The sequence below is a fragment of the Chenopodium album genome, chromosome 15, assembly GCF_948465745.1.
Source record: "Chenopodium album chromosome 15, dcCheAlbu1.1, whole genome shotgun sequence".
Taxonomy (NCBI): domain Eukaryota; kingdom Viridiplantae; phylum Streptophyta; class Magnoliopsida; order Caryophyllales; family Amaranthaceae; genus Chenopodium; species Chenopodium album.
Window position 1 is genome coordinate 11,390,828 of NC_137848.1, and position 72,089 is coordinate 11,462,916.

General features: G+C 35.0%; 4 protein-coding genes and 1 non-coding gene across 6 annotated transcripts in view; 1 reads left to right on the plus strand and 4 right to left on the minus strand.

Moving 5' to 3' along the window:
- LOC145581905 (polygalacturonase-like) overlaps positions 1 to 185 on the plus strand; it is a 2,028-nt gene extending 1,843 nt beyond the window's left edge. Inside the window, exon 4 of the mRNA XM_081638940.1 lies at positions 1 to 185. This exon is cut by the window's left edge and continues 123 nt beyond it. Coding sequence (XP_081495066.1) covers positions 1 to 102 — 102 coding nt within the window. The 3' untranslated portion in view covers positions 103 to 185.
- Positions 186 to 1,442: 1,257 nt separating this feature from the next.
- Positions 1,443 to 3,572, minus strand: LOC145580799 (polygalacturonase-like). Its single transcript, XM_081637899.1, has 4 exons — positions 3,129 to 3,572; positions 2,399 to 2,688; positions 2,042 to 2,270; positions 1,443 to 1,822 (listed from the first exon to the last, which is right to left on the minus strand). The coding sequence occupies exons 1-4, from the start codon at positions 3,570 to 3,572 to the stop codon at positions 1,604 to 1,606; spliced, it is 1,182 nt and encodes a 393-aa protein (XP_081494025.1). The 3' UTR covers positions 1,443 to 1,603.
- Positions 3,573 to 16,392: 12,820 nt separating this feature from the next.
- LOC145582950 (inorganic pyrophosphatase TTM1-like) lies at positions 16,393 to 25,223 on the minus strand. 2 transcript variants are annotated; one of them, XM_081640019.1, is made up of 12 exons: positions 25,123 to 25,223; positions 23,416 to 23,771; positions 22,614 to 22,728; positions 21,142 to 21,337; positions 20,920 to 21,033; positions 20,629 to 20,802; positions 19,663 to 19,857; positions 18,834 to 18,956; positions 18,614 to 18,756; positions 18,405 to 18,528; positions 17,845 to 18,117; positions 16,393 to 16,897 (listed from the first exon to the last, which is right to left on the minus strand). In XM_081640019.1, exons 2-12 carry the CDS (start codon positions 23,753 to 23,755, stop codon positions 16,679 to 16,681), a joined length of 2,016 nt encoding a protein of 671 aa, XP_081496145.1. In that variant the 5' UTR covers positions 23,756 to 23,771; positions 25,123 to 25,223; the 3' UTR covers positions 16,393 to 16,678. The 2 variants fall into 2 exon arrangements, with proteins under 2 accessions (XP_081496145.1, XP_081496146.1); XM_081640020.1 differs by lacking the exon at positions 25,123 to 25,223 and adding an exon at positions 25,023 to 25,099.
- Positions 25,224 to 31,455: 6,232 nt separating this feature from the next.
- LOC145580800 (putative LRR receptor-like serine/threonine-protein kinase At3g47570) lies at positions 31,456 to 44,026 on the minus strand. The gene is made up of 7 exons (XM_081637900.1): positions 43,961 to 44,026; positions 43,496 to 43,644; positions 34,069 to 34,315; positions 33,884 to 33,989; positions 33,192 to 33,729; positions 32,785 to 33,114; positions 31,456 to 31,582 (listed from the first exon to the last, which is right to left on the minus strand). Exons 1-7 carry the CDS (start codon positions 44,024 to 44,026, stop codon positions 31,456 to 31,458), a joined length of 1,563 nt encoding a protein of 520 aa, XP_081494026.1.
- Positions 44,027 to 49,171: 5,145 nt separating this feature from the next.
- On the minus strand, positions 49,172 to 49,278 carry LOC145583656 (small nucleolar RNA R71). The gene has a single exon (XR_014100264.1). It is a non-coding gene; the product is annotated as a small nucleolar RNA R71 (small nucleolar RNA).
- Between the last annotated feature and the right edge of the window lie 22,811 nt (positions 49,279 to 72,089).

Here is a 72,089-nt window from a genome sequence, read left to right on the forward strand (position 1 = left end):
GTGGTTCTCACCTACAGAAACAAACCAGCTGGGTCATCTTGTATTAATACTGTTGAAAGCACACTTGGTTCTATTGAGCCTAATAGCTGTATTAGGGGTTGATACTCTGTCTTCTTGTATTAATGCATACATAATTACATACTCGTACTAAGTAATTAAAAGTACTTAATCGTATTCAGCACCATTAAACTATTGTGCTTAAAATGATAATTACTAACCATGTACTTGTATTTTAATTTTGTGTTGATATTGAATTAAAAAAAGGTTTTTATTTGATTTGTATCTTTATATACTGATATTCAGAAGAGGACCTTCCACCGGGGCCATTCAGGCCTGGCCCCCCGTAAATTTATATAATTAATTAGTTAATGAACTTAAATAACCTATATTTACTTATAAAATATTAGTGCATAGTGATTAGTTTTAAGCAAAAGGTTAAATATTTAAATCCCGACCCCTCTAATATTTTTGACCAAGATCCGCCACTGCAGATATTGGATAGAGATTACTATACTATGGTTCATGCATTACGCTAGGTGCACCGTGTGGAAGTATAGACAACATTTGGATTCACAGGTGCTCTCCTTGGCATAAAGACTTCTTGTCTGCCTAGCTCCAATTCCAATCTCGTTAGGCATAAGAGTTACATCTTCCGTTCTTTTTTATTTGATTGACATGGCTTGTCATTTATTTTTGGCAACACATAAATACAACAATTAAATATCTCAAGCTACCAGAGTCCTCAATTATTTTTTTTGAAAGAAAGACTCCTCAATTTTTAATAGATGCACTCCCTTTATTTCTGTAGATAGGTTAATAAATAATTTTGAAACTTTATAGCAGTATATTTCAATGCAAATGCAATTTAATATGAAAATATTTCGTTGAGAAGTATGAAAGTCAAACAAATTGTCATGTGAGATCTTCACTTGAGACACTTTGATTTATATTTTTAAAATATTGACTCTTTATATATTACATACTTGTGTGAAGTAATATTTCCTCCATTTTTTTTAATATTCGGTTAATAATGTTTGAAATTTTACACCATTTAACACGTACTCCATTTTTGTAACTTATGAGTTATAGGAAAAATATAGTAATGTAAAATCTTGTAAGATTTGTCTTAATATATACTTCCAAAATATCAAATTTTGTAATTTTTATTATATGATATTACAATATATGTAAGATGAAATTAGACATTATGTATTAACAAGCGTAAAATTCTTAATTAACTAATATAGAAATTAAAAAGAGCATAACAAAGGAAGTATCTAAATACAAGTATGTGCCAAAAGTTAGTGTAAACAATTTAAAGAAATAAAAGGAGTAATTTTGACTTTTACGCTTACACTATGCCGTCTATTATTAACAATTTTTGGAATGGGAGGGTAACATGTAGAATTTCTTTAATCATAATAGAAGTTCATATTCTTCAATATGTAGATTAGCATCCAAACTCCAATAAACGGGTTTGGCATAATTACATTAATGTAGATTAACTTACATATAAAGTAAACAATAATTTGCTTATATTATACATACAAAGATAGAACACTTGTGAAAATCATACTATAGGTACACTTGTGCACACTTGTATCTACAAACAACCGGTTGGCACTATCATACCTTTTGTAGATCCATCAGCATAAGTACATGATGAAATTGATGGTTGGTCTTTGTAGGTGAGCTTTACATTATCTAGTTTTATATTTTCACAAGGATGCTTTGAGCTACAATCAAATTTTACCGCGACTTCTGTTGATGATGATCCGTGAATATCTTGATACACGATATCACTTATTTTCACCCCGGAAACCTGTCATATAAATGAAACAATTCAGAAACAAATTTATACAGTTATGTAACGTAGTTTTTATTTTATTTTATTTTATTTTATTATTATTATTATTATTTTTAATTTCTCCCCTTCACTAAAGTAAGGACATTAAAAAAAATTTAATCATACAATGTTAGTTTTTTATATAGTGATAATTTTTAATATGAATATTATAATTTAGTATGTGTTGTTGCTCACCTTTCCTGGACATCCTACTTTACTGGGGCAGTAATTTTGGTCAATTAATATAGGATTTTGTACATTAATCATGTTACACTGTTGGAAGACAACATTCTTCACAAATCCATTGCTAGGCCTTGCCCAAGACTTGATCCTTACACCATTTTGGGTGCCAACAAATGTAACATCTTTAACGGTCACATTTTGTACGCCCTCCTCATTCAATTCTTTTGCTAAGCTCCCAATGCTGGACGCAAAAATACGTCAAATACGTATTAGCACTTATTCGAACTTATGTAAATTGGACAACACTTCTAGCAATATGATGTAATATTCGTAAACATATAATAATGAGTTAGAATCCCTGTAAATTACCTGATTCCGTGACCAGGACCACACAAGACATTCTCAATCCAAAGAGCTGATGTGCCGGCGCCCACCGAAACACAATCATCACCGGTGCTAATCTTGGAGTTCAATATGGTTACACCATTTGAGCTTTGTACATGAATCCCGTCTGTGTTAGGGCTGTTATTAGGAGCAAGCACTTTCACACTTTGTACTTTCACATTATTACAACCAATAAACGCAATGTGGAATAATTGACTGTTTAATGATGTCAACCCTCTTATAACAATATTATTAGAGTTTGAGAACGCCAAAGTCTGCAAAACAACCACAATACGTCAATATGTAAATGTTAAGCTAGTCTTATAAACCTTTATTTTGGATTATAGATTAAAAAAATATGCAATAATGCAAATATACTTCATATGTTTCATAATGTTTCTATCAACACTTTTCGCTCTCATTCGTTTAAGATGTTTTCAATATTATTAATTCATTTTACTTTTGGCAAATCCTGACGACCCCTTTACCACCTTACTCCGGCCCCTCTAGCTTACCTCATAATATTTACAAATTTACACTCGCTTTCTTTGACCTTAAATTATTTACATTTTTGCCTCAAAAAAAAAAAAAAAAATTACATTTTTCTTACACTCACTAACTATTTCACGTACTCTCGATCACTTTATTTACCTTTTTGTTTAAACTTACTAGACATTGACCATATACCAAAGAAAGACTAATTCATGTAGCTTACCGTAGCACCTCCTGGGCAACCACCCTTTCCGGACATCTTGCAACTCCACAAATCAGCTCCTTTTCCATCAAACTTCCCACCAGTTATAGTAACTCCATTCACAAACTCAAATGATAGCCAAATCGCCGAGTCCTTAAGAACTTGATAATCAGATGACGCGACAATACTACCCTTAATATCGATATCAATAGTGGTACTTCTACACTTCCTTCCATCGAACTTAATGGCATTTTGGATCAAGTACCTTCCTTTAGGCACTAGGATTTTCGGTTTTCCTAACGAATTACAAGCTTCATTCCATGCCTTAATAAAAGCCTTGGTTGCATCCGTTTTCCCATCGGATTTCGCTCCTAGGCTCTTCACATTGTACGTTGGTAACCCAATAATGAATGTAGGGAAAAAGATTAAGAACACAAAAAATTTCAACATTATTATGGTTAGCATTATGCAATAATATTGACTTTTGTATGTAGTTTGTGTTCTAGGTATTATTGTAAAAATGTTGTACGTTATATATGGAGTTGAATGGTGGAAAAGATGATTAAGTTAGTTAAAAATTATCTAGTATTTTATGTTAATTAGTTTCTTGTTACAACAAAAGCAAGTTAAGATCACAAGAAATTGTCTATAGATTTAACTGCCACAAACTAATTAAAAATAATTAAAGTAAGATACTATAATTAAGATGGAGTAACAAGGTTAGTTCCTTTGATTAGCAGAAAGTGAAAAAGTATTATGTGCCATCTTTAAATGTTAAGACGTAAGTATGTAACCACTGCAGATATTAATGCAAAAGACTTGTCAAAATTGATAAGGTAACTCCATGTGACCAAGTAGAAATGATAAGGCCTCACAACAAGCTCAAAACCATATAAATAATAAGATTATTTTTCTAATGTGTGTCCATAATAATAATAATAATAAACAAGTAAACAACAACATATGTATAGTAACAAAATTAGTAACATAAAAATAAAATAAAAAAGTAGTTATAATTTGTGAAAATTCTAATGAAATCTTATGACTTTTGACTATCATGATTTTTTAAAATGGACGGCTGTGATTATTTGTTTTTGATTTATTTAATTAGTAATTTTAATTATAAATTATTTTTAATTATTATATATATATTTTTTATTCTTTAGAATTTCAAATATATTAAAAAAAAATACTTTCTAGAAGATAAAAATATATTCAAAATAATTATAAAAAAAATTTAATTAAAATAACTAATTAAAAAAAAAAAATCTCAGCCACCCATTTTTGTGGTAGTCATAAGTCATAAGACTATCATCGTGTAATCGGTATATATTACGAGAGAGAGAAAAAAAAAATCAATATGCGCTCCATAATTATAATTCTTTAAGCATTATCCTTTTCTTTTTAATTATACCGTATGTACCCTTATTATTATAATAGGGGTTATTTATTTTGACAATAATATCAACTGAAAAATAAAGTGTAACATACGGAGAGTATGAAGTATGTTTTAATATGTGTCCATTGATACGTATTAGATAAACAAGAATAACAATATTAATAATAATACTCCGTACTAAAAAACGGGGAAGGAGGGATGAATCAAGAAACTAGGTGATGGATGAAAAGTTGACTTTTAACGTAGATGACAAGAAGAAGAAGATTTGAGATAACTCAGGTTAATTTTTATTTGGGTGTTACGTTGTTTAAAGTCAATGCACATGTTATACATTAAAAAATATGATTTGAGCTTACGTTTTGGTTCCTGCATATGACCAATTGGATTAACAATTTGTATTCTGTTAGCCTTTAATTCATCGGTTTTTTTGTTACAGTTTTGTTGGGATTATTCGTTTTTTATGCTTCTGCAATGACATACGAATTATGTCATATTCTTTGTATATTTTTTTTTATAATATAAGGTAAGAAAAAGAGGAAATATTATAAAACCCTCCTTACAAGAGGAATTTCTAATGCGTCTGAAGAGAGGATAGGAATTAAAAAATAATTGTATATTATTGGAGATATTTTATTTTAGGGAATTAATGTTTTTGTATCTGTAGTTTTTTCAGTTCCCTAGTTGTTTGGTTTTCCTAATTTAATAGGAACTAGTTTAGTTTGTATATAAACTCGATTCTACACAGTTGAATATACATACTATTTTTATCCCAATTTCTACATGGTATCTATAGTCTTTTCAGGGGTATTGATGATACTCAGTATGGGGCTATTCGGACCCAAATCTTAGGTATGGATCCATTCCCTACTATCAACAAAGCCTTTTCTTTGGTATCTCAAGAGGAGAGACATAAAAATATTGTTCGAGGACAAGATGATAAGACTGAGGTACTGAGCTTTGCAACACAGTCTTCAAATTCCCCTGCACCCACCACCCCTCGTTTTGCGCCAAATCCCAACCAGCCCCTATCCTGTACCCATTGCAATAAACTTGGTCATGATTATGACCACTGCTATCAGCGTCTGGGCTATCCTAATAGGGGTCGGGGTCGTGGTAAAGGTCGTCCAAGGCATGGTCAAGGAGGTGGAACTCAGGGCCGCGGGCAGTCCACTACTACACCTACACACTACTAAAATTCGGCTAAATAGCGACCGTTTTTCTACGACCGTAAAAAAACGGTCGCAAAATATGAAATCTGTGACCGTTTTTTAAACGGTCGCAATATTACGACCATTTTAAAGGCGGTCGCAAATTTGCGACCGTTTTTGGCTTTTTAAACGGTCGCAAAGATGTTTGAACAATTAAAAACAAATGCCTCATGTTCCCAAACCCTAATCTTCTTTACAAGCACGCCGCTCATCTCTCTTCTCTTTCCTCTACATCCCCTTCTCTTTCCATTCTCTCTCCTCTTTCCCCTCCATCTCCCCTTTCTTCCTTTCCTTTCTCACATGCCCCTCCATATCCTTTTCTTTCCTTTTCCTTTCTTTCTCCTTCTTCTCTTTCCGTTGTTGCAGCACCATTTCCTCCATTTTTGTTCTCCTTTTCTTCTTCATTCAATTTCTTTTTCTTTGATTTTTTGTCAACAAATGGTTTTGGGTGTTCGGATTTTGTTGAAAAAAGAAGAATTATTGTGTTTATGGTCAAATTCGAACATAAAAATTTCAGATCTAAAGTTTTTATGGTCGAATTTGACCATATAAACTCAAAGAGGAAGAAATATTGGGAAAGGTATGTGGTTTATTGCATTTTTTATTTGAATTTCCTTGTTCGAAATCTTTTGGGTTAATTTATGTGGGTTTGATTTTCTTGTTTTTGTTTTTTGAATTTCCTTGTTCGAATTCTTTTTCTGGTATAATTTGTTTTGCTTGATGTTTGTGGGTTTGATTTTCTGGATTTTTTTTTTTGCTTGATTTTCTGGATTTTTTTTGCTTGATTTTCTGGTTTTTTTTTTTTTTTTTGCTTGGTTTTTTGGATTTCTGTGGGTTTGAATTTCCTTGTCCGATTTTTTTTGCTTGTTCGAATATTTTATTTAGTTAATTTTTGTGGTAATTTGTTTTTGGTTTGCTATTGTTAGATTTCTAGTTCGTTTTCGTTTGATTTAATTCGTTATTGTAATTTTTATTGATTTTGTTTGATTGTTGCTGGAATTTTTTTTTTCAGTTTTTTTTTTTATTTTTCTACTGGGTGACATTTATGGGGGTGGCTAGGTGAGATTTATGGGGTGGGCTAGTGTTTTCGAGTTGGTTGGTGGTGTTTTATGGTGGGCATTGGCGGTGGGGCTGGTTGTGAAGTACAGGAAGGTAGGTGCTTTTTTTTTTTAAAAAAAAACTTTTAGCGACGGCTTTAGACGGTCGCTAATATCAAGTTTTGCGACCGCCGCTTAAACCGGTCGCAATTATTAATATTTGTGACCGTTCCCCTTACAGTCGTTGAAAATATTAAAAACGGTCGCAAAAAATCTGCGACCGTCAAACGGTCGTAATTTTGTTTTTCTACGACCACCACGTTACGACCGTTGACGGTCGTAATTCGTTTTAGTGACCGTTTTTGCTATTTTTAATGACCGTCAGAGACGGTCGCAATTTTCCCTAATTTTAGTAGTGACAGCAGCTGCAACATAGGCTGCCCGAACCACTAATGGCTTAGCACAGCAACAACAAGCATTCTCTTCTATTCCAGGTTTAACCACTTAGCAAGTGCAGCGTCTTATGAGTCTTCTTAACTCTTCTCCGTCATTCGAAAAGTTGTATGGTAAGCATGTGTTTGAGACAAGCGTTTAGTTGCTTGATAGTGGTGCCTCACATCATGTGACAGGCACACTTGAGCATTTGTTTGATTGCACTGACCTTTCTCCCAGACCTGTGAGTCTTCCTGATGGTGTACAAACCTCTGCTACAAAGCAGGGCAGTGTTCGTTTGAGTTCTGAATTAACTCTTCACAATGTGTTATATGTTCCAATAAAATGCAATCTGATTTCCATTGGTCAGTTGATTTTGGATTCAAATACTATTGTCATGTTTACTGACAAATTATGTATTATACAGGACCGCATGTCGAGGATCCCGATTGGACTGGGTGAGTTTCGAAATGGGGTGTACTTTTTCAAGCCGGTGGCTAAGCAAGTTTTCTCTCATGCTACAACTGCAGACACGACTCTTTTGTTAATTGCATTAGCGTCTTGGGCATCCTTCAAGTCAACATTTGTCTTTTATTTCTAGTTCTAGTAAGAATAGTAAAATAAAGAAATTGTTAGATCGTTGTGATGTTTGTCCCCGAGCTAAACTGTTTTACCAATTAGTGAGAATAAAGCAGAAGATTTGTTTGATTTGATACACTGTGATTTATGGGTCCATATACAAAAACCTCTTTTACTGGTGCTCATTATTTTCTTACGATTGTTGATGATTGCTCACGTAGTGTATGGATGTATTTGTTGAAAGACAAAAGTGAAGTGTAACGTAGGGTTGTCTTAGAAATTTTTTGGCTGTAGTTAAGAAGCAATTTGGCAGGTATGCGAAGGTTGTTCGTTCTGACAATGGAACTGAGTTCACTACTACACCACTACAACAATGTTTTCATGAGATTTGAGTCTTGTTTCAGTCTTCTTGTGTTGCCACGCTACAACAAAATGGTCGTGTTGAGCGAAAACACAGGAATATTTTGGAGGTGGCTCGTGCCCTTAGATTTCAAGCTTCTCTTTTGATAAGATTTTGGGGTGAATGTGTCCAAGTAGCAGTTTATCTTCTCAATCGCATTCCTACTCAAATCCTTGGTGGTAAGAGACCTTATGAGGTATTATTTGGTTCTTCCCCCCAATATGCTCTCTTAAAGGTGTTTGGATGCTTATGCTATGCTCACAATAAATCGAGACAAAAAGACAAATTCGCCTCTCGTAGTCGGAAGTGTATATTCCTAGGCTACCCATTTGGTCAGAAAGGATGGAAAGTCTATGATCTTGAAACTCAGGAATTATTTGTTTCACGTGATGTTCGGTTCTTAGAAGATTTGTTTCCATTTTCTCAAAAGTCTGAAGAAACTAGTGCTACAATATTTACTCATGATGGTGTTGCATTCTTTGACTTAGATTTCCTTTCCCCAAATTATGGATAGGCAAAATAGTGCTAGCAATTCACAAGACAGGGGGAGTGATGCTACTGAGCACCTTGCACCTGATCATGTGCAGCCTTTTGATTCTTCACGTTTGCAATCTTCTTCAGCAGAAACTGAGTCCTCCTTGCAAGGTTCGACACCCACGGACTTGTCTCATGATAGACCTACTACTTCTACAGACGAAGCTCCTTTTCTTGAGTGTGGTGATCGACCACGCCGACCTCCTACTCATCTTATTGATTATATTTGTCACTCGGCTCGTATATCCCATTCTACTTCAACAACACCCATGTCTTCGGTTTCCTCAGGTATGCGTTTTCCTATAGCCAATTGTGTTCAGTATAATAATTTTTCTGATAATCATCGGGAATTCGTTGCTACTGTTACTATTAATGCTAAACCCAGGTCTTATAAAGCGGCTGTTTTTCAATCAAGATGGCGTAAGGCTATGCAAATTGAAATTGATGCTTTAGAAAGAAACTCCACATGGGAGATTACAGATCTTCCTCCGGGGAAGAAACCCATTGGCTGTAAATGGGTATACAAGACTAAGTATCGGTCAGATGGTACTGTTGAGAGAGATAAGACCCGTTTGGTAGTATTTGGGAATCATCATAAGGAGGGTGAAGATTTCAATGATACTTTTGCCCCCGTGGCAAAGATGGTTAGTGTTAGAACATTTCTAGTTGTTGCAGTAGCTAAAAATTGGGAGGTTCACCAACTTGATGTAAACAATACGTTCTTGCATGGAGATCTTCATGATGAGGTCTATATGAAGCTTGCCCCTGGTTTTTCTCCTTCATCTCCTACTAAGGTGTGTCGTCTACGGAAATCTCTATATGGCCTTCGTCAATCACCAAGAAATTGGTTTGCCAAGCTTTCTTCAGCTCTACGAAAATATGGGTTTCATTAGTCCCATGCTGAGCATACACTCTTTACTTTCAGGAAGGCAGGTGACATTCTTTTTGTATTGGTATATGTCGACGATATTCTAGTTGCTGGTAATAATCCTACCTCATGTGCATCATTTAAGAAATATTTGGATACATGTTTCCAACTTAAAGATGTGGGACCTCTGAAATATTTTCTTGGCATCGAATGAGCACATTCTGATGAAGGAATGTTTCTTTGCCAGCGTAAGTATACCCTTGACATTTTACAGGAGGCAGGTTTGTTGGCCTCAAAGCCAGTTGATACACCTTTGCCTCAAAATCATAAGCTCGCTTCCGCCACAGGCCCTCTATATGCTGATCCTGCACAATATTGACATATAGTGGGTCGTTTAATCTATCTCACTATTACAGGCCCAGACATATCTTATCCTGTTCATATATTGTCCTAATTTATGCAGGCTCCTCTTCATGAGCACTTTGATGCAGCATGCGTGTGCTGAGATATATTAAGTCTCATCCTGGACAAGGTATTCTTCTTCGCTCTGATAGTGATCTGCAACTTTATTCATACATCGACTCTGATTGGGCAAGCTGCCCTTGAACTCGACGCTCGTTATCTGGTTATTTTATTATGCTTGGGTCGTCTCCCATTTCGTGGAAAACGAAGAAGCAACACACTGTATCTCGCTCTTCTGCAGAAACCGAATGTCGATCAATGGCGTTTACTTGTGCGGAGATTAAGTGGTTACGGAGTTTTCTTGCAGCACTTGGGGTTTATCATCATCATCCTGTTTGTTTATTCTGTGATAATCAGGCCGCCCTTCATATTGCTGCAAATCCAGTCTATCACGAACGTACAAAGCACATCGAGATTGATTGTCATTTCGTTCGTGAGCTCCTAATGGCTGGTATTATTTCTTGTGCTCATGTCCGTACCACCTTACAGCTAGCAGATATCTTCACTAAGGCATTAGGCGCCTCACAATTCTATTTCTTATTGTCCAAGTTGGGCGTTCGTGATCCTCACGCTCCTACTTGAGGGGGAGTAATTGGAGATATTTTATTTTAGGGAATTAATGTTTTTGTATCTGTAGTATTTTCAGTTCCCTAGTTGTTCGGTTTTCCTAATTTAATAGGAACCTAGAGTTTAGTTTGTATATAAACTCAATTCTACATAGTTGAATATACATACTACGTTTATCCCAATTTTTACGTATATACTTCGTACATTATTGCATGCAATTTACTGATTATTACATTGAAAATTTGTTACTCGTACTCGTATCGTTTTTTCTGTAAGCAAGTGTGTAAGATATAGTACGACTATAGTACTATGAGTACAATCATTATAAATAAGTATACAACTTTTTGATGAAAACTTGTTGAGAAAAAAAAAAAAATTACTCGTATATACTTTGTATAAGGGAATTTATAATTATTAAGTGATGACTATAAGTGGTATTTGATCTCTAAAAGACTAGAACGGAGTACTGAATTTATAATATTTTATATTATATATATTCAAATTCAACTACCAATGCAAGTAAGTTTCAATTAATACAATAATATACAAGTATAAATACAATGAATTTTAAATAATAATCCCATAAATGAGTGCACGTGCACTACACACTTCCTTGAATCGAGTTAACCCAACAAGCCAATGAGAATTAAGATTATTTTGTTGTCCTTTGTTATTTTCATAAATATGATATTATGTGACTGTTGATATAATCAAGTGATTCTGGTATTCTTGTATTGATCCTAGCTAGGTTGGCTAGGTAGATAGTGTTTGTTAATTTTTGTCTGCTTGTAATCTCTGTCCTTTGTAGTTTGTACAGTTAACTTCGGTTTTCTATTAAGATTCACATGTATATGAGTTGAGTCATTGTTTTAAAAAAATAAAATTAAAAAAAAAAAGCTGAGTCATGACCTCCTACTCGTATAAGTCTCAAGATTACACAGAGAATTCTGTAGCTAAATTTTATACCATAAAATAAATATTCAGCCAAAAAAACCGTAAAAGTTTACCTCTGGTTAAACTCCTAATCACACCTTTCTAAAAACAACTAGAAAAAAACATTAAATAAAAGCCAAAAGCTTGCGGCTTCTAAAAGTTCTTTATTCCACGGAGTACCTTTTTTTTTTTTTTTTTTTTTTTTTTTTTTTTTGGAATAGAAGTCCTTTATTCTACTTGCAACTTCATATTGGAGTGTTAATTAAATGATAATGAGCCTTTTAGAGTGTTCATAGGCTCTGTGTAATCAAATCATAAATAAATATTTATTTTTCATAAATTCTTAAATAAACCTAGTCCACAATAAATAAACTTATTGTGGACCAGCTACCTCTCACGTGCGTGGGGTCGTGGGGAGGAGGCAACCTTCTTCCTTTATTCCCCCTCTTTTTTCCCTACCTCTTTTCGCACCAGGCACTTTCTTTCTATCCTTTTCCTCCATTTTCTCTCTCTTCATAGCTACAACTAGACCTGGCAAACAGGTCATTCGGGTCGGGTTCGGGTCGGGTCAATTCAGGTCGGGTCAAGTTCGGGTCAGCAAATGTTCGGGTCGGGTTCGGGTCGACTCGGGTTTCGGGTCAAATTCAGGTCAGCACTTCGGGTCAAGTTCGGGTCAGGTCAAGTTCAGGTCGGGTTAAGTTCGGGTCGGGTCAATTCGGGTCGAGTCTTTTCGGGTCGGGTCAATATTTAGGATCAATTTTCGGGTCAATTTCGAGTCGAGTCAATTTCGGTCGAGTTAACTCGGGTCGGGTCTATTCGGGTCAAGTTTGTGTTGGGTCACCAAAATAAATTCACTTAAAAAAATAGTTGGAAAATAAAGTAAAATCGTAAAAAAAAATAAATAAATAAATAAAATAAAATAAAATAAAAAAAAATCGTGAGTACCTATTACTTAGAAAATAAAGAAGCCTTAAAACAAGTAATTAACCATTTCATCCTATTCTCTTATTATTCGGGTCAATTCGGGTCGGGTTGATTCGGGTCAATCAATTCGGGCTAAAATTGGGTCGGGTCACTTCGGGTTTCGGGTCATTTCGGGTCGGGTCAAGTTCGGGTTTCGGGTCAATTTCGGGTCAGGTCATTCGAGTCGGGTCATTTCGGGTCATCGGGTCATGTTCGGGTCAACTCCATTTCGGGTCGGGTTCAGGTCGGGTCGGGTTAGTTCGAGTTCAGGTCATTTTCGGGTCAATGATTTCGGGTCAACTTTAGGTTACGGGTCGGGTTATTCGGGTCGGGTCAATCGGGTTGGGTCAGGATTGCCAGGTCTAGCTACAACTTCAAGATTGCTCAATTTCTTCTTCAAAGGCAAGAATAGTAGTCAGTAGGTGGTGGAATGTTTACGAGGAGAAAGGCCTTCGTTCTTTAGGCGCAAATCGCATTAATCAACCAAATTCTGGTATGATTTTTTTTTCGAGTAGATTTCTAATATTTTTATGTTGATTAATTGTTGAATTTCTTTAATTGAAGCTATTTATATGATTTTTTTTGGTTGACTTTTGTTTTGTATTGAAGATTTTGTGATGATCTAGGGTTTCAGCTTATTCGATTCATGTTTTAATCTGGTGTATTCGGTTTTTTGAAAGTTTCTTTTTGCTTTTTAGCTTCAATTACACCTAGTATCTATGAATCAGGTTTTTTTCCCATCACTCAAACCTAGTAGGTACGAATTAGGGTTATAGTTTTTAAAATTCATGATTAATTTCAATTTCACCATTTTTGTTTTACAATTAGGTATTTAATTGATTTATTTATGGTTAGTTCTGATTTCGTATTTTGCTATATTTGCTAATTTGAAGAGTGTAGTTTGGTGATAGTTGATTATGCAGAGCTAGCAACTAGTTGTAAACACTATTTAGTATATATTGTATACTTCTTGCTTTCAATACCGTTTATGGCATATTTTGATAGCTTAAATCACTGAATGAGATTATTGGTAATGATCAGAACTGAAATTTGCTTCTTAATACTGATTATTTGTTGACAGTGTTTATGGAGATCATGTCTTTGGCAAGTGAGGCGAGGGTGTGGTGGTTTGTGAGGCCTGGTTGGTGTGGCAATGTTGGTGCAGTGACATGTGTGCGCTGCTGCTGGCAGCCATGTGGAGTGTGTGTGCTTTTGTGCAGGTAATGTGGTAGTTGTCGTTGGTGGAATTGTTGGTGGTAGCAATTGGGACTGGCGAGATGGAGGTTAGGAATTTTGTTGCAGCTCTTGTGTGGTGGATTGGTTGAATGTATGGAGGTGAGTGTGGTGTTATTTAATTAAGGGAGTGATGGTGTGTATTATAAGATTGGGCAAGCTCACTTGCTACTGCTCTATTGCTTAACATTAAGGAAGTGCAAAGTAGAATATGCAAATATTGATTATAGTGTCTCTTTTTAGTCAGATCATCACTATAGATAAATAGAGTAATTATGAATTTAAAAAAGGTTATTATTTTCAAAAAGGGAGTTTAGTTTTTTTTTAAGTCTCAATATGTGAATAAAAGGATCACTATATGTTATTATGTTCCTAATTTTGTGAGATGTAGCAACTCTTTTTAATCGGTGTTTATTTACTCCTTAGTTATAATAGAGCAACTATGATTCCAAAAAGAGTTACTATGTATAGGAATAAGGTTGTTTAGTTTATTTAAGGGTCACGATGCATATAAGATGACCACTGTGCAAATAATAGGGTGAGGTCTATATACTCCTTTGTTCTAATAACTAGAACTTCTATTGGGTTTAGGTTTGAACATGTTAGCTAGAGTTATCTAGTTAATACTTTCAAGTTAAAGTATGTTCCTAATCAATGTTGTTCATGCCTAAGATACTTTGATTGTTTTAAGGGTGTCACAGACTCGTGGCCATTCCTATTTATGTTATCGTCAACAAGATGTTCTTTTAATTTATTTCAATATTTGGTTTAAGCAAACTGAGGGACAGATAGAAGGATTGTCCATATATATATTAATATATATAGGCTATTAGCTCAAAGGGTAGAGCAATGTACATGGTGTGGGTTCAAGTCCCACATAGCCTACAACAATTGTGTGTTGCTATCATTCATGAGTTGTGTTTTGGTCATTGTATGTAGTAGCTTGTTAGCATCAAAGTGCGTAAATACTTATATGCCAAAAAGGTATTTATATGACAAAAAAAGGTCACTATGTATTAAAAAGGGTAACTTTGATATGGTAATTTAATGAAGCTAAGGGTCCCCGCCCATCCTGCACATGGTAAATGGGCATTAACGTTCAGTTTAATATAATTTTGGGGTGGGCAGGACCATGATGCAGCAACAGGGATAACGTTCAGACCAGCCATATATAGCACCCCCAGCAACACATTTTGAGTACTTACAATACTCTTCAACATACTTAGTGAAGCATGCAGCAACCAGCACATCACATGGTTGTTTACCTTCAAAAATAACCATGTTGCGACATCTCCAAGCTGCCCAAAGCAGGCCTGCAGTCAGCCACTCAGCCTATGTCTATAGAGGTCACTATATGTAAAAAAAAGGAGTCACTATGTGTAAGAAAAGGTAAGTATACATATATAGAAGTCACAATATGTGAAAATAAACAGTGAACAACGCTAACTATTTGCTAAAAAGGGGTCACTCTATGTCTATATGTTAGCCTATGTAGGATTCGAACCTACATCTTTTGTGCCAATGAAAATACACACTGCACTACCAATTGAGCTAATAGGCTGAATAGTTTTGAAAAGTTTTCAACTATATGATTCTCCAAATCCTACGTGACTTTGAGAAGCCATTATTCTCTGCTTGTCACAAAATCACAAAACAATATGTTAAAGGTCGTCTTCCTGAATCAAATTGAACTAACAAAATGCAATGGAGAAGCAATTACCATCAACTACAGTAGAAATATCACTCAATTGAAGATTACTGTTACCCTTGTGTTGTTCATCTCCTTATGTTTTTCGTTCCTTCTTCTTCGAGATCTTGAATTGGAATTTGCACATATCCAGAAATATGATGAATAAAACAAAATCAACATAATCCATTTTTCAAAATTAAATCAAAATAAAGAATAATAATTGATACCTTCATTGCTATTTGTGCTTGATTCTGATTCATAAATTGATTTGTTGGATCAATTGCATGAGAATTTCGTTCTTCAATTGATGAATTTTGCATCGTGATTTCGTCGATGTTTTCGTAGAGGAGAGAGAGTGTGTATAGTTTTTTATTTTTATTTTTATTTTTTTTTAAATGAGGGAAAGCTGGGTATCAGTAGGGGTTTTGTTAGAATTGGACTGGGTAAACTTGCGTGGGCTATTTGGTTCTAACATTTGCACGTGAGACCATAAGGTCCACAATAAATTTATTGTGAACTAGGTCCACCTAAGAATTTTTATTTATCTTTTACTACTAGTAAAAAAAAAAAAAAAAAAAAAAAAGAAATGTAGGAGGGATAATAAAAAAATAATAACAATAAAGAAAAAAGGCAATATCTTCCTAGGATCAATACAAGATTACCAGAAACATGTGAAGATTGTGAAAGTAAATACTACCACCAATTTTTTTTAGTTGCAACTTTGGGGTATTATTTGAAAGAGAGAAAATATTTCAAAGTTGCAACTAAAAAAAATCGGAGGTAGTATATGAGGTTGAAGTGATGCAGTGACATCGCTCTCACTTTGTATCCTTGAACTCAAAGGATCAAATATCAATATATCATAGGATTCATTTGAGAAATTTTCCTTATCTCCCTCCTCAAATGAGCCCAAGCTACAAAAATAAGTACATGATATCAAATTATGGAAATTAGCACAGTGAGCACTGTAATCATGGGTGTAAAATATACAATTAACTTCATATCTTCGCATATTAAGTTACATAACCAATACGATCTTCATGCTTTTTATATATATATATTGTTAGCAATTGATTCTATTTACGTTTAACTTTGGGCATTGCAGACATCACAGCAGAATCCTATATACCTGTACAAAAGCTATATTTGTGTAATTACAGACCAATCTCTCAGAAACTAAACAGTAGTTTCGTCACATCTGTAACTTTATCCAGCAGTTTTTTGAACTAATAAATTTGAAATTTCACGATTAGAGAACTAAGAGACCTACTTTAGAGAGGGAAGGCTTCTGAACAAAAGAACTCCTAAACTTCCAAGAGCTACAGTCGCGACAACAGGGATGGCAATTGACACAGAATCAAATGTGCTGCCTGTTCTGTCTGTTCTGTCATGGCGGGATTTCTCTCCAAAATACTCGTGAAGAAGGCTGCTCAGAGTATCTAACTGATGCATAATTTGGCGTTGCCCTCTTGACACAAGCATCACCTGTTAAAAAGAAAGCATTAAAAAAGAAAATTACATCAAAAAAGATTCTGGGGGCTCTTATGGCAGAGGACTGGAAACAAATTAAGCTACCAAGTCATAATATGATGCAGATACTTCAAGGTGAATCACAATGGAAGCCATTACTAAACTCCATTACAATGTGAAAATCTGGTATTCTATTGTCAGTCAGTCTAAAACTGATTGTCTAAAATGTCCACTATACCTCAATGCCATTAATGATAATGGTTTATTTCAACCCAAAAACTTTGCAACGGCTCTGAATTTAAGAAAAGTCTAATGTGTTCAATGAGTTCTCATGACATGCTCTAAAGATATATAGCTGAGGCATGAGAACCAGAAAACCTTGCACTTTCCCACCACTAACTTACTATAATTACAATCTTAAAACCCCATCGCCCAACATATAATAGTTACTAACACTACACGTCATTGCTGAAATGATAATTAATTATGCTATTTCTTTCCAAATTATATCCTCCCTCGTGTCTTGAGCTCTTTGCAAAATCCCCTGCCTTAGAATGGGTTGCTTTTGACAAAGATAGCAAGACACCAAACGTGTTGTGCAAGGACTGTTGGCACCTATCCAGAAGCAATTGAAAAATGTAGGTGGCTTAGTAATATATAGGAGTTATTAACTCACAATATTTTTCCAGAAATAACATTTCATAGTGCAGAGGCTGCCAGGATACTTCATTGAAGAATTTCACCAATAATAAACATCTGTGCCTTCAGATTTGAGCAAGCTCTAAAAAAGACAATTTCTTAAATTCTGGTGGCTTGAACAATGTAAAGTATACATCAAACCTTAATTACAAGTGGATTAACCATGACTCTTTAGCAGACGGAGGGACTTATAACACAAGAGAGCAAGTAACTTCAATGAAAATACTGAGATTATAAGAGGGTAAAAAAATCAAATGCAATACCTCTTCAATAACTTGAGAATCCTTGGCCAATTGGGAAGAAGATGAGGAATGAGGTAATGGTCCACCAGTCATTGGACCATTGCTTAATCCACCAGCCATAAGAAGTTGAGGTGTAGAGCCGTTACAGGCTTCAGACTGTAGAGCCAAGTTTTGTTGACTAGCAGATACCTTCCCAAGGGAAAAATTTGTGTTCAGTGCTTCAATACTAGATTTTAGCTCATCCATTCTCTCATTCAGCGTGGATATCTGCTCTGAGAGATGAGTCACAGCTCCCTGATTGGAAACAATCCATAAGCTCATGGAATTAATGTAATGACTTAAGTCTTTAGCAATTGTAAAAGCATAGAAAACACACAATCAGACAGTTCTTATGATATTAATGATTAATCTCAATGATGATAAGTTCATTAAAGCACAAGCCTAAAGGTAAAGTGGAAAAATAAGCAAACAAATCTGTAAGCTTTCTTTTCGTTCCTCCATCATATATCTGTAATTTAAACAACTAGTCAAAGACATTACTTTATGATATATAGTGCATTAAAGTTATTAGTTATACTAACTTGGTTTGCAACGCCAGCAGGTGACTGGGGGACATTTCCATTAAAACTTCTTTCAGCCACATTGAGCCTTGTCATTTTGGACAAATGCTTCTCTCGGTGTGTTGAAAATGAACGTGAAACATTCCTGTCAAATTATAACAAGAGATGTTTCCCATAAGCCCCAAAAACAAATAAAAACAAAGAAAATGAAAAGACAGATGTCATAGAACCTTGACTTGTGATGGGATGGAATATTAGATTCGTTCAGATATTTGACCTTCCAGTCTGCAGAAGCTCGAGAAAGTGCCTCTTTAGGACTGGAAGCTACTTCATCGTCTATGCTGAGCCTTGTCTTCAAATCATCTGGCAAAGCCTGTAGATAATTGGTTGTGTTAAGTAGAGAAATACAAATTCAAGCAATAAAAAATACGAAGTTATAAGAAGTAATACCATGACATCATTTACAAGTTTCTCCAGCTGGATTTGTTCAATGTAAGTACGCGAGACATATGAACCATCCAAACCCAGCTGCTCCGCTACAAACTTAATATACGAACGATCTTTTCCTTGAACCTTCAAAAAAAATCCAAGTTCTGAAAACACAACTAGAAGCCCCCAAATCAACTAAAAGGCACATGTGCATTGTGCATGGATCTTTGTCTCACGACATTTTACCACTCGGGTCAAGTAACTAAAGATAACATCACATTGTAATATCAAAAGTTTTTGACTTCTAATTATGAAATTGATTAGCAGGCCAGTCATCCATTAATAACTGAAAGTACACAGCAGAAAAATGGAAGCAAAAGAGGATATAGCTTGCAAGAAAGTCTACTTACGAGTTCACATATTAATATGATATGTCCCCCTAAAATATTATCACTCCCTCCATCCTATATTAAGAGAGGGGGGGGGGGGGGGGGTTCCTCTTTTTTTTTTTTTTTTTTTTTTTTTTTTTTGTAGACAAGACATCCTATATTTAAGTTAACAGAAGGAGATGGCACCAAAATGGGGCAAGTTCTATTTAAAGTAGAGAGAAAATTTTAACTGATTAGAACTTATAACGTTGGACGGCAATAAATAGTATGTGATGAAGGGACTAAGACATTGCAATTGGATCTCTCTAGATAGTCGATACACATAATTATACTGTTATTAGGTATTTTTGTATGATCATGCTAAATCCTTTATTATGCAGCAGTAGGATGATTTAAATATTATATCCATACACATGAGCATTAAAATTGTAGCAAATGAAAGATAGCTAAAATGGTAATACCTGGATGTACTTGCGGTTTAGCTGTTCTAGCCAATCAATTTTCACAATAACCTTATCATCAGAGAAAACATGGCTTCTTCTTTTCAGGATAGCAGCAATAGTATAACCCAAAGCCATCAAACCACCAAGAAGACGGACACTGACTTCAAAACTGATTCTTGGCGATATTATGAAGGGTGTGTCCGTAACCCACTCCTGAAATCAGCAAGTAGAACTACTTGAACAAGAGGCTCATCTTCACATGCAAACCTCCTACACTACAAAAATTCCCATAACAGATATAAATAGGTATAGTCATAGTTATCTACCAGCAAGTATTATAATCATTAATTATATTAACATGTAAGGTTGTACAAATCATATCCTAATTGCTTCTAAGAATCTACTCCTAGCCATTGTTTATGGTGCACATTGAATTCTGAAGTGGCCCAGAAAATAAAAGGTCACTTTTGGTTCTTTACTTCTTTGTGTTGTTATAGAAACTACAAGTTATGGCAACTAGCTTCATCACAGGAGAAAATTCCAGAACATGGGCCTTAGAATGCAAAGATCAACTCGACTGGGATAACTGGTTTTGGGTAATAGTAGTAAAGATTAACAAAACACACACACACACACACAGCCGTTGTTTATGGTGCGCATCTAATTCTCAAGTGAAGGTCACTTTTGGTTCTTTATTTCATGGTTTTGGGTTAAGAGTAGTAAAGATTAACCGATTAACCCCACACACACACACACGCACACACGCACGCACACGCGCACACAAACACACACACACATGACCAAACACACACGCGCGCGCGCGACCAATTTTTACTTAACTATGATTTTTTGTTAGATTTGTCATAGTAAGGCTTAAACTCACAGCACAGTCAGGGCTCTCAGGAGACATACAGAGAAAATGCATCTGAAATGAATTTAACTGCAGTCAAGGGACAAGAAAGTGAGTAAAAGAAGGCCCAAAACCTCAAACATGAGATTGTATTTTCCATCCCTGTTCCTCATTCTCAGGTACGACTGGCAAGCTTCAGGATCTTCACCGGGTGGTAGAAGGTAAATATCATACGTTTCCTCCTTAGTTTCTTTGTGTTCCTCTGACATCACTGATTTGATTTGCTCTTCCTCCACAATCTTTGTTGACTACAACAAGAGAAATCTCTCAGTACTAAAGATAAAGATGAAACATCAATGTAATGTATTTGAAAATAATCAACATGGTAACTGGACCAAAACAGAAGCGAACAACGAGCAGTCAACCTTCAAAATATATGTGGGGTTCTGAAAGCCAGTAAAAGGATTAAATTTGTTCACAATCTTGATATGAGCTGTTCGAAGATCGGGCTCAATAAACGCCTTATACATAGGATACACCTGCCATAGTGAACCACGATCAACATTCACAGTACATAAATATGTTTCAAAACAAATATGTAGTATTACACAAAACTTTAATATCAAACAAAAGGAACAATAACAAACTGTTTCAGAGATCTGATGAATTATTTCTTCAGGATCCTGCCCAGCACGCTGGATGTCCCGTAAAACACGTTTCACTAAGTCAAAATGTACTCCGCCAGTAATAGACACACGAAGATCCAGGAAAGGCCTCAACTTCTCACTTAATGCATAAATACCCTCGATGATTACTATACGAGAGCTGGGTACTTCAACTGTTCTGCAAAATGACGAAATGTTAAGCAAAGAGACCAAGAAGAAAAAGTAATTTATAAATCATGACAAATCAAATCAGTACAAGTTGCCAAAAATTATGATTTGACAGTTTTCACTATACAAATCCCAGAAATAATAAGCCAAAGTAAGAGAAGGAATGAAGCCAAAATCTGAATCATGCAGTACTTCACTTTGTTAGATTTAAAGTTTTAATTATTATAAGATAAGATAAAGGAAGATGTCAAAATGAGCTTTGCAAAAATTAAAACTGGAACAGAAACAGAGCTTTGAAAATACCTCTAGACGTGTGACAGTGCTTACAGAGAAATGCCTACATAGGCCCTACAGTTTTCTCAGTGATATTTTTAAGTAATTAAGTTTGCAAAGATACCACCAGTATAATAGATGCTCAGCATATTGATCCACAGGATAAAGGTGATCTCTTAAGTTATAATTATAGAGGTAGCACACAACTCACTCTCACAAACCATACAAACATAGGAATGGATAATTGAGATAAGAATGAGGGGATACATTTGTCTCAGCACCTTACATAGTGCTACAGAATCAAACTAAACATCTATCTCTATTCTGAAAAGGCTTATTAGGAGCACTTAGATTTTATTGAGGTATTCCCAGGCTAGAGAGAATGCGAAGTCAGGATATCGAATAACTCTTTTGGTGCCAGGTTACATCAAAAAAACATTGTGTTCTTTCAATCTTTCCTATCTTCTACAATTTTAAGAAAAATTCTTTTCCATCAGTCTTTTGAAGAAAGTTAAGCAAGTGTACAAATATTTTATGTTCCATACACATATTTACCCCAAAATATTTCATACATCTAAACCTCCCAAGACTTTTCATGCAGTTTGCAAGGAATATTGTGCAATGCCCTAAAGCAGAAGCGTATTGTTGTGTCCCCCAAAAAGGTCATAATTGACACAACAAAGATCTGTATAAGTTTGATGCAGAATAGCTCCTTGAAAAATGTCAGTTCAGTGAGCCAAGAAACTGATGCGTCACAGCCAATGGCCCAATAATTGCACATGACATATGGTTACTATTGCTCTTAACTTTGTGTATGCAAAATTTGAACATTTTCTTAGCTGCAGAGCTTTAATGTTAACACAAAGAAGGACCATGCATATCTGTTGTAGAATACAGCAGCTATGGGAAATATATGTGACAGGCTTCCTCATCTTTCAACTTTCAATCTAATCAAATGGAAGTTGGCTATATAGTAGAAAAGTTAGCAGAGAAGAAAATAACAAGATGCCAACCTGTAGCCCGTGCGAGAGCTAGACTTGAAATCATATATTGGAACCTCAATAGGCTGTCCTGCTCTCAGATCTTGTATATTTTGAAGCAGTGTGTCATAATCTGTCAACCGTGGATCTGGTTCAGGATAGATATATTGTTAGCACCAGATTTCATATGTATAAGTGAGAAGTATCAAGATTTACGAAAGATGAAATTTTATCACAAAATACCCACAGCCAGGGAAACAAGTGTAGCAAAAGAAATACTCTCCTACCACCCCCCCCCCCCCCCCCCCCTCTTTTTCAACTTTAACAAATAACACAAAATATTCCAGAGCGTTACCATAGGAATAACTTTTAATTTTACTTCGTACACACACACAGCAAATTGACTATTGAGAAATTAAAGCTTCATCTTGATAATAAGCATGCAAGTCCACAAGACCTATTTGTGCACCAAGGTCCAAGATAATTATGCATAGGGTTAAAAGGTATGAAATTTGTGATGAGAAATCAAAAAATGGATGATAAATGCAAGAGCCATACTGAAACTTTTTGTTCACTAGAATTTCATTTTGTTCCCCATAGATGCTCGACGCAGATATATACGCATGGCATGAAAGTATAGCATTTCAAAAGCAGTGAAAATCTCCAAAAGAAGCCAAGTTTAATACTCTAAACGTGTCAGCAATATGCATTGTGTATATAGTTTTAATAAATCCTTGCTCTCGAGTAGAATAAAACAATGCACATGAAAATTATTTTATTAGCCAACATGGAGTGCGTAAAAATAGATGAAGAGAGGATAGATTTGAGGCCCGACCATCAAAATTCCCATCAATGATTCGGCTGGAGTCATTATAGTTGTCCATTGATATAACAGCAATACTAGGCATAAAGTTGAGCATCTTTTCAGTGAACACAGTCTTCCCTGCACCTGAAGGACCAGCAACTCCAACTAATATTATTCCTTCATTATTCTGGGCTAACAACTGACAAGCACGGATCACGACAAAAAATCCCTTCTCAAATTTTAAATGGGCGTCAATTGAGACAATCTCATAGCGATCAGAGTCCTTTCTCTTCACTAACTGGACTTGATCCCTCAAGAGGTTAGACCGCGGCCGGGGTGATTCAAATCCATTTGCAGCATTTTCACCCATATGGGCTGTGAACAAACTGCAAAAATAGAATGGCAATGAAATTAATTGCAATGCTCTTAGTCAACTTAATACCTCCCAAAAATTTAAGTAATTAAAAACTTCTGTCAGAATTGAGTCCATATGCCGCCACCTTCTATCTAGTCAGTAACAACAAAGTTCATAAATAAATTCATCTTTACATGTCACATAAGAAAGCTACGAAGTATTTGTGATCAAGTTTCAAATTGCAAGATATGATATAGCAATATAATGGACGATGACACTGCATGTTTTAGTATTACAACTTAGAAGCTCTTCTGAGTTAGAATCAAAAAATAGAAGCATCATATTATATCTCCTGGAAACTACACTAATTCATTTAAACAGCCAACACGAAATCAAAAAAAGTTTCCTCGTGAACAGATTGAACACATCAGTCACCCATCATCCCCACCCACACCCCCCAACATCCCCCCCCCCCCCCCCCCAAAAAAAAATAAAATAAAATAAAATAAAATAAAATAAAAGATCTTCTACATATTGTTCCCACAGTTTTTACTTTTCAAGTAGGACTTCCCTTTTTTGGTACACTCTATAGTCTATACAACCCCCTGAAAATCGAACTACGGTAAAACAATCAACTCTTTCGCCTCTACACTAGCCATTACAATGAGACAACAATGCTCCGTGGCATCGAAATTTAACTCTTTTTTTAATTAACTTATATTCAAATTTTCCACTCCAATTCCCCTTTACTGGTGAAGCCCTTCAACATCTATTCTAAGTTCATCCACCCCTATTCCCTAAAGTCTCCTCCCCTAGCAACTCTCCTCTCTCTCATCTACACTTATTCGTCTCCTTCTGCCGTGAATTCTGCCCTATCTCATCTAATACCATAACCCTCTTCCTCGTTTTTCATATCCCCTCTTCATCTTTGTCCCTCATTCTATGGATGATCTCAATCACTTGAATTTCAAGATTTACCCCAAAATTTGCAAAATTTTCGCCTCATAACATAGCTTTAGCAAAATTTTATTACGATCATAACCTAGAAACAACATAATTTAATCTAATTCAATTCAGTACTCTTAAAATTACCATCAAAGAGAAACAAATTAATCAAATAGTAACCCAACAAAATCAAAATTCAAGTAAAAAAAAAAAATAGAACCAATAACAAGTACCCAGTAATCTTAATAATGAAATAATCGCAACCTTGTAAGATAAAAATTAAAATAACATCCGAAAAATGAAATGAATTGCAGGACACCACAAACTTAGAACATACCCAGAAAACAAAACACCTAAATAAGAGAATAATAATCATGAAATACCCAAAACAAAAAAATGTAAAGATTATTGAACTGGGGTTGTGATCATCAGCGTACCTGGGAAATAATCTGTAGCTTCGAAATAAGAAGAATATGATTGAATTGAAGGAATTTTGCGTTAAGGAAATGGACAAGTTGTTGGAGTTAATAAAAAAAGTTCTAGATTATATGAATAATCGTCCACTACTAGTGCTGTCGAATTTCAAACCGAAACCGTTTAGCTGCCCGAAATAAATCGACCCAAATGAGAACCGAACTGATTAAAAACTGTTTTTTTTTAAACCGAAAATCAACCCGAACCGTACGTGAATAAACCCGAAATCGAACCGATCCGAATAACGTTACACCGTATAAGAACCGAACCCGTTAATGAACCGAACCACTTCTAAACCGAACTAAAATCAAACCGAACCGAAAAAGAACCGAACTGTTTCTAACCCGAAACCGCTTTCTACCCGAAACCGTTTGAACCGGGATAAAAACCGTTTACACCGAACCGTTAACAATCCGCGACCCGTTTGCACCAAACTGTATATAAACCGAACCGTTTATTAACCGAACCGCTTGCAAACCGAATCGTTTTATGAACCGGACAGCTTATAAACGAATCGGCTACAAACTAGTAAGATTGGTATGGCTAAACTTGAAACAGAACATAATATGTATTTATAAAATCAATGAGAATTTGTATATAATTTGATGCCTATTTATGAAATGATGAAGTCTCGACTAAATATAAAATTTGTTAACCAACAAAAGGTTAGCAAGTACTATCAAATTTCAATCCAAAACCATTTAACTGCCTGAATCCAAACGACTCGATAAAAAATCGATTTTTTGAAACCGAAAACCGACTCGAACCGTAATTTAGTAAACTCGAAATGGAACTGATCCGAACAACGTTAAACCGTAGAAGAACCAAACCAGTTATTAAATTGAATCGAAAAAGAACCGAACTAGTTATAAATTGAACCGAAAAAGAACCGAACTAGTTATAAACTGAACCGAAAAAAAAACCGAACTGTTTCTAACCCGAAACCGTTTCCAACCCGAAACTGTTTGAACCGGGATAAAAACCATTTACACCGAACCGTTAACAAACCGTGACCCATCCGCACCGAATCGTTTACTACTCGGACTGTTTACAACCCGAACCGAATTAAAACCGCTCAAGAATAAACCGAAACCAAATTGAACTGATAACTATTTAAACCGAACTGAAACCGACCCGTGAGACACTTAAACTGATTTCAAACTGACCCGATTTAATACCGAACCGAACCCGAACTGTCAAATCGTTTGACAGTACTATCCACTACACAAGTCAACAGTGGTCTACGTGCTTCGGACCTTTAGTGGTGGTTGACCGCAACAATTGTTTACTCCACCTTATTTTTTAAATTGAAAATTATTTTTATCAGAGTCTCAATTCCTTCTAGGTTTTTTCCTTAGGAAGGTTTTTTGTTCCCTCTCTTGAGAGAGTTTTCTAGCTTCCATTACTAGATTTTCTTCATTTTTTTTTTGAAAGTTTTCCTTCAATCTTCTCTTTCTCTCTCTTTCTCTTCCATCTCTTTTCTTCTTGTCTTAATTGTAAATTTTTGTAAGGGGCTTCCACCGGTGTTTTTACTGGTGGTAAGCCCCGAAAAACTTTTTAATTGCTTTCAATAAAGGATCACATCTTATGGTGGTGTGTATTCTATTAGGTTTAATTTATTTGTTTGTTCGTCTGCGAAAGATTGAAGATTCAGGGTTTCACAATCTCCAAAAGTATCTAGAAGGCCATATGAGTTTTTTCACCCAAACAACTATTCATCCGTGGATCTCAAGCCAAATTAGTGATAACTCACAGATTGTATTGCTTCGGATGAAGATTTTTATAAAGGTGATCGTTGATCAAATCTCCGATGTAACTAGTTCTAAGGTGAATTGTATTTATATTGGCATTTTAGATTTCCTCGGAATTGTTTGTAAGTGTCGTTTGGCTATCTTTCATTAATGAAATCATTTTCTTCTCATCAAAAAAAAAAAAATAATAAATAATAAATAAATTGAAAATTATTTTTATTGATAAAAATTTTAGATTAGACCCGATGCAACAATTGATAAAATTAATTGTGCACCAACCATCTAGTCATTTGAAATGTAATTATATCATCGAAATATGATTATATCATTTGAAAAGTGATAATATCATCTACAGACTGATTATGTTCAAATAGTGAATTTATCATTACAAAAAGTATCAAACATAATTATATTATTCGAAAGATAATTATATCATCCAAAAGATAATTATATTATCAAATTAAATTGTTTAAAATATGAGTTCAAAATATGACTCGCAACAGGATAATTATATTATCTAAAAAAGTGATTTTATCATCCAGAATGTGACTATATTATTTGACAGCGTCAAATATTGGGTCTACAATAATTTATTTTAGACCAGGTCCATACAAGACTTGCATTTTATTGAATTGAAATTATTTTTGTTGGATATAAATTAATTTTTTTGAATTGAAATTATTTTTGCTGAATTTTAATTAATTTTATTGAATTGAAATTAATGTTACTAAACTGAAATTATTTTATTGAACTATATATGTTGAATTGAAATCAATATTATTGATTCTCTATTACCCCCTCCGTCCCAGACTCCAAGAATAAATTTTTTTTTCACTATTTATATTTTAACATTGACTATAGCTTTGGATTAACAATATATTGTAAGATATAGGTATTGATATAAAGTTTCATATTATTATTATTATTATTATTATTATTATTATTATTATTATATCTCAAAAAATAGATAAAGTCATACAACCTACAAAAAAATTAGTAGGAAACCGAGCAAATCCTATCCTATTGAAGATATGAGCTGCAGCACGTGCTCCAATGTCTTGAGCCTTCGAGAACTTCTAGATCCGCTTCAACAATGCAACAGCCTCCTTTTCTAGCTCTCCAAGAGAAGAGAAAGAGGAAGGTAGGAAGCCATATCCAATTGCTCGACAACTTGATTCGTACTTGACCCGCTTTCGATTGGCCGCATCAGCCACTACCCGTCTAGGAACAAAGTCAGATTATTATTATTATTATTATTATTATTATTATTATTATTATTATTATTCAGTAAAAAGGAATTGAAGTGCCATAATAGTTTAAAATCTCTTATAGTTCAACTTAATTAAGGCTTGTTCTGGTTTACTGAAATGAGCTGAATTGAACTGAACTAAAATGAATTGTTTATGAGAGAAGGAAATTAAGAGCTGAACTGAACTGAACTGATTGGAGCTGAACTGAACTGAACTAAGCTGAACTGAAATTAAGCTGAAGAGAACAGACCCTTATAATTAATGGTTTAAAATTTCTTATAGATCAACTTAAGAAAGGAAGAGAGAAAAGGTACAGGTGTGGGGCATACTACCTCCATTTTCTTTTTCGTAGACACTACTCTCTTATCACGCTTGCCAACGTACTATTTTAACGATTAATATTTTTCGACATTGTAAAATTGTAAAAAGTGGATATTAATAAAATATACATTTTGAGACGATTCAAACAAGATCTCACTTGACAATGTTTTATCGTAGGTATAAATCACAAAAGCTAGTCAAGTGTAGTTTGTGAATAGTGTAAAAGTCAAATGGTGTCAACTAAATAAAACAGAGGAAGCATTATTTTACCCTTGTGAGACATATCATTTGTGACTCACCGTTAGCCATTTGAAACTCCTCTTATGGTTTAAATAAGTAGCTAGACAAGGAATAACTCTTGACGCATAGACCCTTTATATGTATTTTGCAATAAATAGGATGACAACGAATATATATAAGCAACATATGTATAAAGTATCACTTTATAGATAAATAGTAACATTAAAAGGTTTAATGGTACACTAGTAGAATAAACATCATTTGTAATGCCTTATTTGTAACGGGCATAATTAAATTTGTTACATAAAGATTATTCTTTATGGGCAATACTTTATGACTGGTACATACAAAGATGCACACTCATTTGGTATACAAGCTAGAACTACCCCTGAAGATTAGAAAAATGAACCTCAAGAAGGGCTCAACCGCTAAAAATAGAGCAAGAAGGCTCTTTCATAATCCAGATAAAGAGTCTGGAACAAGGTGGCATGAGGCTCGCTCTTTCTTAATCCAAAACAAGAGCATTCCTTGTATAACATGTGTTATTATTGCGGATTTTTCACGAAATACCACTGAGTTTTAACTTAATTCACCATATACCACCAACATTTTTCAAATTCACCATATAATCATAAGTTTTAGGAAAATGTCACCAAATGCCATTTTCGTTAACTCCGTTGGCTATAGAAGTTAACGGTGCCACGTGGAGTCTTCTTATTAGATCTTATTTAATTAATTAAAAAAATAATTAAAAGAAAAAAAAACTGACCACCCCTTCTTAGCCCCACACTGCTCCAGCCTAACTAGCCCCTCCACCGCGTCGGCACCGTCCCTTACCACAGCCCCGACTCGCTTCGTGGTTGCCCTCCCTTCTTTAAACCACCCATACTCCACCACAAATTTTCCCTCCAACCAACCCAAAACCCGTAAATTTGCCCCACCTAAAAACCCCTCCCCCATCCAAATGTCGATGGGTTGAGGGAGGGGTTCGGGCGCCGTCGATTTGGGTTCGCCGACACGGGGAAGGAATTTAGGCGTCGATAATTTGGGCGTCGGTGGGTGGGGAGCGAGAGTTTTCAAATGAGATAAAGGGTTTTAAGATGGTGGTGGTTGGCTGGGTCGGAATCCACGTCAGCTGGCAGGTCGGATTTCGCGGCGACTAGCTAGTCGGTTTCCGCTCTGGCTGGCTAGCCGGATTCTGGTTGGTGGTTGGCTAGGTGGACGTGATGGGTGGCGGGTTTATGTTTTGTTTTTTTTTAAAAAAATATTTTGATAATTAATTAAATAATTATTTTAAAATTAAATAATGTAAAAGGAAACCAATTATATGTTGCCACGTGGTCTTATTAGCCTTAATGACTAACGGTGTTGTGAAATTTTGCGAAAAAACCTTTTAAAAGCTTTTTTGTCAAAAAGAATCGATCATAATTTTAATTTATTGAAATAAAAAGATGTCAAGAATCTCAAGATCATATCAAATATTATAAAAATAATTTCATGTATGATATTATAAGGAAGTATAACCCAAGATATATCTGTCACATATTTCATATGCATTATCATATTAAAAAAGGAGGTATATTATGGTATTTGGAAAATATTTATATTATTTTATTATATAATCATATAATCTTTGATTTAATTTATATTTAGGGGTTGAAAGTACCACATGAATATTTTAAACCATAAAATTAAACAACACGTGTCAAAATATAGTTTGAGTGCCCTTTGTTTACTACATATATAGATAGATTGCTTTATTTAGAATTTAATTATTACAATGTAAAGATTTTGCTAAAAAGATCATCGTAAGTATGGTAACACTCGTCATGTATATTATGTTCTACTAATTTAACAATCCGTCATATATGTATTGATGTATATAATAGGATACATAAATTTTGTATAATAGTGGGAATTTGCCAAGAGTAGTACAAAATTTGGTTCACACAAAAAAAAAAAAAAAAAAAAAAAAAATTATATAACAAAATTTAATATTCCAAGGAAGTATAGAACCCGTAGAAAAATTTTAATATTAAATTTTGGCAAAATTAAGTATTATATACTATTATAAAGTATGGTACAAAAATTTGTGACATTTTGTACATTAAGGAAAATAACTACTAAACAATCTTTCAATGATGATTTGATATATAGTGGAAATATTTTGTGAAATTTTCTACTTTAACTACTAAATAAACAATCCGTCAATAGTTTGGTATATAATTCAGAAATCTTGTGAAATTTTCTACTTTAAGGATAATGAAAATATATTCTACATGGGATCAATAAAATTTATATTGTTTTTGGCAAAAAATATTATATAAGATCAATCAATATTATTTTAGTATATTTAAACTGTGATATTTTTTAATATTTATAGAAATAATTGCTTTATTTAGGATAGCGGAAAAGAGCGGTAATTTTTTTAATATGAAGGTAACACGTGGAGCTATTGTTTGAGCGCCCTCTGTTTTAGTATAGTTATAGATTCTTAGTTCTCTTTGTCAAGAAAAAAAAAAGAAAAAAAAATCAATTTAGAAGTACCAAGTATATCACAGCTAAGTTACACTTACAATTATTGCAGACATTGAAAGAAATTATATTCAAAAAATGAATAGGATACACAGAAAAGTGTAACTTTTCTACATAAATATATTCCTTAGAAACTTAAGAAGTAAACTTGAATAAGTCTTATAGAGAGGTTTTCAATTATCATGCAGTTGGTAGAATGTTACCCACTAGAGTCTCTGCTTTGTCCCAATAGATGAGTTTCGTGCAAGCTTTTTCTGATTGATGATAGCTTTCCAGCAACATCACTAATGTTTAGGGATGGCGGTGGATCTGGACCCAACCTGAATCTGTGGATGCAAATTCGTTTTTCACGGATCTGGGTCTTTAAATTTTAGACCCGTTGAATCCGGGTTAGATCTGGGTCTTGCTGTAAAAAACGGATCTAGATCCGGGTTTGGCCCCTAGACCTGGATCCAGATCCGTTTACCCGTTTTTTAATGTTCTTATTAAAAAAAAACTAAAATTGTTTGTTTCTTTATTAAAAATGTTGATAATGTTTTTCAAAAGAAAAAAAAAATGTTGATAATGTTAGTTCAATTTTGGATGCTCATATATCGGATACATCATCGTTGTTTTTATACTTGCTCATTTGTAACATCGTGAAAATTTGTAAAATACCACCTACTATTATACTCATTTTTTACAATACCACCAATAATTTTTTTATTTTGTTTTACCACCATCTTTTTTTAAATCCTTAAAAATTACCACTATGACGTCACTGTCGACCCATATAACTACCTTCTTCTTATTTTCCCTCCTTCTCCTCTCTAATTTCATGATTCTCTCCCATGTTCCCCCCATTACTCCCTTACTCCTCTTTTCTTTTTCTTTTGCAAATTTCATAGGCTATAATTAGGGTTTAATTATGTAATTTGTTCTTCAATTTAATCGAAAATGCAAAACCGAGTGTGTAATCATGTTATCAAGAAGGTATATTCAATTAGGGTTATCAAGAACGTATCTTCAATAAGAATAAGGTAGTTGGTGGGGACCATAGTAACGTCATGGTGGTAGTTATAACGGTTTTCAAAAATAGTTGGTGATAATTTTTAAGGATTTGAAAAAAAGATGGTGGTAAAATAAAATAAAAAAAAAATTATTGGTGGTATTGTAAAAAATGGGTACAATAGTAGGTGGTATTTTACAAATTTTCCTAATTTTTATTTCAAAGTATAAGTATATAAGTTGGTTACTTTGTGTTTTTAGATTAGTTGTATAACTTTAATTTAAGTTGAACTTAATGACCCCCGACGGAAGTTTGAAATGCATTTTTTGACCAAAACATTACATTTATTACTAAAAATTAGGCAAAATATATTAGACCCGGATCCGTTTGACCCATCGGGTCTGGAAAATCCGGGTCTCTATTTTCCAGACCCGACGATCCAGGTCGGATCTGGATCCTAGATATAAAAATGGATCTGGATCCGGGTCCATCCGGACCCGGTCCAGATCCGACCTGTTGCCAACCCTACTCATGTTCAACCTTTCTTGTGGAAGCTCAGCAGAGCAAGAAAGGGCTATTTCAAGTAATGATATCAAGGCCTCCAATGTCATAGTTTTAGTGTTCTCCTCACTTACTATATATACAAGAAGAGCATGATCTAGAATATCAGTCACCCGCTCAGACAAAGCTTCTTTCACATAATGATGTAGGCTTAAGCCTCTGTTAAACGTGTCACTGGTTGGCCTACGACCAATAAATATTTCCAACAAAAGGATCCCAAAGCTATAGACATTGCCATATGTAGACACTTCATTTCCCTTACCATACTCTAGAGGAATGTAGCCAATAGTTCCCCTTACTCTAAAAGAGCTGAACTCACTCACAAAAGAGTTACTAATGTCTTTTGATAGGAATTTGGCCAATCCAAGGTCACCAACATCTAAAACCATTTGTTCATCAAGGAGAGCATTGCTTGGCTTAGGTCACAATGAACAATAGGTGTACCACAACGATGATGAAGATACTCCAAAGCAAAAGCAACATCAATAAATATATCTAATCTTTGATGAAGATTTAACTTCCTTAACCCAACATTTGTGTCCTCGACCCTGCTTATTACCTCTACAGGATACAACCAATCATCCAAACTCCCATTTACCATGTACTCGTAAACTAAACCCTTGAAATCAATACTTGAACATACTATCATCACCTTAACAAGATTCCGATATCTTATGTTCCGCAGGATACTGCATTCAGCCATGAAACCTTTGGAAATACCATGGTTCTCCAGATTAAACACCTTAACGACAATAGTAATTTCACTACCTTCATGATCTAGCACTCCCTTGTATACAACCCCGGAAATTCCACTGTTAATGATGTTTTCAGAAGAGAACCCATTTGTAGCTTTTAGAAGGGTTTGGTAAGAGAATTTAGGAAATGAACTTTTCTGAATCACGGGAAGCTTCGGATTCCTTCCTTCTGTAGCAAAGACAAACCCAAATACAAAGTCCACCAGAAAAATAATTCCAAAAATCCCTGATACAATTGCAATTATTAATTTGATTCTATGGCTCCGTTTACCTTCCTAAAATGTTTTTAAAATTGCATTTAGGAAGCTTTAATTTAGGTATACCTCTACATAGGCCACCATTTCCAGACATTGAAACACCAGATTTATTGTTGAAGACTCCACCAATGGGTACTCGTCCCTCGAGGTTATTGAAAGACAAATTTAGTACCTGCAACGAAAGGCTTATACCAAAAATTCTGGAACTTGACCAGACAAATTGTTCCTTGACATATCTAACTCATGAAGACCTTTAAGCTTTCCAAAGTTTGAGGAATGGCACCTTGGAAAAAGTTCCCCTCCAAGTGTAAGGAATCTAAAATTATATAAGCACTAAAACTGCTTGGTAGTTCCCCTTTGAGCTTGTTTTCAACAACATCAAAGTTCTCCAGATTGATTAACTTTCCAACTTCCTCCAGAAGAACTCCAGTTAAGTGGTTATAAGACAGAAAGAGTCCGGTGGACAAAGAGGAGAGACTAAAAATTTGTGATGGTATACTGCCATTTAGATTGTTTTGAGAAAGATCCAATCTTATCAAGTTCCTACAATTTCCTAAACCTTAGGGAATTTGACCTTCAATATTGTTTTGAGCAAGTTAAAGAACATTCAACTTGGTTAAGTTCCCAATTGCAGATGGTATGTACCCTAACAAATGGTTTTCAGTTAAATCTAATTCAACTATACTTTGGAGCTTCCTTATTTCCTGCGGAATAACACCAGAGAGCTAATTTCTAAAAGCACCAATGTACTGCAAATATGCTAGGTTTTCTATGCAATTTGGAATTTGTCTAACTATGTTATTTAACTGAAATCCAAAATTGAAAGCTTTGTAAAATTGCAAATAGCTCTAGGAAAGTTTCCTGCAAAATTGTTTTTACTAATGACAAGGACTTGTAACATGGTGGCATTGATCAAAGAAGACATAAAGTTCAAATCATCAGCTTGGCCCAACCCAAGGAAATTATTGCCTATGTTAACCCGAGTAAGCTTTCCCAAATTATGCAAAGACGGGACTGTACCTTGAAGATTGTTTGAAGGCAATTGAAGATATTCTAGGTTTGTAAAATTGGATATTGATGTAGGTATAGGTCCGGTGAATCTATTTTTTCCTAGGGATAATGCTTGGAGCTGTGGAAGAGTGATGCCTAAATCTGAAGGGAGAATTCCTTCTAGATCATTCTCTCCTAAATCTGGAATTGTCATGGAAGAGGGGTTAAAGATTGAGGATGGGACTGTTTCAGACAACTTATTGACGCCTAATGCAAGAACTGATATGTTGGTCAGTTTCCCAAAGCTATTTGGGGATTAAGGGTGAGCAAAAAAAGTAGGTACCCGGTCCTGGACTTGGAACCGGTTAGGACCCGCTGGGTCCAGAACTGGAACTGGTCCCATTGGTTCCGGTTGCGGGTCCAAAAATTAGGACCCGATTATAACCGATTTCGGTTCCAATTCTTGAAAATTTGGACCCGGTACCCGATGGGTACCCAGTTCCAGTTATATAGTCATGTGCATTCCTGGACTTTTAGAACATAAATTTAACATTGGGCTTTAAAATCTCTAGCCCACTAGCTCAATTACTCTAATTTCCAACCTTTATAAGTAGTATTAACCCTAAAATTACTCATCTTCTTTTTTCAGCCGTCATCAACTCAAATTCATGAGTTTTCACATTAATCCCATAATCTAGTGATACTTCTTCTTTTCAATTTTGTAGATCTTAAACTCATATCTTCTTCTTCTCAAATTCTTACTTCTAAAATCCATTTTTCCTCACCTTCCTACACATTTGTTTTTTTATTTTTTAATTTTTTTTTATGATGAAACGGTTGGAGATGAAGAATTAACAAATTACGGAGTATCATTCCTTGCTTTGAAGATGAACAAGTTCTCTTATAATTAGTATTTTGGGCTGATTTTGTATGAATTTCGGATAATGTATGTTAAGGAAAAATTATGATTATTGGGATTTTCATTTAATTTTTAGATTTATATTTTTTGTCTTAATATTCTGAGATTTTCATACTTTGTTCTAAAGGTTGGATGTTTGGTATATACTTTTTCCTTAATTTTTTTTTAAAGCTTAATGGCTAAATATGGAGTTTTGATTACCGGGTACCCGGTTTTGGAACCGGTTCCCACCAATTTCGGTTCCGGGTCTAAAATTTCGGACCCTGTGCTAACTAGTTCTGGACCAGTTCCAGAATTTTGGACCCGGCTTAAAACGGTTCCGGGACCGGGTCCTTAGTTTGTGACCGGGTACCCAATCTTGCTCACCCCTATCTGGGATCCTTCCAACCAAGTTGGTTTAGGTAGCATATAGCTTAATTGAATTGATGGTTGAATTGTTGTAACTTGGCAAATGGATATTGAAGTGATAAGCGTAGTCCATGATAATTCTAAAAGAGAAGGAGGGGTTGTGGACTTGTGGGTCCGTCTTTTTTCAGTGTGTGGTTGGTGCACCCGGGTACATCATGCACATGGTGCACCTGGAAGAATATTTAGTGTATTTAAAAGAACATGGGCAAAAAAAGAACATTTTTTTTATTTTTATCATGTTCTTTTTGTAACGAATTTATGTTCTTTGTAATGTCATGTTCTTTGTCAAACACAAACATGTTTTTTTTTTTTTTTTTTTTTTTTTTTTTTTTTTTTTTTTTTTTTTTTTGCTAAACTCAGGTTTGTTCAGGTTGTTCTTTTTTCAAACACTAGTATGTTTTTTTTTCCATGTTCTTTAAAAAAATGCCTAATGTTCTTTTCGGGTGCCATGTTCTTTGTAATGGCATGTTCTTTGTTAACACACAAACATGTTCTTTTGTCGAACATATGTATGTTCTTTTTCAAATACTAGTATGCATGTTCTTTTTCTAATACTAGCATGTTCTTTTTCTAATACTAATATGCATATTCTTTTTCTACACTATACTATTTTCATCTTTTTTTCGGGATTGGGAAATTAGAGCTGAGTATTAATAATCTTAGGTAAATTAAAAAGCAATCAGTTTTTGTATTTTATTAGGCCTTCCACATGCTCTTTATATCTTATTGGATAATTTGATTAAAGCTCAATATACATAGTATACTAGGCTTCTACATAATGTTAATTTTTACCTACAACCTATGGTAGGGAACACTACCTGCAACCCCCACCCTCCACGCGTGTCCTACTTCATCCCCTTTTCAATTATGAATTTCCTGTAAATTTTTATAACATGTTCATTTCTTTATCATTAGATGTTTATTTTTATAACAAGGAGTTTTTTGTTCAAATTAATTTATTTTGTGAATTATATTTTTAGAATTTTCTATAAATAAAAGTGAGAGCAAATTTATTTATAAGGATTATTGCGTTTAAATCATTTTTATTATAAGAAGTATTGCATCATCAAATGTTCATTTTTGTTTATTCATGTTTCACTACATGTTCATTTTTGTATCATTAAAAGTTCATTTCAAGAGCTATGTGTAAGTAATATAATAAGATGTATGCAAATACATACGTCTTAGAATTCTATTTATTAAAATAAAACTGTTAAAAAAATAATTTCCAATATAAAATAACTTTAATTTAATTACAATAATAATACATTTCTGTACTATTACATGTAATTGTTTCATTCCTCAAAAAAAAAAAAAAAAAAAAGGAAAAGAACAAAAAAAAGGCCGTGATTGTTTCATAAACATAAAGTGAACTATTTAATCCTAAATGTACATGTGTCTTGTTAATGAACATTCTTTTGTTACATATGTGTCTTGTTGTACGTTTGTACATATGTAGAATCATTCTCTCTATTTGTGTGTTTTTCTTGATACATATCTTTTCTCAATATGTACATGTAGACACTCATTTGTGTCTCCCCAAAACAAAACCCAGTGATGAATACCTTTTGCATCGAATGATAATCGAATAAGGTGAAAGTGTGAAAGGTCAGGAGTTGCGGTTAGTTTTTATTAAAAATTCTTTCTTTCTGTTTTCGAAAACGACTCTATTTTATGAAAATAGCCAATCCAGTTTAGTTTAGTCCACGACAAGGGTCCAATAATAGTGTAGTTGGATAGGGCTTGCAAAAATCTTTCCAACGATATATTATAAGTCCGATTCCGATGAATAATGAGGAAGTTATGGCCAAAATACTAAACTGGGCCCGGTTGATCTTTACATGCGGCCCGATGATCTAGGGGAGGCCCCAATGTTAATTATTATTCCTAAATTTATTAGAATTAATTATAGTCTTCTAGAACTCTCTAGAAGGTTCTCTTAAGTCCTAATAAAATTAGAATTAATAATTATATTTTGATAAGTTTTACTTGGAATAAAATGTTAATTTAATGAAAAATACGATTTCAGTTTTCATACGGACTTTACAAGTCAATTTTGATTGATAAGTGGACTCCATGTTTGAAAGCGCGTAGGAATCCAGGCTGTCGCCAAACGACAGGCCTGTCGCTACGCGACAAGCCTTGTCGCCAAGCGACAAGGTTGGTTTGCGGCGACAACGTGGAGTTTTATTCCTATCAAATTCTACCTATTTCCGGACTGTTTTCTTATAAATAGGGTCCTGAACCTCCGTTTTTGGATCATCAACATTCATCTACAATCATCAACAATCATCAATTATCTACAATCAATCTATTCTCTAAATTCTCTCTAGCTTTTCACAAACACAATTCCGCATACACGAGATCTAGAAACACCTAGCCAAGTTCGAAGTTGCCTTCACCCTAAACGTGAAAGGTTATAATTTCTGAGGGTTTGGTCCCAAATCTCTATTTCAATTATTTGATTTAATTGTTTAATTTTATATTTTCCTTGAAGTTACTAACGCGTGTATTTTGTTATTAGAAAGAGGTACGAGGCATCAAATTATGTAATCTTATTACTCTATTCTTGTAGAAAGCATGTTTATTATTTATTAATTCCTAGCATCATGCTTAGGATGTTATTATTGCTTTCTAGTATCATGTTTAGGGTGCCTTTTTCTCTTTTCCTAATATCATGTTAGTATCATGTTAGGGCTAAAGCTTTGATCTTTATTGTTTAGTGACATGCTAGGATTTGTTATTAATCTTGTTAGTATCATGCCTAGGATCTTGATATTATATTTAAGCTTTATTATTAACATGATTATGATTATTATGATTATTATTATTATGTTGCTTGATATATTATTGTTATTGCTTGATCACGCCTTTTATGCATGTTTAAAGGGAATTTGTACTTGTAATCGCGCTTAATAAGATAATTAATAATCTTGTTTAGTGTTAATATGATTATAATTCAAGTGATCTCCAATAATAGTTTTGTTTGTGCATTAAATTCAACCAACATAGATAACAGGTTTAGGGTAAACCTATTGATTGTATGTTAGTCAGAAAGCGCACATGAATACGAGAAGAATGAAGTAGAGGCCTATTTAGGGCAGGTTCAATCTCTTTTAGGTTGGATTTGTACCTTCATCCCCGAACACCAGTCATGGTTCCAGATCTTTTGGAGTTGACGATCTCCTGGATCGTTAAGGGGTGTAACCTTCACCTTATAAACGGTTTACAAGTTCCTAAAACTTGTTGGCGACTCTTTTGCTCTAGCTTCCTTCCCTTTGGACGCCACCATGCTTAAGTGTATGATCATAGTGGGGCTCAAGTTTGGGGTAATGCTTGAAATATTCCCTACAGTACATCATCATCTTCACCTTTCTTATTTGATAAACCTATGTAGTGGAAGCTTAAATTTTTGTACAAAATAATTGTTTGTAAAATCAAACACTATAAACAAAACTACATAATTAAATGAGCATTTACAAATACAAATATGAACACATTGTTGAAAATAACATAGTTTAATATGATAATGAACAAGTATTATAAGTCAAATAAACATCTTTCAATACGATGATGATAACAAATTTAATTTAAATTGAACAATATTCAATATTGGTAATGAATAAGCACTTAAATTCAAATCGAGAAAACAACTTGATAAATTACAAGTATTAAAATTAATGAACATATTTAGATATGAGTATGAAAATACTACGTATTATAAGGTTGCAAATGAACATCTTTAAATATATAGGAGAATGAACAAGTACTCCCACCGTCCCATAATATAATTCATGTTTGTGTTTTTTTCATGGTATTTAAGAAATATGAGGAGAAAATGGGTAAAGTACATTAATAAAAGTGAAAAGTACAATCATAGACAAAAGTTAAAGAGAGAAAATGGAAAAAAATACAAGACATGTGCAAAATTTAAGGATAAATTAGGAAGTACAATAAATAAAGTAAAAAAAGTGAGGGTATAATGGTCTTTACATACTATTCAAAAATAGAAACAGGAACAATATTTTGGTTCTCCAAAATAGAAAAACAGGAACTATATTATGAGACGGAGGGAGTATTAAATTTCAAATGAACATCTTTCAATATGAGAATGAACATGTTATTTAACGTAAAGAGAATAATGAACATGTAACAAATTTAAGTGAACATATATTTATATGTGTAGGGAATATTTCAAGCATCCCATACTTGAGCCCCACTGTGATCATACACTTAAGCATGGTGGCGTTCAAAAGGAAGGAAGCTAAAGTAAAAGAGTCGCCAACAAGTTTTAGGAACTTGTAAACCGTTCACAGGGTGAAGGTTACAACCCTTAACGATCTAGGAGATTGTTAACCCAATAGGTCTGGAACCATGACTGACAGTTCGGGGATGAAGGTACAAATCCAACCTAAAAGAGATTGAACCTGCCCTAAATAGGCCTCTACTTCATTCTTCTCGTATTCATGTGCGCTTTCTGACTAACATACAATCAATAGGTTTACCCTAAACCTGTTATCTATGTTGGTTGAATTTAATGCACAAACAAAACTATTATTGGCGATCACTTGAATTATAATTATATTAGCCTAAACAAGATTATTAATTATCTTATTAAGCGAGATTACAAGTATAAATTCCCTTTAAACATGCAAGAGAGGGCGTGATCAAGCAATAACAATAAAAATATGTCAAGCAACATAATAATCATCATCATAATCAAAGCTTAATAATAATAGCAAGATTCTAGGCATGATACTAACAAGATTAATAACAAACCCTAGCATGTCACTAAACATTAAAGATTCGAGCTTCATCCCTAACATGATACTAACATGATATAAGAAAAGAAAGAGGAAGCATCATAAACATTCATAATATCAGAAATATTAGTTAACCCTAAATATGATACTTGGAAGTAATATAACATCCTAACATGATACTAGGAATTAACAAAATAATCTAAGCATGATTTCTATATAAAAAAGAATAACAAAGTAAATTACTTACTTCGATGCCTCGTACCTCTTTCTAATAACAAAATACACGCGTTAGTAACTTCAAGGAAAAATAATAAATCAAACAATTAAATTAAATAATTGAAATAGAGATTTGGGACCAAACCCTCAGAAACATTAAACCTTTCACGTCTAGGGCAAAGGCAACCTCGAACTTGGCTAGGTGTGTCTAGATCTTGTGTATGTGGAATTTTGTAAAGGGGAAGGTTTAGAAAAAGAATAGAGGAAGAAGGAAAGCTTCTAGCTTTTTAGAGACAGATGATTGTTGTGAATGATTATTATAGATGATTGATTGTTGATTGTAGATCCTTCAAAACAGGGAAATTCGACCCCTATTTATAGGAAAAATAGCACGGGATCAAAGAAAATCATATTCGGAATAAAATACCCCCTGTCGCCAACAACAGGAGTCAGCGTCAGACGACAAGCTCATCGCCAGGCGACGAAGGTCAGCGCCAGGCGACGACTCTGTCGTCTCGTGCTGATTCAAAAATACAACGCGCTTTTACACGCGGAATCACTTTTTAAACCGGTTACAGGTAATTCTGCGTCCAAGCAGATTTAAAATCAGATTTAATATATTTTATTCAAAATAAAACATCTTTTCTTTTAAAAATATAATTATCAATCCTAATCTTATTAGAATTAAAGAGAACCTTCTAGATATTCCTAGAAGATCAAAATCAATCCTAATTACTTTAGGAATAATAATTAATAGGCCCTCCTCTAGATCATTGGGCCACATTTAAAATCATTGGGCCTAATTTAATTTAATCCATAACTTCCTCATAATTCATCGAAATTGGGCTTATAATATATTATTGGAAAGCTCTTTTCAAACCCAATCCAACTACACTATTATTGGACCCTTGTCATGGACCAAACCAAATTGGACTGGCTATTTTTATATAAATAGAGTAAGAAAAGAAATATTTTTGAAAACAGAAAGAGAAATATTTTAATAAAACATCCTCATCACTAGACTTTCCACACTTTCACTTCGTTCGATAATCAAATGACGTGAAAGGTGTTCATCACTGGGTTTGGTTTTGGGGAGACACATTTGGGTGTCTACAATATGAAATGCGAATGCAATAATATTTTATGATCATAATTACTAGAGCTATATAAAAAAATTTATTTTGTCTTAAAATTTATGTTCTAATTTGAATACTTATCCTTCCACAAATGAATATGAAGTCAAACTAAAATGAACAATTATGATAAATTAAATTACTAGCCAATATTCACTAAAGAACATTTTAATTAGAAAATTAATAATATTAATTGATAATTGATGTTTAATATAAATTAAATTAATAATTTGTCTATAATTTCGTAATTATTATGTAAATGATATTTCTTCTATAAACGAGCATAAACTCTATTTGAAATGTACATTTATAATAGTTTAAATTTACTTGCCAATATTCACCAAATTACAGTTTTAATTAATTAATGAAATAAGTAATATTTTAGGTTACAAAAATGAAGGAGCATCAATAACCAAGTAACCAAGTGTATATTTATTAATATGTACACAAGCATATATCAATATTTTTTATTTTTTTTATTTTTTTTTAATTTTTTTATTTTTTTTGAGGAAAAATGTCGAGCTAGTGCATTAATTCATAGATAAAGCATCTGAGAGTACATACGGGCTAATCTCCGGAGGGCAGTGATTAACCCACACTTGTTCACAACCAAATGGCACTAACTTTGCAAGATAATGGGCTACAACATTGCCCTCTCTCTTAACATGAAACCAAGAAAATGCGTTAAAAGCACTACTATAAGACAAAATATCTTCTAGAACTGGATCAAAATCTGTAAAATAGACAGGAGCCTTCGACAACCTATTCACGAGTGCCTGGCAGTTTGATTCTAGCACGTACCACGTTCAAGAACCCAAAGCGTCTTTCCAGCTTGATTGCAATGAGCAGAGCCCTCCCTTCCGCAACTTCCACCGGCCACCTAGCTCTAACTCGTCTAGTGGCAGAGAAAAAAACTTCACCTTTGTTATTGCGAGCAACCACACCTAATCCCACCGATCCCTCATTTGCCAAGAAAGCAACCGCATTTAGTTTGACTTGCCCATCTGAGGGAGCACACCACCTTGAGGCGCTCTTCTTCTTGCGAGGCTGAAGGTGCTTGAAAATTATGCAGTTGTGCTTTCAATATTCCTCAACCAATCTGTCCATTATAGAAAGAAGGATCTCATTGGGAGTGACTTTCCCATTAAACACCCAATAGTTATGCTCAGACTAGATAATCCAAGCTAAATAGGCTGCTTGTTGCTTTTTCCTATCAGGTACTTCCCTCCACCTTACCACCATATCTCACATTGAGCCATCACTATCTGTCAACAACCCAGCACACTCAGAATCATCCCATAGATCACGAACTCTCACATAGTCAAAGAAGGTGTGGTAGCTAGTCTCCTCCTCCTCTCCACACTGTGGACATGCTGCATTCTCAATCAAATGGTACGCCTTCAGTTGTGATCTTGTTGGGAGTGTACTAGAATATAACCTTCAAAGAAAGTGCCTAACCTTTGGGGTTACATCCATACTCCAAATGTCCACCCACGTCAAATGGAAAGCATCTAAGTTGCACCCTTTTTCCCAGTAGATACAAGGTCTTCGTTGTATAGGTGCCATCCTTGGAAAAAGCCCAAGTGAGTTCATCACGGGGACTTCTCCAACTTCGGGGTATGGATAGAATGCAACGCTGGTCACGCTCATTAAAAATGGAAGATATTAAATCAAAATTTCATTCCATGCTTTCCATATTCGCCAGATCACTAACCTGTGTGATTTCTTCCACCATGGGACTTGTCAAATCTGTCTTCTTTGTCTGCGAGCCACAGGTCATGCCAAATAATCACACCTGAGCCATTGCCAATGCCCTAAATCACCCCTTCATTAACAAGAGCTTTCGATGTAATACTCTAGAAATCCCCTTCTTTAAAAATATTCTTTTACTCCATATAAAACTCATTTTTAGGAAATATCCAAAGTATTATATTTATAGCTAGGCACTGTGATAACGGCTAAGGCTATTTTCAAAGTTACACAGCGGAAGACTAACTTTCGAAACCACAAATAAAATAAAGTTTAATAAAAGTCAAACTTAAACTTTAAAAACCAACTTACATTAAATCAATAACATGGAACCATTAAAGCTCCTTTTTCAAAACCAAACTAAAATATAAACAATAATTAATGTTAGTGTCAACAATTACATAAATAGTTCAATATAATAAATAATAAACAAAGAAACATATAACCCTCTTCGTTCAATGCCATCATGCTTGATATGCTCCTTCTACATGTACTTCTCTTTATTTCAACCTCACTACTCGTCATATAAAATGGGTCATAGTAGGGCCAATCCGAAGAAAAGCCAAACACAAACAACAAAGTACGAATCAACAAAAGCTGGGTACATATGCACCAATAAAAATAATCACACTAACATGAATTGAATATCCTAGCAATAGACAATAAATAAATAAATAAATAAACATGATTGCCATACAACACAAGTCAACTTACCTTTGACTCAAGACTTTACTTAATTTATTAATAAATAGCTTTGGATAACGCGTCGAACGGGTTTCCTTCCTTAAAATAGCCATTAAAAATGGAGTTTCCAATCAAGGAGCTACCCCAATTGGCACCTACTATGTCATACTTGGTGACAGAACTCCAGTGCATTAATAATAAAAGAAAGTACAGCGTCCTCTACCCCTGTAGAAGCTATGATCAAATATAAAGTCACATAACTCTCCCCCATGCGTTCAATTGTTCATACTTAAGGTGTATACGTTCTAAAAGTTTTGGTGCGTATCCTCTTACACTTTACGTGATTTATTAATTTAACTTGTGATGATTCCAACCAATTAATCAAGAACAAACACAACAACAATCAATACACACTTCCAATTCATTCTTGAATTAATTAGTGAGCACATACTATTTATTTTAATTAAGGTTATTTGCCTAGTTTTGTGCAAAAATTGCATGATTACTAACTTGGTGCATAGAATGCACTAATAAACTCCCTTGACTCAATCTCAATTATGTGAGTGAGTAATAAACTAACTTCTTGACTTGACCTCAACTTATGTGGGTGAGTAAATAAGTAAACTTTCTCGACTCAACTCCAATAATAAATGGGTGAGAATAAAATCATGAATCATGCTCAATATATATAACTTTAGCTCTTTTAAACATTTATGAGTCTTGCTTATTGTAGACACCTGATTGTGTCCCCCCAAAAACCAAACTCAGTGATGAGTACCTTTCACGTCATTGAATATCGAACGAGGTGAAATGTTGAAGAGTCTCGTAAATTTTTCTATTTTCTAAAATGTTTTAAATAAAAATAATTAATTTCTTATTTCGAAAATCATTAATTTCGTATCCTATTTATGAAAAATGTCCAAACCATTTTATTTTTGTCCATAATATGGATCAAATAATTGTGTAGTTGGATAGGGATTGAAAAGAGCTTTCCAACAATATCTTAAGCCCAATTCCGAGTTATAATGAGGAAGTTATGGCCAAAATTGTGTAGTTGGATAGGGATTGAACTGGGCCTAAAACGAGTTTTATGTACGGCCCAATGATCATGTAGAGGGTTCATTAATTATGATTGCATTCCTAAAGTCATTAGGATTTGTCTTAATCTTCTAGAATTATCTAGAATGTTATTTTAAATTCTAAAGGGATTAGGATTGATAATTATAATTATTATTGACTTTGAAAAGATAAAGAATTCTATTGGGAATAAAACAAGTGTTTTAAAAGGGTTAAATCTGATTTAATAAAAGATAAGTACGGACTCTACTTAACCTAATTCAATTGGAAGGACTCCGTATGGATTTTTATCGTACAACTTCTATCGCCTATCAGGCCGCGATAGGCTTATCGCTGTGCGATAGAGCCATCACGTCGCGATGGAGCCAGTTTTACTTTGACTCAAATTCTAACTCTTTTCTGATTGTTTTCGGTCGATCTTTTTCTATAAATAGGGACGATTTCCCCCGTTTTCAATTCACCCACAATCATCATCTCTCTCTTTCTCTAAGCTAAAGCTTATTCTTTCTCTCGATCTCTCTTGCTTTTCTAAGCCTTTTTACAAAATACACCATTCCTCATTCACGAGTCTTAGACGCCCTTAACCAAGCTCGAAGTTCCCTTAGACCTCGACTTGAAAGGTTGATAGTTCCGAGGGTTTGGTCCCAAATCTATATTTCAATTAATATTATTTTAATTGTTTGATTTAATATTTTCATTGAAGTTACTAACGTGTGTCTTGTTTTGATAGAAAGAGGTACGAGGCTTCTAAGAAAGTAATTTGATTACTTAACTATTCCTTTGATATAGAAATCATGCTTAGATTATTTTATTAATTCCTATTATCATGTTAGGATGCTTTTATTGCTTTCTAGTATCATGTTTAGGATAAAGCTTTGATATTTGATATTTAGTGACATGCTAGGATTTGTTATTAATCATGTTAGTATCATGCCTAGGATCTTGCTAATATTATTATGCTTTGATGAGATTGTTATGATGATGATTTGTGAAAATAATATTATTAATAATATTATGTTGCTTGGTATATTATTGTTATTTCTTGATCACGCCCTCTCTTGTAGGTTTAAAGGGAATTTGTACTTGAAATCACGCTTAATAAGATAATTAATAATTTTATTTAGGCTAATATGGTTTTAATTCAAGTGATCGCCAATAATAGATTTGTTTGTGCATTAATAATCAACCAACATAGATTAAACAGGTTTAGGATTAATATATTGATTTTATGTTAATTGAAAAGTGCACATGTGATGTGTTCATTTTATATATATATTTACCCCCGTCCCTTGGTCGTAATTAGTAGTGTTTTTGGCTCCTACGAGCCACTTTTATTACTAATTTGTGTTTTCCAGTGCTTTGGTAGTTTTGCTTGAGTTTTGTAGGAATTTGCGTACTTGGAGCATTTTCCCGGGTTTTCGAGGAGCATCTACAAGTGTTGGAAGACCGCGACCCAGTTCGATAGCCCAAGATCGGTTGGAGGTATCGATCAGTGACTAAGGGCTCAGTTTGATGGCATTTGGGCCAAGTTCGGAGGCCCAAAGGTAGAAGCTCGAGGCCCAAAAGCCTCGCCCAAACCACCAGGCTTCGCCCGGAGGCGCGCCCGACCGGGCGGGGCGAAGCAATGCAAGAGGAAACCCGCGCCCGACCGGGCGCGAGAAAGCTTCACGAGGAAAAAGGACGGGCCCGGCCGGGCGAGCCACTGCCCGACCGGGCGCGAGATGGCTTTTGAAGATAAAAAGGCGGGCCCGGTCGGGCGAGCCACTGCCCGACCGGGCGCGAGTGTTGTTTAGGAAGTTTAGTTTTCCGATTAGTTTTGTTTTGCGGAGATTTTCTTGCTGAGTATTAATGTGTTATTATTAGGCAAGATTAGGGACTTCTTCTCACTTCTCTTACTCTAGATTTTAATTCCTTCTCTCACTACTTAGACTCTCTCTCTCTAGACTTTTATTTTCTCTTGTTCCTAAAACTCCATTGTAATTCCGCCGTCTTGGTACGATTTCTCTCTTAATTAATCTCAGTATTTTATTCATTCAATTTCTTCATGTCTTGTTTAATTATTATGTTTTTCTTAGTTTTCATTATGTCTGAGTAATTTTCCTTCTAGGGTTTATGGGGATCTAATAAATAATATGAAGGGGTGATTTTATGATTGTTGATTATTAATGCTTAATTGATTTCCTATTGATTGTTTAAATGCTATGCAATTAGATTTGGCCAGGTTTAATTGTATGAGTTTAGCAATATTGATTCGAGATTCGATAGATGAGAATTGATGTTTAGGCTTAGTTTCAATAGGCAGATTAATTTATAAATGGTTAGGTCGAGATTCGAGAGATGAGATTTAATACCGGTAAATTAATTCTGTGAATGTAATACGTAGCGAAAGCCCTTTATGATCTGATTAATTAATGCATTGATGATTGATTCTTGTGCTTTGCCCTGGAATATTGTTTATTAGTGAACCTATGCCCTAGGCCTTTTAATATTTGATTTCTTCCTTAATTATTCTTCTTACTCATAATCTTCGTAGTATAGTTTATAATCACAAACAAATATTGGTTACTTTAATAATTTAGACTTTATTAATTAATTAGGAGTAGAAAGACTTGTTTCCCTGTGGATTCGACCCTACTTCCCTATCTACTTTAGTTAGAGGATTTAGGTAATACTTTTGATTAGGTGATACGACTTTAGCCTGTCAAAATTTGGCGCCGTTGCCGGGGACACGGTTTTATTTTTATTTCTAATTGTTTTTGTAGTCTAGATTATTTTTCTTTTGCCTCAAAGGACATTAGTTCTTTGAGGTAGGTCTAATATCTGTCTTTTTAGTTCTTTGTTTATGCCCAGGTGTTCCAGATCAGGTTACATTCCATTCGATCCTGAGATCGAACGCTCGTTTCATAGACAGAAGAATTTTTATAGGCAGATCCTGGCGGGTTCTGGGAGTAATAATATTCCTAGAAATCCATTACCTACTTCTAGTGATTCGGAGCACTCTTCTAATTCAGAACTAGAGATGGGTACACCACCACCACCTCCACCTCGCAAGCTTAGCGATTATTCGCAACCATCCCTGACGGATTTTCCACATCTTTCCCCTACACCTGATCTCGAGGGAGTCCAGTTCGAGATCAAGCCCCAGTTCATAACGATGATAGAAAGAAAGCAATTCAGTAGAGCTAAGGGTGAAGATCCTAATCTTCACATTGCAGATTTCTGTCAATATTGCAATACTATTAGGCAGAATGGGGTAACGCAGGATCAAATCAGGGAGATTCTTTTTCCCTTTTCTTTATGTGGAAAAGCTAAATTATGGTTTAATGGTTTGAATAGAGCTGCACTTGGTATTACTAACTGGGAGACTCTTGCTTTAAATTTTTATAATAAATATTACCCTGCAAAGAAAACAGCTTTATTGAGAAGTGCCATCCAGAATTTTGCCCAGGAGACAGATGAAGCATTATATGAAGCTTGGGAAAGATTCAAGGATCTGCAGAGGGAGTGTCTTCACCACAATTTGGCAAAGTGGCAGTTGATTCAAGCTTTTTACAATGGTTTAGGGAATGCATCTAGGACAATTTTAGACTCCGCAGCTAGCGGTAGATTTATGAATTTGAATGTTGATGATGCAGGTCAGGTTATTGAAGATATGGCGATCCATAATTCCCAATATGGGAATACTAGAGGTTATGCTAATAAGGGCAAGCATCATGTTGATTCAGTAACCCTTATGTAAGCTCAGCTTACTTCTATTTGCCAAAAACTAGATAGCCTTTCTACTAACAATCCTAATTCTGTTGCTAATGTTTCTGCTGTTTCTAATGATGCTAATGATGCTTTCTGTGAAAATTGTGGAAGTATAGGTCATTATGAACAAGATTGCAGGAGTTCAATGGAGCAAGTTAATGCTTTCCAAACCTACAAGCAAAATAACCCGTACTCCAATTCCTACAATCCTGGCTACCGGAACCATCCTTACCTATCTTACCGTAGCACCAATGTTCAAAATCCTCCACCTCCACAACAACCACAACAAGCACCCCCTCCACAGCAGAAATATTACCACCCTCATGCTAACCAGAAACCCCCATCACAAGCCCCTACTACATCTTCTGACCCTGCTTTATCAGAAATTAGGGCAATGCTGACCAGTATGCAAAAACATATGGAGATTAGAGACCAACAGATTGACTCTATTATAGCCCATAATAAAGTCATGGACACCCAAATAGCTCAATTGTCCTTTACCCTTCAATCTTGCCAGCAGGGAGCTTTACCAGCGCAGGGAATTCAACCTACGGATCATGCTAATGCAATCACCCTAAGGAGTGGTTCACACTACGATGGGCCCCAAATGCCCAAAGAGGATGAACCTGATTTAATTGATATTGCTAATCCTGATTCCTTTGTACCAATTTCCCCTGCAGGGCTGCAGGGTAAAATTCCTGATACTAATAATTCTGATGATTCATTGCAGGGTACAACCTCAGGGAAGGATGCACCCCAAGGGAAGAGTAGGGAAGCACCACCAGTTATCAAATTACCATTCCCTAATCGCCAACTAAAGACTAAGTTGGACAAGCAATTTGGTAAGTTTCTGGAGGTTGTTAAAAATTTGCAGGTAACAGTCCCCTTTACTGAACTTATTACACAGGTCCCTGCATATGCTAAATTTATGAAAGATATTTTGACTAGGAAAAGGGCCTTTAATGAAGTAGAAACTGTAGCTTTTACTGAGGAGTGTAGTGCATTGTTACAAAATAAATCTCCTCCTAAATTAAAGGATCCTGGTAGTTTTTCTATCCCTTGTCATATTGGTAATGTCTTCATAGATAAAGCATTATGTGATTTGGGTGCTTCTGTTAGTGTAATGCCATCGTCTATTTGTTCTAAATTGAATATGGGTGAATTAAAAATTACTAATATTACTTTGCAAATGGCAGACCGTTCTGTTAAATATCCTCTAGGTATTTTAGAGGACGTCCCTGTTAGAGTTGGTAAATTTTTCATCCCTGTTGATTTTGTTGTTTTAGATATGGCTGAGGATACACAAATCCCCATTATATTAGGTAGGCCTTTTCTCCATACTGCAGGAGCCATTATAGATGTTAAGAATGGTAAACTAACCCTAGCTGTTGGTGATGATAATATTACTTTTAATTTAGGGAAGGTTTTAAAAGGTCCTATGCTTGAGGAAAATTGTTGTTTGATCGATGTTATTGATATAATGGATGATATTTGTGATGATAGCTTGACACAGATTCTTGCAAGGGATCCCTTGGAAGAAATACTTTGTGGAAATTTGTCTGCAGGTGATGCGAGTATCTGGAGTAAGGAGGTGGATATTATTGAGAAAGCTCTTGCCATAGAGGAACTTGATGACAAAGAGAACAAGAAGGTAGTAAAATTAGTTCAGGAATCGAAACCTGCGGAGGTAAAGAAACCTAAACTAAAGCCTCTCCCTTCTCATTTAAAATATGTTTTTCTTGATGAGCAGGAAATGCACCCTGTGATCATTAGTACTGCACTTGATGACCCACAAACTTCCCAACTTCTAGAGGTTCTCAGAACCCACAAAAGGGCAATAGGGTACAGTATTGATGATCTCAAGGGTATAAGCCCAGATTTTTGTATGCACAGGATACACTTAGAGGACAACTACAAGCCCTGCATTCAACCCCAGAGGAGGTTGAATCCCAATATGCAAGAGGTAGTCAAGAAAGAGGTTATGAAATTACTTGATACAGGTATTATCTATCCTATTTCTGACTCTAAATGGGTAAGTCCTGTTCAGGTGGTTCCTAAGAAGGGTGGGATGACTGTGATTAAAAATGAAAAAAATGAATTAATTCCCACTAGAACTGTTACAGGGTGGCGTATGTGCATTGATTATCGTAGATTAAATGTCGCCACTAAAAAGGACCACTTCCCTCTCCCCTTTATTGATCAAATGCTTGAGAGGTTAGCTAATCACAAGTTCTTTTTCTATTTGGATGAGTATTCGGGATTTTTCCAAATTCCGATCCACCCTGAAGATCAGGAAAAGACTACATTTACATGCCCTTATGGCACTTTTGCATATCGTAGAATGCCTTTTGGTTTATGTAATGCACCTGCTACTTTTCAATGTTGCATGATGAGCATATTTTCTGATTTCATAGAGTCTATCATGGAAGTCTTTATGGATGATTTTAGTGTCTATGGTTCTTCATTTGATTCATGTCTAATTAATTTAGCTAAAATCCTGAAAAGATGTGAAGAATGCAACTTGGTCTTAAATTGGGAGAAGTGTCACTTTATGGTGACAGAGGGAGTAGTCCTGGGTCATATTGTATCTGATAAGGGCATACAGGTAGACAAGGCAAAAATTTTAGTGATTGAGCAATTACCTCCCCCAGTTAATGTAAAGGGAGTTAGGAGTTTCTTAGGTCATGCAGGGTTTTATCGCCGTTTTATCAAAGATTTTTCTAAAATTGCTAAACCACAGACTCAGCTTTTGCTCAAGGATGCCCCTTTTGTTTTTACTGACGAGTGTCTTGAGTCTTTCAACAGGATTAAGCAGGCTTTGATATCGGCACCCATCATTTGTGCACCCGATTGGAATCTTCCTTTCGAGATCATGTGTGATGCAAGCGACTTTGCTCTAGGAGCCGTGCTTGGACAAAGGAAGGACAAAGTTTTACATGCTATCTACTATGCAAGTAAAACTTTGGATGAGACTCAAGTTAACTATGCCACCACGGAGAAGGAGTTTTAGCTGTTATTTATGCTTTAGAAAAATTTAGATCATATCTAGTTGGTTCTAAAGTTATTGTTTTTACTGACCATGCAGCTCTAAAGTACTTGATAGCCAAAGCTGAATCAAATCCTAGCCTACTCCGGTGGGTTCTCTTGCTCCAAGATTTCAACATTGAAATAAGGGACAAAAAGGGTGCAGAGAACGTAGTGGCAGATCACTTGTCACGACTCAGGTATGATGAGGGTAAGGATTTTCTTCCTATAGATGATTCATTCCCTGATGACAACCTATATGCAGTTGTAGAGCAACACCCCTGGTATGCTGATTTTGCAAATTATTTAGTGGGTGGTACTCTACCTCTTGACTTGTCCTACCAATAAAAAAAGAAATTCCTTTATGATGTTAAACATTATTTTTGGGATGATCCCTTTTTGTTTCGTGAGTGTGCAGATGGATTATTTCGCAGGTGTGTCCCCGAATGGGAGGTACATGGTATTCTCACTAGCTGCCACACTTCACCTTATGGAGGACATCATGGTCCCTCTAAAACAGTGGCCAAGATAAATGAGTCAGGATTTTATTGGCCCACCATGTTCAAGGATGCTAACATTTTTGTGCAGGCTTGTGACTCTTGCCAGAGGACTGGCAACATCTCGCGGTGGCATGAGATGCCTCAAACTGGGATTTTGGAAGTTGAAATTTTTGATGTTTGGGGTGTTGATTACATGGGACTGTTCCCTTCTTCTAGAGGGAACCGTTATATACTAGTCGCCGTAGATTATGTATCCAAGTGGGTAGAAGCCATTGCCACTCCTACCAATGATGCCAAGGTGGTTCATAGGCTTTTCAAGAAGACTATTTTTCCTAGATTTGGAGTGCCTAGAGCCATAATCAGTGACGAAGGATCCCACTTTCATGAGCGGAAGTTAGATACCCTCCTAAAGAAGTATGGTGTTTACCATAGGACAGGGTTAGCCTACCATCCCCAAACTAGTGGCCAAGTCGAAGTGTCCAATCGCGAGATTAAGGTCATCTTAGAGAAGGTGGTAGCAAAATCTAGGAAAGATTGGAGTGATAAGTTGGATGACACCCTTTGGGCATATAGAACCTCATTTAAGACCCCTATAGGTATCACTCCCTATAGACTTGTGTACGGTAAAGCATGTCATCTTCCGGTGGAGTTAGAGTACAAGGCATATTGGGCTATTAAAGAGCTCAATTTGGATGCTAAGCTAGCGGGAGAGAAGAGGCTTCTACAACTTAACCAGCTTGATGAGTTTAGGTTGATGGCCTATGATAGTGCGCGAGTCTACAAGGAGAAGACTAAGAGATGGCACGACAAGATGATCCTTCCGAGACAATTAAAAGAGGGTGATAAGGTGTTGTTGTTCAACTCTAGGCTTAAACTGTTCCCAGGAAAGTTGAAGTCAAGGTGGTCGGGTCCTTTCACTGTAAAAAGGGCCAACAAGTTCGGTTCTGTAGAGTTGTTTAATGAGCAAGGTAATGAGTTCAAGGTAAATGGTCAGAGGCTTAAGATATATCATGAAGGGGCTATAATTGGTGCAGTTGAATTACTACACCTGACTAGTTCCAGTTCACCTTGAGAACACTATGGTAAGGAGGTCGTGCGGGACCTAGATAAACCAGCGCTTTGCGGGAGGCAACCCGTATTTTTTTTACTTGCTTTTATTTTTGTTTTTTTTTCTTCTCTTTCTTATGAGAGGAGAGATGAGGGAATTTAATGAGTTTTATGAGTTTTTGGTACAGATTAGAGGAAAAGAGTTAGCGAAAATTTGAAGAAAGTTAGGTCGACTAACTTTGCTCTCGGGCCCGGCAGGGCGAAGCTTCGCCCGACCGGGCGCGAGAGTTGGTTTGGAAAAAGCTTGAAAATTGCCCGACCGGGCAAAGGCACGCCCGGCCGGGCGCGAGAGTTGACGTATACGGACATTTATTTGGCCCGATCGGGCGAAGGAACGCCCGACCGGGCTCGAGAAGAGGAGCTCGAAGTTAAATAAAATCGCCCGATCGGGCGGAGAAGCGCCCGATCGGGCGCGAGTGAAGACCCCCTAGAAGTAGAAAATCGCTCGACCGGGCGGTGCAGACGCCCGACCGGGCGCGAGGAAAAACATCAGCAAGTATTCAGATCGCCCGATCGGGCGGCGCCTCGCCCGACCGGGCGCGACCAGCCGTCTTCCCCTTCTTCTTTTCTTTCTTCTTCTTTTCTTCTTCTTCCCTTCTTTCCTCCGCCATTTTCTCTCTCTAAATTCATATTTTCCTCTAACTTCTCTCTAAGATTTCTCCTCCATTTCTAACCCAAATCCAAAACTTTTTACATATTTATACTCCTCTCTTCATCCTCTACATTCCTATATCAAAAATTTTCATTTTCCACAAAAATTAATTTTTGATAACCACTTCCAATGGCGGCAAAGAGGGCCAAAAACTTGCTCGGGGGTCATAAAAGTCATAAAAGTGGACCAAAATTAATTTTTAGGCTTAATAATAGAAACATCACTCTTTCTTTTGTGGAATTCTATAAATTGTTTGAATTGGAACCTGATTTGGATAGGCAATGGAATGCTGAGTTTAAACTGGATGATGTTTATTTTGCTTTAACTGGTATTCCACATGTTTCTGCACAACATGCTAGTGCTAGGCCCATCCACCACCCCGTCCCTAAAATGTGGCAAAGATTTGCCGGTGTCTGTTTCCTAGGTAGGAACGAACCCCATAACTGTCAGACCAATGAATTAGCTGTAATTGGCCATTATATGTTTGGGTTCGGGAAATTGAACATAGCTCGATATATCATCCACCACCTAGGTAGACACACTACGGCCAGCGACCAGGCCACTACCCCCATCCGTCTTGGTGGCATTGTCACTAGGATAGCCATCAAGAAAGCCGGTTTTGTAGAGAGTGGACCCCACCGCACGACTAACATGGGACCCGACACCTACATTACCTCTAGGTACCTTGAGGAGCTTGGGTGGTTGAGGGTAGACGGGAACCAGGTCACCCATTGGTGCATTAGGACAGGGACTGAACAACCCTTACTTATTTTTCCTTTGCCCAACCCCGACCTGACCGCCTTTCCCCCAGGGCAAGAGTCTTACACTTATGCCCTGTTAGTTGCCCATGCGATAGGTCAGGATCCACAGCAGGCCCAGGTCCAGGCCCAGCCACAGCCAGTAGTTGAGCCTATCCCACAGCCACCTTCACCACCTCGACAGTCCTATTCCGTCCCTCACGGTGACTCTGACCCAGTTTGGGACTTGCAGAGTATAGGTCAGGCCATAGGTCGCATAGAGAAAAACCAGACCGAGTTTAGACAGATGATTGGTTCTGTCGACCATAGGCTAGGCTACCTAGAGAGGAACCAGGGTAGGGGACTCTACCCCATTTATGATGATTATGCTCGTCGGGGCAACATTCCCGACGATGCTGTTTACCCAGACTGGTTCCAGCCCCCACCTCAAGGATACGATAGGGATACCACTGCCCATGGTATTTACACAGACTACTCTTCGTTCCATGGATACGGCCAGGACATACCTTTTGGGGGACCGCCGGGGGGGACTTTTCATGCTAACTATTTTGGTGGTAGTTCCTTTGGTGCAAATGGTGCAGGTTCCAGTGGTGGAGCAGGTGGGTCCACACGGATGGACCAGGATGAGGATGAGTAGCCAGCTGGGCTAGCTTCGAGCCAATGAGGACATTGTCTGATCTTGGCTTGGGGGAGATTTTTAGATTTGGTATATATTTCTTTTTCCTTTTTCTTTATTTTTGTTTATTTTTGGGGTGTTTTGTTAGTTTAGATTTATTGCTTTTTAGATTAGTTTATTGCTTTCCTTATTTGAAAAATACAAAAAAAATTGAAAAATCAAAAAAATAAAAATACGAACCAATAAACTATAAATCATGCTTCCCTGTGCCCCATACTTGAGAAAAATTGTTTTGATTCTTGGTATTTGATTTTGAGCATTGTGGATTTGTTGATTATGATTTGAAGTTTAATTACCTGGATTCCTAAACTTGCGTCAATTTTGTCCAACTACTTGTGAATATAGTGCTTGACTAGTTGATTTGGTTAGGAATGTGTGTTTAGTTCCTGGTATGTCAATGAATTTGAGTATTGGTTTGCAACTATGAGTAGTATTTCATGACTCACCTATTATGCACATGAGGAGGACGAAGGCGTTCATTCTTTTAGGTAGCCTTCAGACGATATTAGATACATTTGTTCCCTTCTTGCTACCCATGTTGTTGCTTGTGCCCTTTTATTGTTTTTAGCCACATTACAAGCCATGTTTGCCCCATTGGTTACTAGTCCCAAGCTTGGCTTGGGGGAGCTATTAGTGAGTGAGGTGAGGGAGTTTGTAGTGTGCACATTATTTGCACAGTTTGGGTGGGTTTGAGAAGTTATTTGTTCTTGATCAGATTTTTGTTTTGATGAGTTTTATAGTGTATATATTTGAGAAAAAATAAAAGTGTGATGGAAAAGAGAAAAAAAAAAAGAGAAGTTCAAAGAAAAAAAGTGAGAAATTTGTTGAAAAAAAAGAAAAGAAAAGTGAACTTCTAATGAAAAAAAATTGAAGAAAAGAAAAGATCAAAAAAAAAAAAGAGAAAAAAAGTTTAATGTTCAAATTGTCTAAGTGAAGGTTTATCAAAAGAAAAGAAAGAAAAAAATTGAGTTTCATTGTAAATATTTAAGTTGAGTTCAAAGTTTGTTTATTCACTCTAGTTTATATTATCATATTTTTATGAGTGAATTTTGTAAGTATTGGGTTTGGTTTTATGATTGGAGTATATTTGGTGGATTTGTGTTGGAGTTAGTTCTGTTGGAGATGTTTATGATTATTGTATTTGATCATGGGTTTATTAGGATATGGCTCCCTTTTTGCAAAGCTTTTCTCTCACACGTTCCCAAATTTATCCTACCCTTTCACCCTAACCTTACATTACAAGCTTAAAAGACCTTTTGACCTTGTGCATAGAGTTGTGTAAATGTGAAAGTATTGTTTATCAATGCAAGTTATGACCTGACATATTCCGAGTCGACTATTAGGTTGAGTGTATGTCTTTTTAAACACACGAGTGTTGTGAGTTTGGGAGGGCATTGTTCACATTAAAGGGGTTGGGATGGAGAGTGATCAAGTACATCTTTTACTCGCTACACAAATGAGAATTGAGTGTGTGAGCACTAGTCTTGAATTCTATATGCTTTTGTGGTTTGCTCTACTTGACAATTGTTGGGGAGGAAGGGTGATTAGATGGATAGGATTGGTTGATTTTGAAGCGTGTTCACTTGATTTGCCTTGAATCGTTTGTTCTTGATTTTTTATATTGGGGTGAGGCATGTTTTATTGTTCATTGAGGAGCTCGTTGCTTAGGGACAAGCAAAGGTTTGGCTTGGGGGAGTTTGATGTGTTCATTTTATATATATATTTACCCCCGTCCCTTGGTCGTAATTAGTAGTGTTTTTGGCTCCTACGAGCCACTTTTATTACTAATTTGTGTTTTCCAGTGCTTTGGTAGTTTTGCTTGAGTTTTGTAGGAATTTGCGTACTTGGAGCATTTTCCCGGGTTTTCGAGGAGCATCTACAAGTGTTGGAAGACCGCGACCCAATTCGATAGCCCAAGACCGGTTGGAGGTATCGGTCGGTGACTAAGGGCTCAGTTCGATGGCATTTGGGCCAAGTTCGGAGGCCCAAATGTAGAAGCTCGAGGCCCAAAAGCCTCGCCCAAACCACCAGGCTTTGCCCGGAGGCGCGCCCGACCGGGCGGGGCGAAGCAATGCAAGAGGAAACCCGCGCCCGACCGGGCGCGAGAAAGCTTCACGAGGAAAAAGGACGGGCCCGGCCGGGCGAGCCACTGCCCGACCGGGCGCGAGATGGCTTTTGAAGATAAAAAGGCGGGCCCAGTCGGGCGAGCCACTGCCCGACCGGGCGCGAGTGTTGTTTAGGAAGTTTAGTTTTCCGATTAGTTTTGTTTAGCGGAGATTCTCTTGCTGAGTATTAATGTGTTATTATTAGGCAAGATTAGGGACTTCTTCTCACTTCTCTTACTCTAGATTTTAATTCCTTCTCTCACTACTTAGACTCTCTCTCTCTAGACTTTTATTTTCTCTTGTTCCTAAAACTCCATTGTAATTCCGCCGTCTTGGTACGATTTCTCTCTTAATTAATCTCAGTATTTTATTCATTCAATTTCTTCATGTCTTGTTTAATTATTATGTTTTGCTTAGTTTTCATTATGTCTGAGTAATTTTCCTTCTAGGGTTTATGGGGATCTAATAAATTATATGAAGGGGTGATTTTATGATTGTTGATTATTAATGCTTAATTGATTTCCTATTGATTGTTTAAATGCTATGCAATTAGATTTGGCCAGGTTTAATTGTATGAGTTTAGCAATATTGATTCGAGATTCGATAGATGAGAATTGATGTTTAGGCTTAGTTTCAATAGGCAGATTAATTTATAAATGGTTAGGTCGAGATTCGAGAGATGAGATTTAATACCGGTAAATTAATTCTGTGAATGTAATACGTAGCGAAAGCCCTTTATGATCTGATTAATTAATGCATTGATGATTGATTCTTGTGTTTTTCCCTGAAATATTGTTTATTAGTGAACCTATGCCCTAGGCCTTTTAATATTTGATTTCTTCCTTAATTATTCTTCTTACTCATAATCTTCGTAGTATAGTTTATAATCACAAACAAATATTGGTTACTTTAATTATTTAGACTTTATTAATTAATTAGGAGTAGAAAGACTTGTTTCCCTGTGGATTCGACCCTACTTCCCTATCTACTTTAGTTAGAGGATTTAGGTAATACTTTTGATTAGGTGATACGACTTTAGCCTGTCAACATGAATATGAGAAGAAAAAAGTAGAGGCCTATTTAGGGCAGGTTCAATCTCTTTTAGGTTGAATTTGTATCTTTATCGCCGAATATCCAGTCATGGTTCAAGACCACTATGGAGTTAGCGATCTCTGTGATCGTGAATGGGGTATAACCTTCACCTCGTCAACGGTTTACATGTTCCTAAAACTTGTTAGCGACTCTTTTGCTCTAGCTTCCTGCCCTTTGGACGCCACCATGCTTAAGTGCATGATCACAGTGGGGCTCAAAGTTGGTTGATGCTTGAAATATTCTCTACACTTATTAAATACATGCCTTCTTGATAAAGAATAATAAATAATATAACATGATTTAAATATTTTCAACTTGTATCAAAATCATAATAATAATACTCACATGCTTACATATAAAACATGGATAACCAATCAATCAATTCCAGTCACAACACAACTTAACATGATACTAATCTCATACTTGATACCAAATTTAACTTCTTAACATGGTACTACGCATAATTAATATATCCTACGCGCATACGTACCTCAAATCTTCTTTCCAACTAGCCAAAATGCTAGAAATACTCAAATTTAAAGCCTCCTCCTACATACCAAGTACATAAGCTCAATTATTCCCTTGATTGCACAAATTTTCAGCAACTTTTAAACACTTTAAAACCTCTCTATTAAGCTGAAATTTTGGTTTTAAACCTTTAAAAATCTTTCTTTAAGTTGATAATTAAAACCTCAAAGTAAACACTCATTCATGGTTTTTATATAAAAATTCCAGTATACTTTTTAAGGTTTAAACCCCTCATATAAATGTGAAAATTTCATTAAAATCAATTAAAACCTTCTCTACTTATGAGTAATCAACCTTTTTTTTATTAAAACACAAAAGTAGTACATAATAAAAATTTCAATAGTATAATTTTAACAAAAACTCATTAAATCTCCATAAAAATACAATCTTTAAGCTTTATTATCACTTACAATCAATGGGTATATAAACCCCCAAATAGGGATGTCAATGGACGGGTCCAGTAGGAGACCCGCCCCATGGCGGAGAAGGGTCTCGGTTTGGCGGGTGGTGGGGCGGGAATGGGGATAAAAACCATACCCGCCATGGGTGATGGGGCGAGGGTGGATTTTAAGTTGTACCCGCCCTATCCCCACCCCGCCCCTTCCCCACCTCATACCCACATTTATATATCTTTAAAAGCAAAATTATATACTTTTATACTATTTTATAAAATAATTACGTGACATAAAATATTAATTATAATACTTTGTACTACACTTATATTATAAACAAAAATGTGTGTAATATTAAGATTTTTTTTTAATTATTATAATCCGTATTAATTATGTAGGATTGTGTATTTGAGAGACGAAGATTACGTGGGTCTTGGGTGGGGATTAGGTGGATCTTGGGTGGGGATTAGGCGGGGATGGATATCCAATTGGGGGGTGGGCAGGGATGGTTTTGGAGTTGTATCCGCCGGGGCGGGGATGGGGATGAATATTGGACCCACCACGGGGATGGGGATGGGAAGACCAACATCTGCCCCTCCCCGCCCCATTGGCATCCCTATCCCCAAATCAATTATAAGTTAGAATCCTAAAAATCAACTCTTTTATAATTATAACCCTAACTTTTAATAATTTATAAAATCTGAAAATAAAACACTTTATAATCTAAAGTTTGCGATCGTTAATCATCAAAACATAATTATATAACATACTAATCTTGTTTAAACAAATCAATACCCAAAATATATAATTATAGGAATAATAATTAAAACAAGGAAGAGAGAGAAGGGTGGGCTCACAGTGGTGGACATGGTGGCTGGCCGGACTGTTCGTCGACGGCGCCGGGGTGGACGGTCGGAAGGTCACCGGTGGTGACTTGGCAGAAAGGTGGCAAAGGGAGAAAAGCAAGCCATGCTTGCTTGCGTGGGAATGGTTCACGCATGAACCCTCGAAAACAAGAGAAATAAAAAAGAAAAAAATAAGGAAAATGAAAAAGAAAATGAAAAGAAAGAAAAATAACGAAAAAGAAGAAAAAGAATACTTACTTTTAGAATTCTGATTTTTAAACCTCTTTGAGTGGGAAAATTTTGGATTTTTGGGGGGATATATATAGAGTAAAAAGTAGAGATTAGGTTTCGGCTTAATAAATAAATGGCCTTGAGTTATGGAATATTTTACCCACAAGGGTTCAAATAAATGAGTTGGACTTATTAAAATGAATTGGGTAGGTCCAATAGGCGTATGTAAGAATAGTTTACATACAATATTTTAAACAAGGCCCGATAATTAGTAAACATTTGGCCCAAAATATATTTTACTTTTATAAAACTTTATAATTAAAATACTTTAACCCATTAGAATATTTAATTTAAATACTTGAGCCCTTAAAAATATATTTTATAAATACTTGAATACTTCATAAAAATACATAAAAATATGGAGTATTACATTCGAGCCCCAAACACTTCTCCAAAAGTAACTGCCACCATAACCCAAATAGGAGTTCAGAAATGAGAGCGTCATTGAAGACTTTGAGGTCCTTGAAACCCATACCACCCACACATTTTGGGGAGCACATCACCTTCCATGATCTCCAGTGAATTTCCCTTCGTTGATCGTTTTGGCCCTAGAAAAAAATTAGCCATTGTCGAACGAATGCTATATATCACAGAAACAGGTAGTTTTAAACTCCCATTAAATATGTCGGAATGGCTTGTATGATAGATTTGAGTAAAATCTCCTTCCCGGCTCGTGATAACAACTTCTCTTTTTAAACCATGCAATTTCTTCCAAATTCTGTCTTTAAATGCATAAAAAATAGCTTTCTTTGATCTTCCTGCTAAAGTCGAGATTCCCAAATATTTGTCATGCCTATCAACTTGGCACATATTTAAAACCTCCATCGATATCTAGATGAACATGCACGCACCGACATTTATATGATCATATTTAGATATGAAAATGAACAAATTATTAGTTTAAAATGATCATATTTAGTATATATTAACGTCATCCATAACAAACAAACATTTATTTATCTTAAAATAATTAAACATCATATTATCTCACAAAACACATTTGACATATATATATATATATATATATATATATAGAACGAGAATGAGCATCCATAAAAATAAGAATGATTATTTTATTAAAACGGAATTTTTTTAGTAATCATACGAAATAGCTTAATTAATCAAAAAAGTACAACAAATGTACTTGCATTTTTTCCACTGTTTTTGCCCAACAATGATATAATCTAATAACACTTCATATAAATTCAACACAAAACTAGAAAACTCCAAAGTCCCAAAAAAAAAAAAAAAAAAAAAAAAAAAAAAAAAAAAAGAGGAAAAATCGCAAAATCCTACCAATATTTTTTAGATCTATTGGAAAATACTAGGGTATAGTAAACGTTAATATGATTTATTATTCAACCAATATTTGGAGATTTCTTTTCGCCATGGTTTGATTATCAAATTGGGAAAAAATTAGGGTAAATGTCAAAATTAACAATTATATCAAATCATTGAAATGTTAAAGAGAGAGAAATTAGAACCTCAACAATGAATTTGCATCAATGATAAAGCTCCGGCAAAGAGTGAATAAATAGATGATAAGAAAACTCCTAGCTATGAGGGGAAATTTGAAGATTTTTGGAGAAAGAAAATAGAGGTTGAAAGTTTTTGGAGAGAGAAAATAAAAGTGATGTGGGTTTTAGGAAAAAGAAAATAAAAATTTTTGGAGAGAGATGAAAGTTTTTTAGCAGATTACAATGGTGATGGGTATATTTATTTTTTAAACAAAAATTACTTTAATTGAAAAATGAGTAAGATTGTAAAAAGAGGGTGTAGGTAACTCTACCTAGAAGAGGGTGTAGGCATTAACTAATATCTACGTAATAGTATAATTTTTTGTCCAAATTTATTAGGGGTCAAGCCCCAATAAGCCTCTTTTATGGCATGCCTTTGCTTGTTGGTCCCCTAATTAATCCAATCAGAAACTTCCCCACTTAGTAAATTATTTAATAAATTCACCTATGGAGTTGTATTCATTGATTTGTTTTTCAGAGATAGAGGTGGGCCAGCTTCAATGGAGGACTTTTAACGAGGGACTTCTATGGAGGTTTTTAATGTACACTACTACAAAATCGGCCAAAGAGACCCGTCTAAATTGGCCAAAGAGACTACCTTAGAGGCGGTCTCTAGCTAAGCGGTCTCTTTGGCAAAGAGACTGCTTTATTAGAAGCGGTCTCTAGAATGAAAAAAAAAAACGCCTAACTAAGATAGGCAGTCTCAATTTTAAAAAAACTGAGACCGCCTATTTAAGATAGACAGTCTCTTTTTTCAAAAAAAAATGAGACCGCTTATTTAACTAAACGGGTCTCATTGGCCTCATTTAAAATAAATAAAAAAATTATTTTAATTCTTCAATATAACGTACTGTATTTTTATTTAATTTTTTTATTTTTACATTATCGAATACAGAATACAAATAATTCTTAAATTTCATATATACCTCAAATTACAAACTTAATACAAATATCAATGAAATCCAACACACACACACACACACACACACACACACAAAAAAAAAAATGTTAACTTCAACTCTTCAAGCTTCAAAGATCTTCAATTACACATTTCTTCACTTCAAAGTTGTAGATCTTTACCTACAACCACAAATACAAACACGTAAAAAAAATAGAAATTAACCTCCAGAACAATAAATCAAAACAATTATAATAGAATTAATTAAAAAAGAAAAGAAATAAAATTTAACAAAAATTAAATCAAACAAAAAACAAAATTAAACAATGAAAAAACAGTAAAAGAAGTTCTAAAACTTATAACTAATGAAATAAGAGATCTAAAGTAAAATTTGTTTAAAATGATGACAAAACACAAAATCAAAGCATAGAATCTCCGATTGATACTCACAAGTCACAACCCTAATTCAAAGAACCCTAAGACTGAAAAAAAAAAATTTAAAAAGAAACATTTAAAGAAAAATTAAAGATAAGACTAAAAAATTATATAAATCCCATTATCAACTAATGAAGCAAAATCTAGCAGCAAAATGTAAACAAATATCATAATAAAAATTGAATTAAAAGACGAAAAATTGAGAAAAAAAGGAAAATGTTAGTCAAATTATATAGATCTTGAAATTAGCATGAAAATTCAAGAACACTAATAAGAACAAAATTTTATAGGGAAATTCTCAATGGTAACACTAAACTTTTTAATTTTCTCAGTGGTAAATTGCAAAAATTCTTATTATCCTTGGTAAACTTTAATTTATTATAATTTTCAATGGTGAACTTAATAATAAATTTTAACTTAATGTTTAACTATAGTTAGTTTTTTTTTTATATTTATTTTAGATTTTTTTTTCTTTAAAAAATTACCCATCCCCAACAATCAGCCACTTTTCCCCCGCCCCACTCATGCGACGCCCAGCCTCCCCTTCGCCGGCGCGCCGACCTCCCCCCTACCGCACCTCTCTATTCCCCCTAAACCACCAGCCCCTCACATAATTGAGTGAAATCAACACCCTCAGGCCTCAGCCCTAAAACCCCCTCCTTGAAATCCCAAATTCTAGATCAATCTCTCATCCCTAAACGAAATCAGATAATTGGGGCTTCGGGATGGTCGAAAATCATGGGTTTCTTCAACTCTCGAAGCTTTAGGTGCAGGAGGGGTGGGGAATCGCTACAATTGGTTGCGGAATTGCTGTTTGCGGTGGCGAATTGGTGATTGCGGGATGCAGAGGTGTGATTGGTGTTGCGGGCTATTGGACTGAGAATCGGTGGCTGTTCGAAGGTGTGGTTTGGTGGCGAATCGATGTAATTGACGGTGTTGTTAGTGGGCGAAGCGGCGGTGAATTGGGTGAAGGTGGTAGTTACGGTTGGTGGTTGTTGTGTTTTTCAGTGGCTGCTATTGTAATGGCTTAATGGTGGCTGTTTGTTGTTGTTGTTATTGCGGGTTGTTGTTGGCAGGTGCGGTGGTGGCAGTTCAAAGGTGGTTTGGTGGCGTGCCGTGGATGTGCAACAAGGTGTGGCAGGTGGTTGATTGTGGTGGTTGAATTGGTGGTTGTTCGGTGTTTGTGTTGTTGTTGGAAAGGTGAAGAGGAAGAAAGAGATGATGAAGATGATGATCTTGATGACGATATGTTGAGTTTGTGTGAGGTGATGACATTTTAGGGATTTGAGTGTATTAAGTGTATTAAGTGAGGATATTTTAGGAATTTTATTTTTTTTATTATAAAATGATGTTGACCATGGTTAAATATTAACTAAATTGCTTCATTAAGTTCACCATTGAAAATTATAATAAATTAAAGTTTATCAAGGATAATAAATTTTTTTGCAATTTACCACTGAGAAAATTAAAAAGTTTAGTGTTACAATTGAGAATTTCCCAATTTTATAAAAAAAGAAATAGAAGAGGAGGAACCAACCTTCTCCATGCCTTGCATGCTCGATCTAATCGGTTTAACAGAAGAAATAACAAAATCAAACCAAATCAAGGAAATCGAATTTTCGAACAAAACCACACCGAAGCGAATTGATTATTTTCGAACAAAAGAAATCCGAATCGAAGAGATTGAGTTTTCGAACCACAATCAAACTGAATCGAACAAATACAAACCAAATTATAGTCAAAATTAGTAATAATCAAATGAGATTGGAGAAAAGATCATCCACAAAAAAACCCCTAAAAAACTTGTGGATGTGCTATGAGTTTACAGGAATTATAGCCTTAAAGAAGAAAGAATGGAGGAAAGAGAGGGCGAGGATGAAGAAGGGAGGAAAGAGAAGGAGAAGAGGAAGAAGGGAGGAGATCGAATAAATGGAGGCGCGGAAGCAATTAGGGTTTTATTTTTTTTAATTTTGTAAATAACGGACGAAGACCTGTTAAGTGGTATAACAGGTCTCTTCGAATTATTTTTTTTTATTTTTTTTCCTTAAAAAAAAGAGAGATTTTTTTTCTTATACCACGGGTCTCTAACTATTCGTTTTTAAAAAAAAAATTAAATTTAAAAAAACGCAAGAGACTGGTTATCTTAGATAATAGGTCTTTCAAATATTTTTACTATTAAATTTTTGAAGTTTGAGACCGGTTATTAATAAGAAACGGTCTCTTGAATCAAAGAGACCTGTTATGTAGATAACAGGTCTTTTATATTGGGTCTCTTTGGCCGATTTTGTAGTAGTGGTAGGATGAGGCTAACCCTACCCTTTAGGCGTTCACCATGCCCTTAATTACACCTAGGGATGTACACCGGTCCAAAACCGGACCGGACCTGGACTGGACCTGTTGGGACCGGGACCTGAATCAGTGAATTTTGAGGACCGGAGACCGGACCTGATTCTACAGGTCCGGGTCAGGTCCAGACTCGAACAATCAGGTCCGTTCCGGGTTTGGACCTGAACAGACCTGTTTTGTGTGTGTGTGGTTTTTTTTTTTAATAAATAACCTGTTGGACCTGTTGTAGTACCCTTGTTTTTTTTACTAATTAAAATTAGAAGTCAAAATCCCATGTAAGTCGATAATTTGACTAAAAACAGAAATTAGAGTCGCCACTCTATTTTTGCCCGAATAGAGACGATCTTTTGTTTATGGTCGTTTTCAAATAAAAAATGACATTGACTCCATTAGGTGAGACACTATATAAGTATGGTCTTAGGAAAATTAGAGATCTAGGTATGGGGTATAAGTTAGGAAGATCGAACGTTTGGAACTCGTCTCTTCCTCTATTCTAACGAACAGGCTCTTACTAGTACGTTGTTAATTGGTTATGGTTATTCACATACTTTTCCTTAAACTAAAGCATAAAAAAAAACGAAAATTTCCACATTGTCAATCACACTCAAATGTAAAATAAAAGTGAATTAAACCTTACGATATATGGTGGGTTTGAGCATTAAAGTTGCCCTACGTACCGTTCATTGTGGGATTTGAATCCACTCCCGGATCAAAACCCTTACGTAGTTCTTACGAACGTCCATTTATACCTAGTCAAAATTTCATACGAGGTTTCAAGAAGGTTTATATTTTTTTTTTTGGGGGGGGGGAGGTGGTCGATCCATATAGGGTCATTGGAATGAGGCTGAGCAATCTTTCTTTCAAGATGGAGGTCAATTTATCAAGGTTGAGGAAGTCACTAGAATCAGCGACACCATATGAGTTTCTTTGAGGAGAATGATTTTGTTTGTAAAATGCGTTTCAATTAACGACTTTATTTAGGGTTGACCAACTTCCAAAAAGAGATTGTGTGGGCTTATTTGAGTGTGCTAAAAAGGGGATTTTATTGGGTATGAATCGAGAAGAATACGAAGGAAATGTATTTGGATTGTATGAAATTGACTTATGCAGAATGGACATTCTATATGGCTTAAATCTAAATGATAGGTAGTTTATTGAAAACCTTAATCATGTTAGATTACGTAAGCGATCTATCAAAGATAATAAAACTTTAAAAGTATAATTCTCTGCGGCAAATAGATCATCTTATAACCTATCATGATTGAATATTCAATTTTACCCTCTTATTTAAATATAAGCCAAAAACCATAACTCGAAAGATTTATTTTATTAATAAAATGTTACAAGCAAGCAAAGCCATGTTTTGCTTAATTAAAAGTTAGTTGTCTCTTTATTAAGAAATGCATAAGGAAATTTTGCTCTTCCGAACGGTGATGAAATTAAAACTTAATCAAGATTTATTTAAAAAGTATAAGACATTATATTCCAAACTAAATGAGTTATTTATAAAGCTCCTTTCATATAGCCATAGGATGAAGAAGACTACTTAAAAGAAGTGTTAGTCTTAAAGTGATACATATGTGTCTTTTTATTATATGGGATTAATATTAACTTGAGGCATGAGTAATTTATAGCTTTCTCAAATGACTTAATTTACAAAAAAATTTTAAAAAAAACCAGAGGTGTATATAATAGGGTGACACAAATTATATAATAATGTTCATTCTTTCTTTCTTTTAAAAACTTAAGGATTTAAAGTTTCCCTAATATTTCGGACGCCATAACTCATGTTTTAACAGTCAGATTTGAGCATATGATAGGTTTTTGGAAAGGTCTACAAGTCTTCTATAATATATCAAAAATTGGGAATCATCCAACGGTTGAATTGAAAGATAATGAATTTTCTTTAACATCACTCTAGTTTGGGACGTTTATGGGGAATTGGGTGATAATGGTCAAAGTACTTCGAAATTGGCATGATCCTTTTAATGATAGGTTAAGGAAAAACATTTGGATCCTCTGTACAAAATTCTCCCTTTTTGGAAGTCATTTGATATGCCAAATAAAAAGAGTATGCTTGGTTGGGAAAAACAGCCTCTAATCAGTTTAACATTTTAATACCTAGTTTTGTAAAAATCATAAAAAATAGAGTATTCATCCTATGAGGACGTGTGACCCCAATTTACAAAGCTTAAGGAATCTACTTTCTAGGTAGTCAATTCAAATTTTATTATTAAAAAAGGATATTGATCGAAATTGAAAAATGGACAAACCTGTAGTAAGAAATTTGTGGTGTTACTATGTCTTAATGTCTGATTTTTTATGGGTTGGTTAAAATTTATTTTTATAAAATTCCAAGTCTCTTACACTCCTAAATACATAATATTACTGTAAAAATTTTATTTATTAATTTTATAATGAAAAACGATTTTTTTACATAATAAAAATAAAGTGGTCGAAAATGTTATCTTGCTAGAATTCCATCATTCATTCTTTGGAGCTTCCTTATGCATTTTGTACAATTATCATTGTTTCCATTTCATACCCTACATAATGATAATGCATACAAGAAAAAAAAAAATCAAACAAACCATGTATACTCACTCTCAAACTCGCTCGCGGTCGGTCAAATTCTACTTGGTTTCCAAATTAGGAAACCGACACGTATAGTGCCCTAGGAGGTTATGGAACACACAAAAGTAGAAAAGTTAGTAAATGTATGTAAAAATAATATGAAATCACAAATAAAAAGAAAGAAAATATTACCTTTGACTTTGAGTAGCTATCTTGGGGATTTAGTAAAAGTAGTGTCGAATTGATCGATTTAATTTCAGGCCAAGTCTTTCTACAATTTTTTTTATATATATTTTTTTTACTGAAAATAAAAATTTTTGATTGTTTTTTTTTTTTTTAATTTGATTATAGTGCTGAAATAATATAGACTTCTTTTATGAGTTTTTTTTTTTTTAGCTGTTCTCTTCGATATTTATTTTTTCTATTTCTCGTGAAGAGTGGGTGGTATATATATGGGAGCAAATGGAAGCTAAAATACAAAATACAAAGAATATACTATTATACGAAATAAATACGTACAAATACAAGAGTTAGGTAAAAATTGTAACCAAAATTCATCCTAATGAAGTAGAGGACAAATAAAATTAGCTTACTACTTCATGCAAAACTTAATTAATTTGACTGAACAAATGACAATATTATTAATGACTAAAAATAATTAAAAGTACTAATATAATTTTAACACAATTGTTAATTAGTACTACTTTCCTTCGAAGAGTGTATTTACTCTTCGTATTTCACACTTACCATAGCTAAACAAGATTATTACAAAACCCACTTATCAGAAAATAACAAGGAGAAAAAAAATGTTGGTTGCCATTGATTGTGGATGGTCATATCACCTTACCGTTTGGGAAGAAACACAGCTCAGTGATACAACGTATTGTCATATCACACCATTTTCTGATTCTCGTTGCTAAATTACAACCATGACTTACCATTTTCTTCTTTTGCATGGATTTGACATATCAAATGAGTGGTTATGGCAGAGGTATCTTTACTCATAACCACTCTTTCAGTGTTAAATATTGTCGTCATTGCATTAATCGGGAAGAAAATAACATGCATACCTTACATTTGTTGTTTTTGAGTGTATAAAATAGAGAGAAAAAAAAAAGGGGTGAGTCATGAAGGCATTGTGGTAATGGTGTTTTGGTGGGAAGTTGAAAGGAAGGAAGAAGATGAAATATGAAGTAGTAGTAAGTTATTAGCAAAGTAAAATGGTAGGATTAAAACAAGTTAAAATTAAATAAGTTGAACAAAAAACAATTAAAAAAAAAAAAAGGGAGCCGTGACTTTGGTAATTGATATGCATGCATATTTTCATGCATGCTTTGCATGATTTTGTACTTATCAATATATGCTATTTTGTTTTTTATGATTTGTATATTTTTTTTTATTTTATTTTTTTTTAATAAAAAATAAAGATGATTGAAAATATTAGAATAATAATAATAGCAATAGGATACATAAAATCAGTAGTACTAAACTTTTATCCGGGGTTAGAAAGTGATACTAAAGAAACGGTCACGGTTTTAAAATTGTACAGATTAAAGGGTCAATATTTGATATTCTCGACCAGGATATGTCAAACGGAATAAATGTTACATATGTAAGTGGTAACACATTATTTTTATTTTATGTTATTTTTAAAAGATACACTTACTACTATTATTAGACTAAACGATTACACAATTGGGATATGATAAAAATACGAATAAGATTTATCCCCTATAAAAGGGAGATTTCCCATATCTGAAACCACCCTTTATCCAAAAAACACACCCCTTGCCTTTTCCTCTTCGGTTTCCATGGCTCCCGGCAACCAAAACCGTCAAGCTCCATCTCCGTTCGACGAGCATTTTCGAGTGCTAAATTTATATTTAGCTTTGATTATGGCGTTAGTGGTGCTACTAATGGCGTTAATAATTTTCATAATCAAGAATAAATGACGATTTGAAGTTTCCGGCACAGAGTGTACAAGGTTCGAGTTATGCTACAAATTAGCCTCGTGTTTTGTTCGTAAATTAGGAGTACAAATTGTAGGGGTTTTGTATACTCCAAAATTATAAATAAACACTACTTGAATTTGTCTCTTATGTTTAATTATTGCGGTTGTCGTTAGCAAAATTAAATTTGTTATTATAATTATGAAATTACACAAAATTTATTAGTTAATTGAATGTAAAAAAAAATTATGGAAAATAGGGGATCAAAATTTGGTGTCTACAAAATGCCCCTCATTGATCAAGTTTGGAACAAACGATGATCAATGATTAAAAAAAGATAGTAAATTTTGATCCTTAAATAGAGTTTATAAAGAAACTAGAGTAAAATAAAACAAAACGCTAATAATTATCAAGCATTTGCTTAAATGTGGCATGAGAATATTTGCGGTCAAATACGACATATTGATTGTGGCTAAACTTAATCGTCAATTATTTCCAGTTGAAAGACAGCCTTAAAAAATTGATTAATTGATTAATGATCAGTTGTGGTTGAAAAACCAACTTTGATAAATCTCGATTGTGGTTGAAAAACCGGCTTAAAAAGTCTTGGTCGATTAACCAATGATCAATTGTGGTTGAAAAACCAACTTTGGAAATCTTGGTTGCGGTTGAAAAACCGGCTTGAAAATTTTGATCTATTGATCAGTCGTGGTTGAAAAACCAGCTTTGGAAACTTCGATAAAGAACTTAATCGTTCATTACTTACGGTTGAAGGACCGGCTTGAAAGACTCCATATAGCATGGAGATAATAAACAGCTTGAGACATATCAAAGTGCAACTATAAAATTGGCTAAAAAGACATTCTAAGGATTAAATTTATTCTATTTGACCAT

Coding starts and splice junctions, on each gene's coding strand:
- LOC145580799 (XM_081637899.1), bottom strand. CDS start 3,572: ATGCTAACCATAATAATGTTGAAATTTTTTGTGTTCTTAATCTTTTTC. Junction 2,689..3,128: donor GTTGCCCAGGAGGTGCTACG/GTAAGCTACATG, acceptor GTTGTTTTGCAG/ACTTTGGCGTTCTCAAACTC. Junction 1,823..2,041: donor AAGTAGGATGTCCAGGAAAG/GTGAGCAACAAC, acceptor TTTATATGACAG/GTTTCCGGGGTGAAAATAAG.
- LOC145582950 (XM_081640019.1), bottom strand. CDS start 23,755: ATGGGTGAAAATGCTGCAAATGGATTTGAATCACCCCGGCCGCGGTCT. Junction 21,034..21,141: donor TTCATCAGATCTCTGAAACA/GTTTGTTATTGT, acceptor TCACTATGGCAG/GTGTATCCTATGTATAAGGC. Junction 18,118..18,404: donor CTGCTGGCGTTGCAAACCAA/GTTAGTATAACT, acceptor GTTTCCAATCAG/GGAGCTGTGACTCATCTCTC.
- LOC145580800 (XM_081637900.1), bottom strand. CDS start 44,026: ATGACCTGTGGCTCGCAGACAAAGAAGACAGATTTGACAAGTCCCATG. Junction 34,316..43,495: donor ACAGATAGTGATGGCTCAAT/GTGAGATATGGT, acceptor TCTAAATGGCAG/TATACCATCACAAATTTTTA. Junction 31,583..32,784: donor GCTGAGCTTCCACAAGAAAG/GTTGAACATGAG, acceptor TTGCATCCACAG/ATTCAGGTTGGGTCCAGATC.